This window comes from Natator depressus, chromosome 4 (genome assembly GCF_965152275.1).
Source record: "Natator depressus isolate rNatDep1 chromosome 4, rNatDep2.hap1, whole genome shotgun sequence".
In the NCBI taxonomy this organism is placed as follows: Eukaryota; Metazoa; Chordata; order Testudines; family Cheloniidae; genus Natator; species Natator depressus.
In genome coordinates, this window is record NC_134237.1 from 78,486,854 (window position 1) to 78,558,942 (window position 72,089).

General features: G+C 42.2%; 1 protein-coding gene across 1 annotated transcript; it reads right to left on the minus strand.

Moving 5' to 3' along the window:
• Positions 1-24,676: 24,676 nt before the first annotated feature.
• On the minus strand, positions 24,677-55,071 carry DCTD (dCMP deaminase). The gene is made up of 6 exons (XM_074950073.1): positions 54,919-55,071; positions 48,840-48,951; positions 44,850-44,985; positions 32,729-32,845; positions 29,166-29,262; positions 24,677-26,564 (listed from the first exon to the last, which is right to left on the minus strand). Exons 1-6 carry the CDS (start codon positions 54,957-54,959, stop codon positions 26,486-26,488), a joined length of 582 nt encoding a protein of 193 aa, XP_074806174.1. The 5' UTR covers positions 54,960-55,071; the 3' UTR covers positions 24,677-26,485.
• Between the last annotated feature and the right edge of the window lie 17,018 nt (positions 55,072-72,089).

Here is a 72,089-nt window from a genome sequence, read left to right on the forward strand (position 1 = left end):
ATGCAGTCTGATCAGCCCTTGAAGGTTGATAAATTTATCTGCTGTTTGTGACTGGCCTTGAGTTTTTAGGATGTCAGGTTACTTCTCTGTTTACGGTACTGGATTTTATTATGACCAAGAGTCAAGTCTAATTACTTTTCTGTGTACTATTTCAAGCTGTGCATACACTAGTTCAAATGATGAAAGAGACTGATAAATATATTAAATAAAATTAACATGTTTGACGTGGAGAGTGCCTTAAGAAATCTGTAAATAATTAAAGGTCTGGATGAATTTCCTGCTTTTATTTTATTTTTGCCTCTAGTAACCTCCCTGTTTCAAAAGAAGAATACATACTTTAAACCCATGGATTACATTATTCTTTAACATCAAGTCATTCCAGTTGATGGTCTGTTCCCCCACCCTTTCCCAACATCTGCAGGTACCCTGTTTCTGTGGTGTTACCCACCTTCTCATATTTCTTCCTTTGGGTACTTGTAATAAATCAATGCTTTAATTAGGGCTGCAGGCCAATCCCTATCCTGATTATTTGTTTTAGTTTATATATACATTTATTTGTACACCACCAATAGTTTGCCAAGTTCTTTACATTTAGGTATGGAGACAAGGTCCTAGCCCAAAAGAGCTTGCAGTCCAAATGTGCCATCTATGGGCATTCACTATGAACTATAAAGACACACACAGTTCACCAATGGAGCCAATGCCAGCCAACACAAATAACTCTCATCTGAAAAAAATTGCATACCCAGCCCTCAGGCTGGTTTCTCAGGAAAAGTCCAAGGGTTGGAATTACGAGAGCACCTCACACCTCGTCTATACACAAAAGGTGTACTGCTTTAACTACACTGGAATAATTAAAGCAGTACAACCTTCCTAGTGTGAATGCAGTTATACCAATACAGTTTATTCCTGTACAGGAAAGAGAAGCTATGCCAGTATAAAGCATCTCTATGCCAGCATAATTGCATCCACATTCGGGGTTGTACTGATCTAACTATTTCAGTTTAAAAAAAAAAAAATCACACCTCTATCCAAAGTAGTTATACTGCTACAAAAACTGGTATGTAGGCCAGCCCTTAGGAGTGCAAGTCCCACTCCACTGACTTTGGAGCACAAGACTTTCGTGAGACTAAGGCATTTATGTGCTTTTGCAAATCCCACCAAGTAAATGCAAAAGCTTTGCAACTCATCCAGAAGTGCAGAAAACTCTGACTCTGTCAGACAAAATAGGGAATGAATTCCAGAAGGGAGGGTTTGAATGGTAAACAACTTGCTCTAGACATGCAAATCCAGGGCCTGTCACCTCAAGCATTGAAAGAGATTTCAGTGGCTGGGGTTAAAGGTGGGGGGAGGGGGAGAGAGAGAGCGAGAGAGAGAGTGCGAGCAGGAGAGCACACTGGGGTAGCCTCTTATTTAAAAATACCAGTTTCTTACCTTTCATGACACTTCAGTAAAGCAGTAGGATTTCTGAAGATTCACCAAAGTGTTTCCTTTCTGGGTTGGCTTTTTCTTCTTACTTTCTCCTGCCTCACTAACTTTATTGTTGGCAAAGTTTTGCAGCATTTCAGTCTCTCTTTCCCCCCTTTTCACAGAGCAATAAATATTATTCAATTCAACAAATGCATACAAATGGTTTCCATTAAAATTTTAATCTACTCTCAAATTGAAAGAAAAGCTTAATATAAATCTTTTTTAAATTACCAGAACATAAATTCAGACAGGGATATCTCCACCTAGGCTGAGCTGAAGAGTTCACAGTCTGCTGTCCTCGCTCATAAATTAATTGAGGTCTCCTGGTGCTGTAAATGAACAGTGCACCCAGGAAAAGATCATATCTGTCAAGATTGCAGATTGGTTCTATCAGAGTTTGCAAAAGTCACAGCTTACAATACCTTCATTATGTCGATGAGAATGGCTTCCCAACTGGAAAGAAATGCGTGTTTTGTTCAGTTGGGCCAAGATTTACAGAAAGCAATTTTCCTCCGTGCTTGAGATATGACAACCCTTCTGAAAAATGTCATTTCACAACTTCTTTCATTCGCTCACCTTTTTACTGACAAATGTATATTCTTTCAGCTCCATGTGTATGCAGCAACTGTGACATTTAATGGCCAAGTAAGGTTAATCATAGGTGAGTGCATATACCTTACGGATATTGCAGGCTACACTGCTTTCACTGCCATGTACCCAACTTGAAATAAGAGCAGCTTTGGGCAATCTGAGCACATGCCTAGCAACCCAGGTTCCACTGCAAATTTAGAATTAAAAAGGGTTTTCCTAAGGTTTTCATCTCCGGCTGGAGCATTCACAAACTCCCCTCAGAAACTCAAAGCCAAGGAAGATATGTGGCCCTTAAATACTTTTGTTTCTGCCCCTTTGACTTTGCAGCACTGCTGATTAGATGCAGAAGAAGCTAAGTGAATGACAGAGCATCAGGCTTAGCTTTTTCTTTTCTTATTAGGCATGTCTACACTGCAATTAGACACCTGTGGCTGGCCCATGCCAGCTGACTCAGGCTGCTTCACTGTAGACCAGCAGTGTAGGGTAGTGTAGACTTCTGGGCCCCGGCTGAAGCCCTGGCTCTGTAACCCTGCGTCCTAGACATATACTGTAGCCCAAAGCTACAGGTATCACCACTAGCCACCCCTAATCATTTGTGAAAGATTCAAGTCACAATTGAGTATGAGCCGCTCCAAAGCCATTTTTTGAGGCTGGAATTGGGAGCAGCCTAACATCCATCATGGACTGATGCCTGAAACACTGAATGGGAAGCTCTGACTGGTAGAGTAGGCCAAAAAAAAAAAAAAAAAAAAGCTGGGGAACTCTGCCAGAAACTGTAACACCACCTGCAGAACCATTGTGGTGAGGTTTGTACATACAAGACTAGGGAGGGGTTAGAAGGGCAGATAACAGAAGTGGTACAATGTCATAGTTGTTTCATGTAAATGTGTGTACAGAGCTTTTAAGAATGTAGATTATTTACCTGCTAAACATTAATGAGCCTATTAATCCCTCTTTAAGTGCTTGTCTTTGGTAGGTTATCCTAACATTTACCATCCATGATTCAGAGGTTGCTGCCAAGCATGAATGCCAGCATGCTCCAAATCTGTATGAAATGTATATTGGAAATTCATGATTTACTTGACATACTCAGCAATGCTATTGAAAAGTGATTTGAGTATTTTATAAAACAGTTAAAATGCATCAAAGCTCTGACCATCATGATGCTCCCTTGAGACATTTTTCATCACCACGTCATGATACTGCATCGTGACTCAGCAGCACCATGCTGCGAGACTCACAAAATTGCATTTTAACACAGGTCAGATATTTACAAATTTAAATCCTAGCACTGGTCCTAGTACTACATTTTAGAAAGAGTTTAAAAGGGTATTTTAAACATACAGTTGTTCAGTTCTGGGCTCATACTTAAAGCGCCTAACTTCAGCCAGCAGTAAGTTTTTAATACAGCAGAGTTACAAACCCTTGAAAATAGGGGAGTACAGTGGAAACACTGATAACATTAATTGTAGCAGTGATGAGGCACCATTGTATGAAACAAGATATTTTATGCAAATACCTCTGCAAACCTAACCAAAATTATACAGTTGCTTAGGCAAGTATTAGGTTTCAGAGTAACAGCCGTGTTAGTCTGTATTCGCAAAAAGAAAAGGAGTACTTGTGGCACCTTAGAGACTAACCAATTTATTTGAGCATGAGCTTTCGTGAGCTACAGCTCACTTCATCGGATGCATACTGTGGAAATTGCAGAATACATTATTATATACACAGACACCATGAAACAATACCTGTTTTGTATTGTTTCATGGTGTCTGTGTATATAATAATGTATTCTGCAATTTCCACAGTATGCATCCGATGAAGTGAGCTGTAGCTCACGAAAGCTCATGCTCAAATAAATTGGTTAGTCTCTAAGGTGCCACAAGTACTCCTTTTCTTTAGGCAAGTATTGTACCAGTTTGTAGGAATCTATCTGTACCACTGCTCTCTGTTAGACACAAGGAGAAAACCCTCAAATGTTTGTTAATTTTAAGCATGTTGCCCTGTGATGAATCAGACTTTAAAGATGGAGAAAACTGACCTACATTGGGTCATCCAGACCATCTCTTTATCAATATGGGGTTGCTGCCTAACACTATATTTAAGTAAAAAAACAAAAACAATTTTTCTAGTTTAATTTTAAATAAAAATAATGGATGTGGCCACCATAGAGATTATTTCATATTCAAATCAATCTCACTCTCAGCTAGTTTTCCTGATATTCATTCTAATTGTTCCCTTCCTAGCTATAACCCTCTTAACCAAATAGTTCCTCTCCTCATCTTTGAATACTTTTTGGCAATTCTATGTTAGGGTTGCCAACCCTCCAGGATTGTCCTGGAGTCTCCAGGAATTAAAGATTATTTTTCAATTAAATATATGTCATGTGATGAAACCTCTAGGAATACGTCCAACCAAAATTGGCAACCCTATTCTATGTCTCTGCTTTGTCGTTGTTTACACCAGTTACAGTTTTAGCCTTTTCCTCATAAGGTCTCTAGCATCCTAACCATTTTTTATGCTGTTTTCTAAATGGCCTATAACAATGTCTGTCTTGTATGGAGGTAGCTAGAAGTGGATTCAACAGAATCACCAGAGGCATATAGAGGACGACAACTCCAGGATTGCATACTATGACTTTTGGCCTTTTCAGTGGAAACGTCTCTCGAGCTTGCTATCCTCGTTACTGTTTTCCAAATTTTTCAATCCCAGTGGACCTCTGTGTTTCAGATTACTTTTCCTCAGATGCATTAGTTTGTTCCCCCTCCCCTTCCCAAAATAATCCCACTTTCCTATTTCTTTACCAGAACTTTATTCTTTCTAGATCCCTTTATATTCTCTCCCCCTCCCCAGCAATGGTCACAACTCCCTTTCATTTTAGTATCATCGTGAATTTCATTAACCTTCTATTTACTCTCTCTTACAGATAATTAATGAGCATGCTAAATAAGACTGGACCTCATACAGATCCTTGAGAAACCCAACCTTGTTTCAGGATGTAAATCAATCACTAGCTGCCTGCAGTTAGGGAAAAATGTTTCTGATAATTTTATTACATAATTATTCATTACACCTTCACCTGAAGCTGCCCACCACTGGAAACAGGACACTTGACTAGATAGATCATTAGTATGCTTAGCACACCTGATTAGGTGGGACAATTCTTGTTCCCAGAAAACTCACCTAAAGTAGACCTGGCCTATGGAGTGGATAAAAGTCCCAACAGTACCAATAGCTAGTGGCAATTCCCCTTTACTTCACGCAATGCCTGTGTTTTTGGAGGAGAAAGTCACTGAGGCTTTGTTTACACTTCTGCTTTTGTCGCTAAGGGAATGTGGAAAAAAGAAAACCCCACACCCCTGAGCAACATAAGTTTAGCCAACAAAAGTGCTGGCGTGGACTGTGCTGTCAGCACGAGAAACTCTCCTGCTGGCAAAGAGCAGCAACACGGGAGACCTTTCAGCTGTACAGCTTGTGCCACTGTAAGATCCAGTGTAGACATAGCTTGAGTCTTCTTTTCCATGTTTTGAGCTGGTGGTTGAGCATCCAATGGGTCTGTCTCTAATCACAGCCATTTATTTTCTTGTTCACCTTCCCATTATTTTTAAAGGTTTTTTTCCAGTTGAGACTGGTTATTAAATTTATTCTGATGAGAGAAATACCACTCTTAATAGGGTCTAGCTATAAATGTAACTGACAGCTTGGATCATGCACACATTACCAGGGGGATTATGCATTCCAAGGGTAGTTAGAAGGTAGCAGTGGAAGAGGTTCTCCAGGTTTCCAAAACAGTGAAGAAAGTTATAAAAAGAAATGTAGTCGGCATGGAATAAAATGTGTTCCAGATATGCCCTTTGTCAAGAGATGGGACTTGTAAATATACAGTGGGAATTTGCCATCTACAAGAGAGGCTGTAACAACCTATGCTTCCACTCAGGGTTACACTGACAATGTATAAGCCAGAAATATCAGATAGGAAGCCCATCTGGAGCAATGAATCTTCAGTCTTGACTGGGCAGACATGAAAACTGAAATATCATCCCAGTTCAGTAGAGGGTGATGCTTTAAACTCTGCATTAAAATGTGCGGGCAAAAGGTCAGATAGCAAGTATTGTACCTGCCCATATCAATTCAGATTTATTCAGTAACTGGGAAATGCATTCACCTCTGATGTGCAGAGGGAGGTGACTTCACTTAGCACAATGATGGCTCAGAAGGCTAATTCTCTATTTAGTTTGATAAACTATTTTGCTGAGCAAGCAGTTTTCCCTCTTGCTGGTGGGTAATGAGCTTGCATGCATGGATCTGTGCTGACATTAGGTCTTTCAACTACTCTTGAAAGCCACTTCTGCTTTGTACAAGATGCAAACTACTGACATGTTGGGCGTGGGAGGGGTTATAGTACTAGGATAGCCAGTTAATCAGGGCTGTGCATTTAAATCATCAACACTGAAGTTAATGGGAATTACTCTATTGTACGTAACTGACACTTGTCTCAGCTGTGAGTACAATCCCCCTTCTCAAGTTGAGCCCCCAGAGAGAGATTTAGGACTGCAGTGTATTTACTGACTTGGCAGGGATGGAAGGCTTAGAAACAATGTGGCACATATTGCCTATGTCCAATCTTTGACAAACAACTCACCTGTCCCCGACTAGGAGCCGGATGGGGGAGGCCATGGAGCTCTGTGCACTGCCCCTGCCCCAACTCCACCTCCACACTCCCATTGGCCAGGAACGGGCCAATGGGAGCTGGGGAGGCAGTGCCTGTGGGCAAGAAAAGCGCACAGAGCCTACTAGCGCTGGACCTGCTGGCGTGCGTGCAAAGCAGTGTCAGGACAGGCAGGCAGCCTGTCTTAGCCCGGCTGCACCACTGACTGGGAGCCGTGCGAGGTAAGCCCGTGCCCCAACCCCCTACCTTGAGGCCCCCCCCCCAGAGCCCCCTCCTGCATCCCAAAGCCCTCATCCCTGTCCCAGAGCCCATACCCCCTCCAGCATCCTAACCCCTGTCTCAGCCCTGAGCCCCCCAAAACCTGGAGCCCCCTCCTGTACTCCAAAGACCTCATCCCTGGCCCCAGCCCAGAGCCCACATCCCCATCCAGAGCCCTCACCCCCTCCCCATGCCCCAGCCCAGTGAAAGTGAGTGAGGGTAGCGGAGAATGAGCTACTGAGGGAGGGGAAATGTAGTGAATGGGGGGCAGGGCCTCGGGAATGAGGGCTTTGGGATGCAGGAGGGGGCTCTGGGTTGGGGGTGGGAGGGTTCCAGTCCAGGTATCCTCAAACCAGCAGTTCAGGTCTGTACGCTCTCAGACTTTGCAGCTCCTTTCCTGGACTATTTCCTACACTCCTATTATAGGCTACTACTCTCCCCCACTTGTATCAGGGAGCATGGCTGCAGGCTTCCTCACTGCAGCCCTCTTGCCCTTCTCTGTTGCTAGCTCACTGGCTTTACAGAAGCCCTGCCTGTTTCTACCCACGTGCGCTTCATCCCCAATTAAGCCTTGCTGCATCCTAGCTCCCCTCCAGGAATAGCCTTTGGCTAATTGGCCTCTCTTTGGCTATGTTAACCCTTCCAGGGCTAGCGTGAGGAATTTGAAGGACTGCTCCTGCCAAAATCCATGTGAGAGTTGGGATGAGCTCTGGGAACTTATTAACATGTGTGCAGGTTCTTTTATTGATTTTAATATGTTTTCTCTGTAGAGTTTTTACTTTAAGAATAAAGTAGGCTGGATAGGAAGAACTGAGGTAACTTAGCCTTGATCTACACTAGGAGTTGAGGTAGAATTTAGCAGCGTTAAATCGATTTAACCCTGCACCCGTCCACACGACGAAGCCCTTTTTTTGACTTAAAGGGCTCTTAAAATCGATTTCCTTACTCCACCCCCGACAAGGGGATTAGCACTGAAATCGGCCTTGCTGGGTCGAATTTGGGGTACTGTGGACGCAATTAGACGGTATTGGCCTCCGGGAGCTATCCCAGAGTGCTCCATTGTGACTGCTCTGGACAGCACTCTCAACTCAGATGCACTGGCCAGGTAGACAGGAGAAGGCCTGCGAACTTTTGAATTTCAATTTCCTGTTTGGCCAGCGTGGCAAGCTGCAGGTGACCATGCAGAGCTCATCAGCAGAAGTGACCATGATGGAGTCCCAGAATCTCAAAAGAGCTCCAGCATGGACCGAACGGGAGGTACAGGATCTGATCGCTGTATGGGGAGAGGAATCTGTGCTATCAGAACTCCGTCCCAGTTTTCGAAATGCCAAAACATTTGTCAAAATCTCCCAGGGCATGAAGGACAGAGGCCATAACAGGGACCCAAAGCACTGCCGCGTGAAACTTAAGGAGCTGAGCAAGCCTACCAGAAAACCAGAGAGGCAAACGGCCGCTCCGGGTCACAGCCCAAAACATGCTGCTTCTATGATGAGCTGCAGACTATTTTAGGGGGTTCAGCCACCACTACCCCAGCCGTGTTGTTTGACTCTTTCAATGGAGATAGAGGCAACACGGAAGCAGGTTTTGGGGATGAGGAAGATGATGATGATGAGGTTGTAGATAGCTCACAGCAAGCAAGCAGAGAAACCGGTTTTCCCGACAGCCAGGAACTATTTCTCACCCTGGACCTGGAGCCAGTACCCCCCGAACCCACCCAAGGCTGCCTCCTGGACCCGGCAGGCGGAGAAGGGACCTCTGGTGAGTGTACCTTTTAAAATACTATACATGATTTAAAAGCAAGCATATTTAATGATTAATTTGCTCTGGCATTCGCAGCTCTCCTGGATGTACTCCCAAAACCTTTGCAAAAGGTTTCTGGGGAGGGCAGCCTTATTCCATCCACCATGGTAGGACACTTTACCACTCCAGGCCAGTAGCACATACTCGGGAATCACTGTAGAACAAAGCATTGCAGTGTATGTTTGCTGGCGTTGAAACAACATCTGTTCTTTATCTCTCTGTGTTATCCTCAGGAGAGTGATATCATTCATGGTCACCTGGTTGAAATAGGGTGCTTTTCTTAAGGGGACATTCAGAGGTGCCTGTTCCTGCTGGGCTATTTGCCTGTAGCGGAACAGAAATGTTGCCTACTGTTAGCCACAGGGAGGGGGAGGGATGAGGGGCTAGCCACGTGATGGGGGGAGGCAAAATGCGACCTTGGACAGAAAGCACATGTGCTATGTATGTAATGTTAACAGCAAGGTTTACCGCGAAAGAGCATACCCATTGTTCTATAAAATGTGTCTTTTTAAATACCACTGTCCCTTTTTTTTTCCTCCACAGCTGCACGTGTTTCAAGGATCACAGGATCTTCTCCTTCCCAGAGGATAGCGAAGATTAGAAGGCAAAAAAAAAGGGACTCACGATGAAATGTTCTCTGAGCTCATGCTGTCCTCCAGCACTGACAGAGCACAGACGAATGCATGAAGGCAGACAATGTCAGAGTGCAGGAACGCACAAAATGACCGGGAGGAGAGGTGGCAGGCTGAAGAGAGTAAATGACGGGCTGAAGAGAGGGCTGAAGCTGAAAGGTGGCAGCAGCATGATGAGAGGAGGCAGGATTCAATGCTGAGGCTGCTGGAGGATCAAACTAATATGCTCCAGCATATGGTTAAGCTGCAGGAAAGGCAGCTGGAGCACAGGCCGCTGCTACAGCCCCTGTGTAACCAACTGCCCTCCTCCCCAAGTTCCATAGCCTCCTCACCAAGACGCCCAAGAAGGCGGTGGGGGGCCTCCAGGCACCCAGCCACTCCACCCCAGAGGATTGCCCAAGCAACAGAATGCTGGCATTCAATAAATTTTAAAGTTTTAAAATACTGTGTGGCCTTGTCCTTCCCTCCTCCACCACCCCTCCTGTTGCTTCTCTCCTCCACCACCCCTCCTGGGCTACCTTTGTAGTTATCCGCCTATTTGTGTGATGAATTAATAAAGAATGCATGAATGTGAAGCAACAATTACTTTATTGCCTCTGCAAGCAGTGATCATAGGGAGGAGGGGAGAGTGGTTAGCTTACAGGGAAGTAGAGTGAACCAAGGGGTGGGGGGGTTTCCATCAAGGAGAAACAAACAGAACTTTCACACCGTAGCCTGGCCAGTCATGAAACTGGTTTTCAAAGCTTCTCTGATGCGGACTGCGCCCTCCTGTGTTCTTCTAACCGCCCTGGTGTCTGACTGTGCGTAACCAGTGGCCAGGTGATTTACCTCAACCTCCCACCCCACCATAAACGTCTCCCCCTTACTCTCACAGATATTGTGGAGTGCACAGCAAGCAGTAATAAAAGTAGGAATACTGGTTTCGCGGAGGTCTAACTGAGTCAGTAAACTGCACCAGCGTGCTTTTATACATCCAAATGTACATTCTACCACCATTCTGCACTTGCTTAGCCTGTAGTTGAACAGCTCCTGACTGTCCAGGCTGCCTGTGTATGGCTTCATGAGCCATGACATTAAGGGGTATGCTGGGTCTCCAAGGATAACTATAGGCATTTCAATATCCCCAATGGTTATTATCTGGTCTGGGAGTAAAGTTCCTTCCTGCAGCTTTTGAAACAGACCAGAGTTCCTGAAGATGCGAGCGTCATGTACCTTTCCCAGACATCCCACATTGATGTTGGTGAAACGTCCCTTGTGATTCACCAGTGCTTGCAGCACTATTGAAAAGTGTGGTTGTGGTTTATGTACTCGCCGGCTTGGTGCTCCGGTGCCAAGATAGGGATATGGGTTCCGTCTATGGTCCCACCACAGTTAGGGAATCCCATTGCAGCAAAGCCATCCATTATGACCTGCACATTTCCCAGGGTCACTACCCTTGATATCAGCAGATCTTTGGTTGCGTTGGCTACTTGCATCACAGCCGCCCCCACAGTAGATTTGCCCACTCCAAATTGATTCCCAACTGACCGGTAGCTGTCTGGCGTTGCAAGCTTCCACAGGGCTATTGCCACTCGCTTCTCAACTGTGAGGGCTGCTCTCATCTTGGTATTCTTGCGCCTCAGGGCAGAGGAAAGCAAGGCACAAAGTTCCATGGAAGTGCCCTTATGCATGCGAAATTTTTGCAGCCACTGGGAATAGTCCCAGACCTGCAACACTATGCGGTCCCACCAGTCTGTGTTTGTTTCCCGAGCCCAGAATCGGCGTTCCACTGCATGAACCTGCCCCATTAGCACCATGATGCCCACATTACCAGGGCCCGTGCTTTGAGAGAAGTCTGTGTCCATGTCCTGGTCACTCTCGTCACCGCGCTGACGTCACCTACTCGCCCAGTTTCGCTTTGCTAGGTTCTGGTACTGCATATACTGCTGGATAATGCATGTGGTGTTTACTGTGCTCCTAATTGCCAGAGTGATCTGAGGGGGCTCCATGCTTGCCGTGGTATGGCGTCTGCACAGAAAAAAGGCGCGGAACAATTGTCTGCCGTTGCTCTGACGGAGGGAGGGGCGACTGACGACATGGCTTACAGGGAATTAAAATCAACAAAAGGGGTGGCTTTGCAAGAAACAGAATGGCCCCCTCAAGGCTAGAACTCAAAACTGGGTTTAGCAGGCCGTTGATTTCTCGGAGGGAGGGAGGAGAAAATGAATACAAAACAAATCTGGTCTATTTCTTGTTTTGATCCACTTCATCTATCTTTATACATCTTGATGGCAGCAGACTGTGCAGTACATCCGCTAGCCATCGTCATCTCCTGGGTGCTTGGCAGAAGACAGTGCAGTATGACTGCTGGCCATCGTCTTCTGCTGGCTGCAGATTAAAAGACAATGCACTGCCGGTAGGATTGAATCCCCATGAAACGAAACTTAAAAGGGAAATGACTTCGCTGAATCACTCCCATGTTTTCCCAGGCGCCCCTGACCTCATCGAGGTCGGTTAAAGGAGTACCCTGGACTACGTCGACAATGGCTACCAGTCATACTGCACTGTCTGCTGCCAAAAGGCAATAAACTGTTGCTGTGTAGCAATGCAGTACCGCGTCTGCCAGCACCCAGGAGACATACAGTAACGGTTAGCTGAGCGGGCTCCATGTTTGCCGTGGTATGGCGTCTGCATAGGTAACTCAAGAAAAAAGGTGCAAAACAATTGTCTGCCCTTGCTTTCATGGAGGGAGGGAGGGAAGGGGGGCCTGACGATATGTACCCAGAACCACCTGCAACAATGTTTTAGCCCCATCAGGCACCGGGATTTCTACCCAGAATTCAAATGGGTGGCGGAGACTTCGGGAACTGTGGAATAGCTACCCACAGTGCAGCACTCTGGAAGTCAATGGTTGCCTTGGTACTGTGGACACACTCCACCGACTACATGCACTTAGAGCATTTGTGTGGGGACATACACAATTGACTGTATAAAAACGCTTTCTGCAAAACTGACTTCTATAAATTTGACCTAATTTCGTAGTGTAGACATACCCTTATAACCACAGCAATTACACATGTGAACCATCTCTGAAGAAAGAAAAGGAGTACTTGTGGCATCTCAGAGACTAACAAATTTATCTGAGCATAAGCTTTTGTGAGCTACAGCTCACTTCATCAGATGCATGCAGTGGAAAATACAGTGGGGAGATTTATATACACAGAGAACATGAAACAATGGGTGTTACCATACACACTGTAACAAGAATGATCAGGTAAGGTGAGCTATTACCAGCAGGAGAGCGGGGGAGGGAGGGGGACGACACACCTTTTGTAGTGATAATCAAGGTGGGCCATTTCCAGCAGTTGACAAGAATGTGTGAGGAACAGTGCGGGGGGGGAATAAACATGGGGAAATAGGAAATAGTTTTACTTTGTGTAATGACACATTCACTCCCAGTCTTTAGTCAAGCCTAAGTTAATTGTATCCAGTTTGCAAATTAATTCCAATTCAGAAGTCTCTCATTGGAGTCTGTTTTTGAAGTTTTTTTGGTGGAGAATTGCCACTTTTAGGTCTCTAATCGAGTGACCAAAGAGATTGAAGTGTTCTCCGACAGGTTTTTGAATGTTATAATTCTTGACGTCTGATTTGTGTCCATTTATTCTTTTACGTAGAGACTGTCCAGTTTGGCCAATGTGCATGGCAGAGGGGCATTGCTGGCACATGACGGCATATATCACATTGGTAGATATGGAGGTGAACGAGGCTCTGATAGTGTGGCTGATGTGATTAGGCCCTATGATGGTGTCCCCTGAATAGTATGTGGACACAGTTGGCAACGGGCTTTGTTGCAAGGATAGGTTCTTGGGTTTGTGGTTTTGTTGTGTGCTTGGTGGTAGGTATTTGCTTCAGGTTGGGGGGCTGTCTGTAAGCAAGCACTGGCATGTCTCCCAAGATCTGTGAGAGTGATAGGTCATCCTTCAAGATAGGTTGTAGATCCTTGATGATATGTTGGAGAGGTTTTAGTTGGGGGCTGAAGGTGATGGCTAGTGGAGTCTTATTTTCTTTGTTGGGCCTGTCCTGTAGTAGGTAACTTCTAGGTACTCTTCTGGCTCTGTCAATCTGTTTCTTCACTTCAGCAGGTGGGTATTGTAGTTGTAAGAACGCTTGATAGAGATCTTGTAGGTGTTTGTCTCTGTCTGAGGGGTTGGAGCAAATGCGGTTGTATCGTAGAGCTTGGCTGTAGACAACGGATCGTGTGGTGTGGTCTGGACGAAAGCTGGAGGCATGTAGGTAAGCATAGAGGTCAGTAGGTTTCTGGTATAGGGTGGTGTTTATGTGACCATCGCTTATTAGCACCGTAGTGTCCAGGAAGTGGATCTCTTGTGTGGACTGGTCCAGGCTGAGGTTGATGGTGGGATGGAAATTGTTGAAATCACGGTGGAATTCCTCAAGGGTTTCTTTTCCATGGGTCCAGATGATGATGATGTCATCAATGTAGCTCAAGTAGAGTAGGGACATTAGGGGACGAGAGCTGAGGAAGCGATGTTCTAAGTCAGCCATAAAAATGTTGGCATACTGTGGGGCCATGCGAGTACCCATAGCAGTGCTGCTGATTTGAAGGTATACATTCTCCCCAAATGTGAAATAGTTATGGTGAGGACAAAGTCACAAAGTTCAGCCACCAGGTTTGCCGTGACATTATTGGCGATACTGTTCCTGATGGCTTGTAGTCCATCTTTGTGTGGAATGTTGGTGTAGAGGGCTTCTACATCCATAGTGACTAGACATCCATAGTGTTTTCAGGAAGATCACCAATGGATTGTAGTTTCCTCAGGAAGTCAGTGGTGTCTCGAAGATAGCTGGGAGTGCTGGTAGCATAGGGCCTGAGGAGGGAGTCTACATAGCCAGACAATCCTGCTGTCAGGATGCCAATGCCTGAGATGATGGGGTGTCCAGGATTTCCAGGTTTATGGATCTTGGGTAGCAGACAGAATACCCCTGGTCGGCATTCTAGGGGGTGTGTCTGTGCGGATTTGTTCTTGTGCTTTTTCAGGGAGTTTCTTGAGCAGATGGTATAGTTTCTTTTGGTAACCCTCAGTGGGATCAGAGGGTAATGGCTTGTAGAAGCAAGCAGGTGTCCTTGGGCAGGCTGTCTGTGCTGGGAATAATAGTGAAGGCAGCCTAGGATACCCCCATTAGAAGAGAGAAAAATACACATCTCCACCCAAGCAAGGTGATGGCCAGGGGGAAGTAGGAGCCTGACAGTGGGTGCCCTTGCTGGATGAACTGAGGGGAAATACGTGTGCAGTGGCACTGAACTGTGACACACATGACTAGAGGAGGGGGAATAAGGGAGACAAAAGATCAACTAACTTCTTTATTCTTCAGCTGTGCTTTTGAGCAACTGTGTAAACCAGTGGTCACCAACCAGTAGATCGTGATCGACTGGTCGATCCTGTAGCCTCGGACAGTCAATCACGATCTCCAGCCACTAAAAGTCCGGTGGTGCAGCCACTAAGGCAGACTCTCTGCCTGCCCCAGCGTCACGCTGCTCCTGGAAGTGGCTGGGAATGGGGAACTGTGGCCAATGGGAGCTGCAGGAGTAGCGCTTGCAAACAGGAGCAGTGCACGGAGACCTCTGCCCCCTCCCCAGGGGCCGCAGGGGTGTGCTGGCTGCTTACAGGAGTGGCATGGGGCTGGGGCAGGCAGGGAGCCTACCTTAGCCCCGCTGCACTGCTGCCCGGGAGCTCTCCGAGGTAAGTGCCACCTGGTGGGAGCCTAAACCCCTCCCGCACCTCAACCCCCCAGCCCTGAGCCCCCTCCCAGAACCAGCACTGCATACCCGCTCCTGCACCCCAACATTCTGCCCCACCTGGAGCCCCCTCTTGGACCCAAACTCCCTCCCAGAACTTGCCCCCAACCCCCTACCCCAGGCTCAGCCTGGAGCCCCCTCCCACACTCCAAACCCCTCGGCCCCAGCCCAAAAGCCCGCACCCCCCCCCGAACCCCTGCTCTAGCCCGGTGAAAGTGAGTGGGGGGAGAGGAAGGGGGAAAGGGAGTGAACAAAGCGGGGCCTTTGGGAATTGGGGGGCAGATCCTGGGTTGCACTTAAATTCAAAAAGTGATCTTGTGAGTAAAAAGGTTGGAGACCACTGGTGTAAGCAAAGCCCAAAGCCTTACCTGGCAGATTGATCCCTCCCCCACACATTATTTACCCCATCCTCCTTCCCTCACAGCCCTAGTCATCTAAGATTCAATGCTTTTACTGCCCATGGTCTTTGAAATATCTTCCGCTCCTCAAGAGCGGAACTTGGTCTTAAAAGGTTGGTTGTTTTTGTTACCTTCTAAAGAGTATTAATTTGTTGTTTTTAAGCCTATCCCTATAGCTTGTTAATTTAGAGTCTTAAATGGTGGTTCTAATCATTTAAAATATGTTCAATTTTTTCTCTTTAAGAAAAGCTCTCTTGCTCTTAGGTAAATAGCCTAGCAGTGAAGAGAGACAGAATACAACTTCTCTAGTGAGGAAGAGGGAAATAATGTGTTTAGGATGATGCTAAAGTTAAAATGTTTGTACTTGGCACATTAATATCTGAGTGATTTATGCAATGTATGCACATAGCTAGAAGGGGATGGGCTATGTCCCTACCTCTTATGGACTTCAGCTCAGCACCTCTCTGAATGCTGCTACAACCCATCTCTTCTGAGGAAGAAGCTTAGGCTTGACTCAAAGATGTTTCTAACAAGCAAACTTTTGTGGGGGTGAGATTCGCTTGGTTCTCAAATGTTGGGTATTTCCAGATATAACCTGTATAGGATCTCTCAGATGCTGCACAAGGGATATATCCCCTTTAGTAGTTACTCAGTGTTCTGTGGGTGCTCAAAACATTCTGCCCAGGTTGCTTCCACCTGCCTCTGGATATAACTATTCTAACTTCACTAGTGAAGCTGGCAGGAGGAACCACAGCCTCAGAGAATAGAGGAACCTTGATGTCGTTCCTAGACAAGCCTTAATGGATACAGTGGAACTTTGGGCATCCCACAGAGATTCAGGCTGATTCATAAATATGAAACCGACATAGTTCTACAGCCTTTTTCACAATACGATCTCAAAGGTGGGGAAGGATCCCTATTTTACAGGGAAGAAAGCAAGTGCAGAGGTCAAGAAACTTGACCAGTCAGAGTCAGTAGCAGAGTGGTGAAGAGAACCCCAGTCTTCAGAGTTCTAGTCTGGTATTCTAACCACTAGGCTACTCTGACTTCCCAACTGCTAAATGGACACAGTGAAGACATTTAAATCGGGGGCACTAGAAGCATCTCCTTCACTATGCTCCTTCCAGTCCTCTCAATTTAATTCTCTGAGCTTCTTCCATATTGCTCTGTGTAGTTGAAGAGCCTCCGACTTCTGTCTGCTAATCACCCCCTCCTTCAAATCCCCCACTCTTTCCGTGTTTGTGTTATAGCATGCTAGCTCTTCTGGTCTGATCATTTTGCAAAGTATGTGTAGAGCTACAGTGTTAGATAAGTAATACATAATAATGAGCCCATACAAAATTATACTTTTACAAACATTTTAACTTATTTTAAGCATTCAAGAAACAATCTTTCCCTCAATCATTATTCCCAAATCAGGATTCTGTGACTTAAGAATTAGTTTCAGGACTGTGTTTTTCACCCATAGGTGGCACTAGCAAATTCTACATTAACTATGATTAAACTTATTTGGCTAGTGCACGTTACGCTGAAACATCTCTTCAATTACACTTGGTAACTGAAGTAACATTTGTCTGCCATCAACCAACAGGCTCATTAAGCTCAACATCATTCCCTCCCCCCTTGCTTTTACTCCTCCCTCACAGTGCTCAATACCATGGTAAAGGGTAGCCACATCAAAACCTAGCTATAACTTGCAGGCTCCTGCACTGTGATGAGATTCACTAGCTGAGAAGGGTTGGACACTATTAAAACAGCCAGAAGGGAAAGGGATTAAGTTTCCACACCCTCACTCATGGCATGGAAGACTCAGTGTGAATATCACGCTCAGATCCCACAAGTAGGAGCATGTTGTGCTACTAATAGTCTGCAGCTCTGGGCCACAAGGATACTAAGAAATGTGGTGTAATTTTGTAATCTCCGCCTAGATGAATTTGAAAACCTGGATTTAGGTTCTGTGTATAGCTTTCCGCAGCTCCTCTCCTTTCCTCTATTCCTCAGTACACGTAACTTTATCTTTAGGGTAGATATAAGCTGTATTTGTTACAGATTTGAACTTCTTGAAGTCTGAGAATGCCCCCCCAAATAAAGTCTCAATCTGCTTTCCTTAAATATAGCTCTTGGCTCTTTTTAGAGGCTTCCTTTCCAGACACTAGGCTCTGCTGCAGCTTTCCAAGTTTTCCCCCCGAAACTGGAACAGACAACCCATATAGGTTGACATGCTTTTGTAATGCTTGCTGCTCACATCAGAACATAACTAGCCAAAACCGCCTAGATTCTGAGTCTATACAGCCACCGAGTGGAGGAAAGGGAGGTGTCAGTGGTACAAGCATGCACCTTAGACAGGACCATTTTGACAGGTATCAGTAAAGTGGGGGGGGGGGGGAGAGAAAACAGCAGGTTTACATGTTTATAGGCACCAAGACTGAAAGGTCTTAACACAGAAATACATGAGGAAACGTAAAATACTTCAGAATGTAATTTGCTTTAATATAAGGAAATGCAAAGACACATTTGTCTCTCTGTGTGTCCTGTTCTATCCCAATGAATAAGATTCCATCATTCACATTAATGGGAGTTAGCTCTGTCTTTTCTACACGGGGCTAAAACAAGTTAAATTTGCCAGCCCAATGGAGATCGCTATGCCTTATCTTTAAAAGGTAGTGTTTTGGGTTTAAAAAGAAAACAAAACGCTTTTCTAGACTAGGAGGTTAGTTTAAACAATAAAACCCACTACACTGGTAAGGTCTCGATGCTGAACACAGTCCCTCTGACTTTTCTGAGAATCTACATATGGGGGGCACGATCATGAGCTAAAACAACTGTGGCTTTTTCCCTTAGGTAAACAATGCCTTAGCCATGTTAGCCTGCGCTAATTTTTAGAGCACATTTAAAACCAGTTTAGGAAATACTCTCTTAGCCCCAGCATGTGGACAGGGCCTTGAATCAGAACATGCTACAATATTGCTAAAACATCACTGCTTTGGAGTGAAGGTGGTTATAATTATTCTTTTCATAGCTAGTATCTTTTGGAGTCAAGAAGGAATTTAGCTTCCATCTCTGTATAGGCCCCAATTCAGGAATGCACTTGAACACTGCTTAATTTTAAGCATTTGCTTAAGTCCCACTGACTTCAATCAGACTTAGGCACATACTTAAGTGCTGTCCTGAATTGGGGCATAAAATATTGCACAATCCCTCTGTTATAAGGTGCTTATTCACTTTGGTTTACAGGGAACTAACTTATTATGGAGGAAGGCTGGGATTGGTCTTCTACTAAGCACTATACTACACACTACTGTCAAAGGCAGGAGACTGGACAAAAATGAATAATTGTAGCATAGAACATCCTACTATATACTTTTTATAATCAACACACAAAAACCATTCTTTTGGTTAGCTTTAAGCCTTACAAGAGCCACCACAGATTCCAGTAATCTTTCTGTAAACAAAGAATCATATCCCATTATCAGTCAGATGTGATTTAAAGACCAGAAAGGACAAAGACATAAAGCCAGATTTTCAGGATTTATAGTAGAAACTCATTTTTCCCCACACTGGCATTCCAACTACTGGCCAACAGTCAATTATGTAGTAAGAGCCAGTACAATAATATGCTATTATCCAAACGTAACTGTCTAAATGCAGTCTTTTTTAAAAGGAAATATGTGGATTAACCCTGGATTCTGACTTTGGAGTTCTCTCTAGTCACATTTGACAGCTCTTCCAAGAAATATGGAAACACCTCATTATATAAGTTCATCATTATTAGGTTCTTTATTTCTTGTACTGTTATTAAAATGCCATAGCGTAAACACAGAATTACAATTGTAATCTTAATCAGTACTGGGTAGCCAACGGTCTGCTGATTAGTGGTAACAGCTGATTAAATATTTCAGGGAAAAGACCAAGCTACAGAAAGGCTTTCTTTCACACGAGCTGACAGAAGAGCTACCTGAGTTATGACTGAGATCAGCTAAAACGTGTGTCTGAGTCTTTTTGTCAAATAAGTTGTAATATATTAAAGTGGTGGCTTGAATATACACTATTTCTCTTCCTTTGGTGTGTTGAGACCTTTTGAATCCATGGATGAAGGGAATGGAATACTCATTGTCTTAAAAAGGGGGGTGGGGTGGGACGAACATGGGTAAGATATCCCAGGAAGCAATATTTGGTAGTCTCTTTTTATTATCCATATTCTGCTGATTGGGCACATTATTCTTGTTCAGTTTAGGACTTTGTTTTATTCTAACTAAGGTGCAAAGAGCAGCATAGAGTAAACTATACAAACAACCAGGAAGCAGCTGCAGGCTTCCCATTTTGATTGTCTTGTGTCTCACTTTTGTGGGGAGTAGACAGTGGGAATACACTGGCTGAGACCAGGTTTTCTATGAGTCCTTAAGCATACACAAAATATTTGGCAGCTGTCCACTCACATCCCCACTCTTGCCTTCCCCCTGAAAATCTAGCACAAGCACAAAACAAGTCAGTGTAATTAAACTGCTCTCTTCCTTGTGTTTTCCTTTTCAGTGCTGCCCCACTGCTGAACAGTTCACAGAAAGATGGTGTCCTTATTGTTACTTATTGGTGATGACAGGCAGCAACAGTGCTCTCAGATATAGTCCCATTATGCCACAATTATCTAGTCATGCCTTAAAGGCACAAAGCTACTCAAGACTTCTTCCTTCTGGAATACTTCCCCTAAAGGCAACCAGTTCAAAGTATACCCCCTATTAACTGGAACACTGACATCTTCAAAACATTTCTGGACAGCATAATTCCACTCCTCCCGCAGATCAGTACCCTTAGGAACTAAGCTACTATGAATAAGCTCCTACCACAGCAAAAATCAAACATTTCGTTTTTACATATTTTGATTAAACCATATGCTTCATTAAAGCCTTCACCACCATTTAACAAAATAGCTGCAAATGCCAAGGAGATATTGTTTCTCTGAATAAAATTGTAATACATAGACAACTCACCACAAGTTCCTCTTACAACCCTTCTCCCCAATTCCCCTGAGCTTGATGAGTGGAAAAAAAAACAAAAAACAAAAAAAAACCCCTCAGCTCTTACAAAAGGACATATTAATTGAAACCATAACTGGGGTTACTATGGCAATGAGAATCTATCTTCCTCATGCCCCATTGATACCCACCTTTCAGTAACTGAGTGTGAGATCTTAGAACAGATTTGGAGAAAAAAAATACTTGACCAAAAGCAGATTTTACCGCCATTCTGAGTTTGCAGGAGGGAGATTTGCATTAAGATCATTACACCTGACTTTCAAAGGGAGTGGAATTCTAGAAACCCACCAGAATAGGCTCCTGTAAAATAAACCTTCTGGATCATCACCCCCAGAAAGAAAAACAAGACACTAATTGTGTAGAAGCCTGTTCCTACCTGTAAGATGATGGAAAGAGACTGTAGCAAGCTAGAAGGTTCTCACCAGCTGTGGTAATCTTCCAGGCTTTATTCTTGAGTCTTATTATGGGTACCCATAACAGAAGAAAACAGAAAAACCCATTTGGGTTAACAAAACAACCTTCTAGCAACTGAGTACAGCACTCTACCTCTTCAGAGACCTCTGGGTGCTTGCCAGCCAGATGGGTTTTTTTCCTTAATTTCCTGTATTCTGGGTGTCTGCTTCAGTCCTCAATCCCCACCCTGTACACCTGTGTGAGATCAAGTAGGGAATTAACCTGCTGTTTACTGGTGATCAGATAGGGACTCTGCACCTGGTCTCATTCACCTTAAGAAAGACACCACCACACACTACTTTAAGGACTGAGTCCAACAGCTACAGCTCTTCTTTTCTGGCCTGTTCCTGTCACCTTAGAACACTTGGCAAGATGTAGTTGATTAGTGGCTGTCACAGGGTTAGAGCATTCATTCTGAGCATTGTACCTGAGGACCCTCTAAAATAGGCCTTTCCAACCTTTTCCTGCAATGACAATGGTCATTTTGGTGCCAACAGCACTCTCAAGGGTGTTTATAAAGTCTTTCTAATATACAAAGCAATAAAGTGACATTATTGCACAACCAAAGCTACTTATATGAAGATTATTGCCGCTGTACAACAAGCCATATTATGAAAAACCACCACCCTCCCCTTTCTTGATGAGACTGAGAATAGGATATTGCTGGTTTCTTAGATTTTTTTTTTCCAGTTTCACAGTGTGCATGTCAGGGCAGTATCTAGAATGAAAACTTAAGTGGGGCAGGATTAAATTTAAGGTAGTTTTAATCTATATGCCCAAAATGCATTGAATCCTATTCACTTGAATGACTACCTCACTTTCCAGCCAACACTGTTGAAGCTACTATTAGCTAAGGCGGAGTGGCCAAACTGTGGCTCTTTTACAGTGAAAGTGCAGCTCACGGAGCCCCCCACCACCACCCATTCTCTCCCTCCCAGACCGTTTAGGGGAGCTCAGGGCTTCTGTCCTGTGACCGGATGGTGGGGTTAGGGGCTTCTGCCCAGCAGGGAGAGGTGTGGGGGGGCTAGGGGCTTCAGCCCCACCAGCGGCACCTGCTGGGGCTCAGGACTTCAGCCCTGCCCCTACTGAAGCCCTGAGACCCACAGACCCTGCTGAGCAGATGCCCCTAGCCCCAGCTCTTGGACTTCTGAAGATTGCCATATGCAGCACAGAGGGTCAGTAAGTTTAACTATCTCTGAGCTAAGGTGCTCGAAGTAACAGCTCCCGTGGCTTAGATAGGGAGGGGCTGGCAGAAGGGAGAGTCCTTGGCTTTGGAACTTGCTTGCTATTTTGGCTTCCTGAACCTAGATTTGGCAACCTTCATGATACGCTACAGGACTCATTACAGGGCATACCATTAGGACTTACTGGTTGCACCAGGTTTTTCCAGGGGGACTTGGTAGTAAGAGGAGGCAGGTTACAGAGTCTTGCTTGTGGTGGAAGGTATCTAACAAGTTGTATTTTTTTGGCATAATATGCACTGAAAGTTTTAGACAGGTGCAAATGGAAAAGTAAATAAATAAAATGATCAAGTGTGGGGTTGTAAAGTGCAGTCTGAATAAAGCTAGGGCTTGTGTAAAAAAGGAGCAATGAGACTGGAAAAAAAACACTCAAAGGATTCACTGTCTTCTGAAAGAGAAATGTGTGATTCTCCTCAGCTGTGAAATGTTACACCTGTTGTAATAATTACCCACTCTAAAGCTGAAAAGTTCCTTTACTCGCATTTCATGTAACAGCCTCACAGTTCTACAGATGCTTGGACCAAGAATCAAGAACTCTGATTTCACATCTTCCAATGACTTGTTCTCTGGCTTAATTTAGGTCACTTTATGTAACTCTGCGTTTCCACTGAATGCATCTGATGAATTGAGCTGTAGCTCACAAAAGCTTATGCTCAAATAAATTTGTTAGTCTCTAAGGTGCCACAAGTACTCCTTTTCTTTTTGCGAATACAGACTAACACGGCTGCTACTCTGAAACCTGTCTTTATGTAATTCAGTTCCCCAACAGCAGAATAGGGATAATACTTCCTAACTCACAGGATTATTGTGAGAATTAAGTTTTATACAGCACTTTGAAGATGGAAAATTCTGCTATGGATTATGCCTTGTTGGAATATTAGTGCTAATGTGCTGCACCTGGAATAAAGATACTGATTTTAAGAAAGTTTCCACTGGTTCAGATCATAGCCATTCTATCTCACAACAGCCAAGTTTCTTTGAAACAAAGGAACTATCAACATCAGAGCAAGACTTGTTAAGCAGAGAGAGAGAACTTTAAGCCGCCTTTGCACCTCCACCCTCTGATCCTAGGCTACTCTGGGAGTTGGAGTGGCCCCTGGCATACTGCATACTGCCCTGGGGGCATGTCTAAGCTACTGCACTTTCCCTGGGTTGCAGCACTGCATGAATCATAGAATATCAGGGTTGAAAGGGACCTCAGGAGGTCATCTAGTCCAACCCTCAAAGCAGGACCAATCCCCAATTTTTGCCCCAGATCCATAAATGGCTCCCTCAAGGATTGAACTCACAACCCTGGGTTTAGCAGGCCAATGCTCAAACCACTGAGCTATCCCTCCCCCCTGGGCCCTCCATGCCAGGCACACTGCAATAGCAAGTGAGAGGGATAGAATCTCAGACACACTCCCAGAACCACCCGCGTGCCCCCCCCCCGGTGGTGATTTACATCTCTCCTACTGCTCCTGCTGCCCAAAACTATGTGCCCATTCAGGACTGCTGCCAGGGAGGGGCACATGACCCCTCTCATGGCTACCCCATCAGAATCTATTATTCTGTGGGGAAACAAAAAATCTGCAGGGTACATGAATTCTGCACCTGCGCAGAATTCCCTCAGGAGCATATGATTTACAATAAGCACAACTATTGTTTATTTGGAAGTCAAAGTCATGTTGTGTTTACAAATGTATTTTCTTCTGGATTAAAGGACTGCAAGCAAGTATCCATCCTACTCTAAACAGGATACAAAAGCTTGATATGGTCTAAGTGCCTCTTTAGGGTTTGCCTCTACTGTTGAACAGCACATTAACTTCTCAGACTAAGCTCTCTCTTCAGCTTGGCTTTGGTAGCATACCATATGTTACAATGTAAGACTTCCAATCTGCCCTTTGCTTTTTCTATCCCCTTGGAGCTGGCTTGGAGCTCATTGGACCTACCTATCAACATGAATAAGCTGAAATTACTCTGCAAGCTTTACACAGGGTTCTAAGATCTTACATTACAGTGACTCAGCAGAAGAGGCCTATTCTCCTACAGAGGTCCCAAGAACTTCCCATCCTATTACATGGTGATTCAGAGTCAAATGTTTTGAGAAATGCACTATGAAAAACTAATCTATTCCTAGACTAAAAATTTCTTCATGTCAAAATGTTGTGTTTTAAAAATGGAGGGATGAACTGATGTAACAGCAGATACTGTAAAAGATGTGCAAGAGAAAAGTCATTCTTCAGACCATTTATTCACTCTGAAATGGAGCTCAATTTTTTTTTTAAGATCATGTTGTCAGTATTATGTCTTTTCTGTTTGACATGATCCAGACACTGTAGAACAATAAATATGTTGTTCATAAGATATAGAGAACTCCTTGTGATATTTGCAACAATTGCATTTTAAAATCCAAAAATTCATTGTTGCAGTAGCTAAAAGAGATTTTCCCCCAATGATCAACCCAGGATAATTTGACATACCTCTTTACATTTCATCTCTTACAGACATACTGAAATAAACATGGAGCTCCTAGTACAAGCCGTTTGAGAACTGAGGTGGGGGTAGGAAAATTAGAAAGTAATTTTTAGATTCTCAAATAGTCAGTCCAATCCACCTCAAAATTAGCACATAAAAAAAAAATCTCTTGACTTCAGACCAAATTTCAGGTGAGAAACAATTATGGAAGTTGGAGGGAGTAAGGGAAAAGGTCACAAATAACTGACATCTTACCATTACACCATAATGTCCCTTTAGGAGCCAAGTGGTTTTTGAACATTACACTTTATGTAATGACATCACAAATGTACAAAATATGCTTTGCATATGATTGCAAAAACAGCAGCACTCTGGAGTCTAGCACATGTTGTAATATTATAATAATGAGTCTACTTCAGCATAGCAGATTTTAATAATACTTAATAGTACTGGTAGGAAGCCAAATTACATAATGTCCCAAAATATGGAACAGAAAGCCTTTACAGAAAAAAATAAAAGCTTACTGAAATATAACCGTATTTAAAAAAAATATGATTACCTCTGGGATAAAAAAAAAATCTTCTAAACAAAGCCATTAGGCATATTTAATTTTAAAAAAATCAAATTAAAGAAAAGGCACCCAAATCTATTCCCAAACCTCAAAATAAAATTAAAAAGGACATTATTTTAGGCAACATTTGTGAAAATGAAGGCACTGTGCCAGCATTAAGAAACAAGCTAAAACCACAATTACTACTTTTGGCATAGACAACCTCAACATGGGTTGAATATCTCGTTTCTCTCTGAGGACAAGAAATTATTCAGTTACCTTACAGGTTAATTCTGAGATTGAACTGTGTTGGATTGTCTAGTAGAAACTTAGACCAATGAACTAACTTCCTTTTAGGCAAGAAAATCAACTCCAAATAAGGTCCCATAGGTGAAAGTCCAATGATTTATTCACTTAGCCCCCATTAAGTTCTTGGGAAAAAGAATTTAAAGCCCCTCTAAACCGAATCCAACACAGAAAATTCTCCAAACATATCTAAAACACAACCCCCCCCCATATATTACAATGTAAGACAGCAATTAAAAGAAAAATCACTATCACATCTGCAAATAAAAGTACATTGCAACACTATAGTTTGACACCACAATATTTTAATCTAATTGTTGTAACTTTTTAACAAGAATATTCTAGTAATTCTGTAGATTGAATATCAATATTTGCATGGACATCTCCTCTTACACTTCATGTGGATTAGCTATTTCGATCCCTGTATCCAATAAGGACAGATCCATATATGTAAGTGAGGTTTTCCAGCATACTATTGCCTACAATAAATACTACTGTTAGACTGTCTTCAATGATTCTGACTCCATTTAATAGAGCAGATGATGGACACAGTAAGAATCAAAACCATTTTCTTGTAGTACGTATGCAGTACTATGTTTCCTCTATATAGTTCTAGATTTTAAAGAAGGCTTGAAAAAAATGCAGCAACCAAAAGTTTAGATGTAGATTCTGTACGACAAGGCTGACAGAGAAAAATTTCAGGCCTTACATTCTTCAGATGTCTACTTTGGCTGTAGTGGCTATTAAAAAGTTGTGTGTGACTTCAAGATGAAAGGCATTAGCAGCTTCTCAGAAAAGGATAATCACAATCTTCTAGACATTTAATGAGACGTAACTCACAGAGGCTTTTGACTCGGTCTGCCGTTAATTGAATCAAAGTCAATGATGATCTTATTGCACTTTGGTTTGAATTTCCTGAAAATAAGAAAAAATATGGATAGATATTAGCCAGTGAGTAGTTAAATATTTTGTTTGCTTTGGCGCCAACTAAATTTTTTTGAAGAAGAAAATTTCCTTAGCATTTTATCTTCACTTAGCATTTTATCTCTATAGGAGCCAATTATAGTGCACCATACAGAGAGAAACCCGGACAAGAAAGACTAAGACAAAAAGACACATGGGGTTGTTTAGTTTGTATGTTCTTCAGCTATTGGAGTTCATAAATTACCCAGGAGTCAAAGGATTTCTAACAACTTAGCTGCAGGAGGTGGCATCATGTTACAAGTTTTTCTGCAAAATTTTATCTCTTTTCTTTCCTGCCAAGTTTTCACAGCAAACTTTAAAAGTACACTTCAATAGTTTTTGAGCAAAGGGAATAGATTGCATTATGCATCATACAAGAAATAACTAAACTGGTTAAGAAGGAATCATTTAAAAATTATAACTTTAGAATTGTAAAATTAATATTGCAACAAAATGCATCCTTTTACACCATTAGAGCATCTGCTACTGCAATTAGCAAGGAAGGTATTTGGGGACTAAATATATAATTTACAATCTACGAATAAACAAAAGGATTATGCAAATGGTGTGAATTTAGTGTCTCATTAGGCTCCACAATTCAGTTCCAGAGATTCGTTAAGTACAACTTGTATCCTTAATAATCAATACAACAGGTGAAAACAGTAAACACAGTAAAGGATATGTTGTTGACTACAGAAACCTTGAAGGATTATGATACCCATTTTGTCCAACCAGCAGTCTGAAAAGCAAGTAACAACACTCACCATGGGGAAACTATGGTAAGATTTCACTTGTAAAGGAATGATTTATGCCTTACTTAGCCAAGTAGCTTTAGGGGAAGGAAATACACTGACTTTAAAAGTGAATTTCAAATACTGCTGCACTGGTTCATGGGTGTTTCTTAGCCCAGCAGGTAGCTTTCATCGTAAAATTTTCTCTGTCAGAACTGCTGTACTTGTAAAATTTAAGAAGGTTTTATATTAATATTGTAAAACTTTTTAGAATTTTAAAGTCTCCCCATGATTGCGTAATTAGTCTCACCCATAGCATGTTATTTGTATCAAACTAGCTGTCAGACAGATTGTCTTGAGATATCTCTGTCACTACTCTTAACAGATCATTCAGATCCTCATTACTTCAGGACAGATATTTCAGGTTTTATTCTTTTCTTTTAAGAAAGCACACTGCGGAAGACCAGATGGTGATAGGGACTGATAAATGATTATACAAGAACGTCTTACCCTATGTGGCTGTGTGGTGGAGCAGCTGCCCCACAAAGCTAGATGGAAGGTTAAAGCAGTCCTCAGGGAGGTTGCGCAAAACCCAACCAATGGGAGGCAGGCATGTAGAGAGCCAATCAGCAGAAGATTTGTCGGAGCAGCCAATCAGGGCCAGGGAGGCCATATAAGAAGAGCTGCTCAATAGAGCAGGGGTAGTCTCTCCCTGGAGTGCAAGAGAATGACTGGTTGCCTTAGAGGTGTACCTTAGCTAGAGAAGTGCTGGGCAGGGTCAGGGGAGCAATAGGGAGCTCCAGCCTGAGGACTGCCAGAGCGAGGCCCCTGATAAAAAGGGCCAGGAAGGTGCTAGGTCTACGGGGAAGTGGCCCAGGGAAATAGGCGGTAGGAATTGGAGGAGTGGCAAAACGGGGTCACCAGCTAAAGGGTCCCTGGTTCGGGGCCCGGAGTAGTGAGTGGACCCAGACCCCCCTCGCTCCCAGTACCCTCACTTGTCACAGAGGGGGTGGCCAGTATTCGGACTGCAGTTATCCCCTTGAGGTGAGGGACTAGATTGAAGGCTACAGTAGGCCGCAGCAGCAAGTGGATGGACTAGAGACAGCCAATTCCCCTGAAAGGGGGGAGAAAGTGGAGTGGGGCACAGCCTGAGGGCCGTGCCCAGAAGAGGATGCCACGGTCTGGGGAGCGATGCGCATCTTAGAAGTAGAGCAGAAGTGATGGTAGTGAGACACCACTAGAGAAAGGTGCATTGGCAACCAAGAGTTATTTCCCAGCACAGCCAGCAGGATGTGCCAAGGTGGTGAGTCCTGCCCTATCACAAGCTGGTTTAACTCCAGCTCAGACTGGTTGTGATGGAAGGTTATTACCCTTCCAACAGGGCTCCACGGTCTACATAAAACAAATTGGTCGTTCCAGTCCAGCTCCTATGAATACACACACACCAGAAACCACCACCCCAATTGGCAATCTTGATGGCAGTCTCAGGAGAAAGGCCAAGGATTGAATGAATATTGGGGTGAGAAGGTAGGTCACTCCCAAGTCCCACGAGATTGGACTTAAAGCACATTGGCAGGGCACAGTACAGAAGCATCTGCTGCTGTTCTCCAGGGAGCAGACGGTCAAAGGCTATCAAAGGTGCTGAATTGACTGGTACTAAATCTGCATGAGAGTTTTTGTAAGAGAATTAACTGTACCACAGAAGTTACATAACATAAGGAGAAAATAAAGCTTTTGCCTAAAGGTTGTCTTCCTCATACAGCAATTTCTTCATCTTCACATTTAAAATCAACCACCACCACCAGTCAAGACTATGTCTTACCTGTATATAATTCCAGCTAAATCAAACAGGCGACGGGCAGCTGTCATTTCAGGGCTATCATGGTATTTGTCAGACATAAAAATAACTTCTTTTATACCTAGAAATATTTTATCAAGAGACATGTTAGAATTACAAGCAGAAATAAATATGGTAGGGAAAAAGAATTTAGATGTATACAGGCTAAAAAGGGCACCTACACATACACTCTAGGTGCTACATCACATGAAAATGTATTATAAATTGTACCCTAAGAGTGGAGCAGTACAATATAGAGCTGTTCAGAAAATAGCTTCCCCATGAAAAATTTTTGGTGAAAATAAAAAAATTGAAATTTTCCATGAAAAACTGAAAACCAAGAAATTTCAGCCAAAACCTGAAAAGTATGTTAAAAAAACAAACAACAACAAAAAACAACAAAGAGCTGAAGTTTTCCATGGAAAGGGCACACTTTCTGTGAAAATTTTCATTTAGTTGAAAACACAGTTTTCCATCACAAACAATTTTGATGGAAATTTTTCACTTAGCCTTTGTACAAACCAATATGACTCATCATAGTTAAGCCAGGAAGCAATTCCCCATTTTTCAAATACAGGCCCTACATATGGGTAACTGACTGTGCCCCAGCTCTTAATTAACTACTCTTGTCTTAAATATGTCGGAGGAGAAATGAAAAGGCAGAACCAGGAGTGATATTTAAATATTTCAATGGCTACCACATTTTCTCTGTTAAAATGCTTTCCTAATTAGGATGACTATTAACACTTAACTATTTAACTACTGATCAAAGCACATAAGAAAGAAAATGAACAACTATATTGCGAAGAGCTGCGAACCTTTTATTTTTGTGTCACAAATGAGTACACCTTGGTCTGGATGCAAAACACCATTAGTTCTTTTTCACCCCAGTTTCAATCCCTGTAAAGTTCAAAACGCATTAACTATGGATTAAATTTGGTTCTTGTAGAATCCTGGTCATCAATGTCACAGTTACTCTGCCCCCTCCTGGTCTCTCTGTGTGCCCCTCTACCCCTAGGTCTCAGAATGGAATCATGTGATTCTCCTGCTCTCAAACCAAGTACTGGAGTGCAGACTCCTGTGTCAACCATGATCACCTTAGAGGTCTAACACACCCTGCTGTTCTTTTTCCTCCAGGACAATGACAGTGGTAATCAACAATCAAAGCAGAGCATCATTTATTTAGAAGAAAAAGCACAACAGAAAAAAAAAAGTGTGTCTTAAAAACAATTAGCCAACCTAAATGCTATGCTTGCTTTTCCTTAATGCTTACCATTCCCTAGATCTGGAAAGGCCAATTCCTTTAGACTCCTCCCAGAGTCTGTCTCTACATGTCAGCAGCTTCTGACAAGTACCCCGACCTTCACAGGAATCAGACTTTTTAACTTTGAAGTCCTTTTATCTGCTAGATCCCAGTATTACCAAACAACATTCACAGCATATGGGACACAAGTTATAGGATCTCTGAAACTAAAATTTGGGTCCTCTTGTCTGTCTAACATATATCTAAATGCAATTATTTAGGAAGCCATTGTATTACTTCCTTGTTCGTTTTTCTAATAGCCCCAACAGAAATCAGATTAATGCACCTAGAATAACTTCTCCCCACTGATCTGGTCAAATGCAGGACTTTGGCTATATGAACACTGAGTTTGCGGAAAGCCTGGTTGTAAATATACTCCACACTAAGCCTGCCATGCACTAAGTATCTGAGGACTTTGCTACTGTGCACTAAAAGTTCCTTAGTGCACTCTAATCTACTCCGGTTTCAAAGCAGGACAGATTAAATCGTATTAGGGGACTTTTAGTGCATGGCAGCAGGATCCACATGAACATTTAGTGTCACTGGTATATGGGGTGTTCACTTCTCCCCAGGGCGAATCCACAAAATTTTCCCCAGAGCCAAATTCCATTCTCTGCCCTGCCCCCAAGTGTGCCGGGGTCCTAGTCCCCTTGGGCAATTCCTCACCATGGAATCCAGGGTGAGGCAGTGGACTGCATCCTTGCCCCCTGGTTTGCACTCTATGATGACTGTGGAGTGCCTCTTTTCCCAGCACGTGTTGGGGTGAGGCAACCAGCACTTCCTCCCATCTGCCTCAGGTCCATTTACATTTTTATAAATCATTATGCAGTTATAGATGAAGGAACAAATGTCTTTCCCTCTCCCTCCTGCTCTGGTGGGTACCATATGGTTAGGAACATTCTTTACAAGTCAAAGTGTCCCTTCTCTCAGTGAAGTTTGGACGTACAGCACCTTTCACCCACTTCTACTTGTGATTGGCTACAGCAATGTTCAGCTCTGTCTCAGTTTCCTTGAGTAAGGATAGGCAGTGAGCTAGCTTCCCTAGTCACAGAGTCAGGCTTCAGAGAATTTACATGTGGGCCTGTGTGACTGTCATCTCCCATGCAGAAATGGATAGAGGTCCTTCTCCACCCTCCACTTTATACACTTGTTCATAGATGCTGCACATGTAGCTTCACTTTAAGAGCCTATCCCTATTGCACAAGTAGGTGTAATTATACCCCCCACCCCTCCATCCTAGCCTCTCCATTCAGATTTTGGATGACACCTTCACTCACTCTTATGGCCAACTGGCAGCACCCGATACCAGTCTTTTGTTTGTACAGGGAAAAGAGCAGGATTTTGGCTTAAGCATACAATATATCATACCCAAGTAATACATCAAAACGTGTATCTTCTAGCATCCCAAATACCAACATTCCCTAACCTTCCTGGGTACGTATAGGAAGGTGGACCAAAGGCAGGACGAAGGGTTCTACCTTGGATATCTTCATTCACCTTTTACATCCTCCGAGAATTTGATGAGATTTCACTACATGAGGTCTGACTATAGTTCAGTGAGTCCCGGAATCCCTATACCCGGTAAATGTCTCCCCATTAACTTTCACCTTTTGCTCTCTCAAGAGATAACTCCTTTATAAATACATTTTGCTAACTCAGAGTTTTAGGAACTTAGGGAGGGAGTTTTATGGAACCAAAGTCTACTGCAGTTACACCTAATAATCTGAAAAAAGGCAAAACATTCAGGCACTTGCTGCAGTGGTCTAGATTTGTAACAATTGTAATGAAAGATATAATTGAAGTAGGATCATAGAAGTCTTATGACATTTATGAGCAAAGATATTTTAAAATCTTAAAATATCTACCATGTATTACATTAAAATTAAAATTTCATGTATATACTCCCAACAGACCTCGTGTCAGGCAGAAGTTTATTTCTTTTCCCCATACTCTATTCTGTGTGTCAGAGCACAGTAAACTGACAGTAATGATATGCAGCTCCTGGTCTAAGAAGTTGTAAACCTAAATTAAAAACATGCTAAGAATCACAGAGGATGCAATTAGCACTGGAAAAACTTGGCACCACTCAAATGCAAAAACACAAGAAGTATCTTATGAAGCTGATAGTGCAATTAATTTAGATCTAAACAGCAGCAATTTAAAATCAAATAAATTTGTTATAAGGTACTGATGAGCAAGCAGTGCTGCAACTCTGACAAATCAAGCTGGTATCGTTGCTCCTTACCTGCCTGGATGATGAGCTTTGCACATTCATTACATGGAAACAAGGCAACATACATGCTGCAGCCTTTCACATCAGCTGAGTTTTTGTTCATAATGGCATTCAATTCAGCATGGCACACTGGATTTTAAAAAAGTAGAAGAAAAATATTCATAATACTGTTCATTAAAATGAGTCAATCTAAAATTAACTAAGTGTTAAAAGGTAACTGCTTGTATTCTTTCAAAGTCAAAAAACCTGACTTATTCATTATAGAGGGAAAAGAAAAAAAATTAAACCAGAAATACCAAGATTAATGAAGGTCAATTGTTCTGACCAGGCTGCTGATTAGGAATGAAATCATTAAGCACATTAGCATTGCCATTTCCTAGCACCTATAGTAGGCAACGAAGCTCTAGGGCTGAAACTACTTAGTCTTCAACCACTTTAAGTATGGCAATATCTCACAGCTTCACAACTCTCTAGAGTATCTAATTGCCAATATAAAACAGCTCATTTATTGTTTACATGCACAGATAGGAACATTCTTATGGCTATACACGTGCCATGTACACTCTTAAGGGCAGGAGAATCATGAAGTAAAACTGAGCAGTTTTGTCCTCAGGGTGTCAGAACTGCTCAGCTTTGCTGCATGATTCTCTCACCCTGAGAATACACAAGAGACACTCATAACCATAAGAATGTTCTTATCTTTAATGTTAAGTGAGCATACTGATCATGAAAAGATGCCAGACTTCCTGAATGAAAAAACAAAGTCCTCTATTTCTCTACAGCACAAATATAGCAAAGGCAGCAGCTTCACTGTACCATTCCACCATCGTGCCTCAGCTCTTAAGAACAAGCCACATCTATAGGTCTAAATTCTCATACTGGACACACCAAGATGGTATTTAATGTCTTGCAAACTGGAGTATATTTCAGTCTCCCTAGACATTCAATAGTTCAAGGCCCCTGGGCAGTGCAGTGATGTGTGCAATATAAAATACTGGATAGATGAATTAGATGGCAGTTCTAGCAGAGTACCCTCTGCTAAGTAATTTCAAGAACAATAGTGGATTTTGTGATTCGGATACCTGATGACTAGGAAAAGGACAGAGACCACCAACTTATTATAGAGATAGAATTCCAGGAATGCCACTCTGTGGGTCTGAAGCTTATTATGACTGTAGAGTCAGCATGAAGTGATGGAAACAGCTATAAGCAGGGTTAAGAGATCCTTTTGTTCAGAATGTCACCAGGCTCAATCATCTCTGGGTTCTGCAGTCTGATACTGTCCAGTTTTAAGTCCTCAGCCATTTTGATGTTCCAAAATTACACTGGATAGCGTACAGCTACAGTAATGAGGCATTTATTTATGCCATGCCAAGAATCTCAGGCCTGGTCTACGCTACACAGTTAGGTTGACATAAAGCATCTTAAATCAACCTAATTAGGTCAGTGTACACACTACAGCTAATGATGTAAGTGCCTCACTATATTGACATAACTCCATCTCCGCAAGAGGCATAGGGCTTATGTTGGTGTGGTTAGGGCAACGCAATGTGTATGTGGACATTGCATTCCTTACATTGGTTGTTGTCTGTCTTATCAATTTCATGGCACTGTTTCTCAAACTATTGGGAGGTACGAGCTGTATTTTTCTTTCCTTTCCTTTTCTTTTTTTTTTTACGGGCTCCAGCTGTCAGCCCTGGGTGATTGAGGCTAGTGCAGAAGGGTTGTGCACATCTGAAAGGCAGGGGGGAAGAGGATAAAAGGGACAGCCAGACCCCACCACGGCTGATAGTCTGAGCCCCACCACCCTGGCTTGGACTCTCCTCCTCCGCTCCCACTCACGGGGAGGCAGCCCGTACTCTCCTTCTGCTCCTCCCTCAATCCCTCAGCCGGAGGTGGCAGTGGGGCTCCGACTGAGAGCCTTAAGGCTACAGCAGCAGCACAAAAGTAAGTGTGGCAAAGTGGTGCTAAGTTTGCGTAAAAAGTGATATTGACACTTTTTAACATGGGCATAGTTTGAGGGGACAGGGGATAGCGTTCCCCCCCAAACTGCAAGTTTTGGGCAGGCGTGCCGCTGCTCCATGCCTGCCAAGGCTTGAAGTATGTGGGCGGAGGGGCAGAGGGAAAGAATGCTGCCACAAAGCTCATCCCCTGCCGGTGCCTCGCTGCTCATCCCCCAAACTACACCCACATTAAAAAGTGGGGGGCATAGCCCCTAGGCCCCTAGTTCTGGCACCAGTGGGCCCCCCCCACACTTCTACAATGGTTCCGGCACCCTTGCCTCCATGCCATGATAAGACACTGGAAGGTGAACAGTCTGGTTAATGTGAAATTCAGAAGGCACCTTAGGGATGAATTTGAGATGCAGGTGCAAACACACTTTGTCCTTGTGAAAAACTGTGCATGTCAGGTCTGCCACAAAGGCCCCAAGCTCCCCCACTCTCCTAGTGGAGGTAATTGGCTGTCAGGAAGGGAACATTCATGGATAGGTGAAGAAGGGAACAGGAGGCCAAAGGCTCAAATGGTGCTCTTATAAAGCACAGAGGTAGAACCCTACAAATCCGTGGATACCTGCTTTATAGGATCTCAGAGGTAGGAAAGCAGCTGTCTGCAGCTCAAAGCCTATAAGGCTGCTTCCCCACCTTCCAGATCCTATATTCCCTCTCCCCACCTTGGGCTATGAGCTGCAGACAGCTGCTTCCCCACCTTTGAGATCCTATATACAGTACACATATGCTCCTCCTGAGAGGCACTGAGAGATGCAGTGCACATGTAGATACAGATAAAAGACAGGGTGTGGATCCCAGGTTGAATACAAGCTGATTCTTGCAGATGTGGATTGGATGCGGAGCCACATTTTTGTATCTGTCAAGGGCTCTACAGAAAGGACAAGGTTCAGATGCCATGTAGGGACTGGTTTAGAACTGGAAGGAATGTCCTTATGATATCTTCAGGAACCTTGCAGTAGTGGGATGTCTAAAGACTAAGCATCCCTCCACACATGGCCTTCTAACATTCCCCCAACCTCACCAAGCTCTTCATCAGAGGCAAGGTCCCCACAGACCAGAGCACAAACTCAAATCAGCACCAGACCCAACCAGAACAACAGATGCAAAACCTGCATACATAACTCCACTACTATAATGATCAATACCCTCCCGCCCCAACACACCTTTCGAGATTCATGGGTTCTAGAGATGCCTATAATGGCATGTGGTGTACATCATCCAATGTAGCAAATGCCTCAACAACTGAAATCAGATAATCATTATGCTCTCGAATGAACGTGCACAGGAAAATTATAAGAGACAAAAACACTATCACCCGTGGGCAAACAATCACTCCTTATCTGACCTCTCAGTACTCATCCTCAAAAGGAAACCTGCATAAACCCTGCATAACAAGTGATCCCTGGAACTTAAATCATAACTCTGCTGGACACTAAAAACCATGGACTCAGAGACCATGGTTTTATGACTCCTTACATCAGTTTGTAAACAAATCCCACTGCTTGCTAACCCCTAGTTGCCCGCTTCATTTTAAGTGATCCCCCCTACAAAATGTGTTAACCCTTTATGCTTAACAATCTGTCCCAAATTGTATTTAGTTCAGACACACTGATTTCATTCTTGAAACCTGAGGAAGAACTCTGTGATGCTCGCAAGCTTGTACTTTCCAACAGAATTTGGTCCAAGAGATGATATTACCTCACCTGCCTTGTCTCACTTATATAATAGATGGTAGACATATTGTCTGATTTGACCTGAATGTGCGTAGACCAGACAGTAAGTAGAAATATTTTGAATGCCTCGTGGACTGCTCAAAGCTCAAGCAGGTTGACATGCAGCCTGGATTCCTGCGGGAACCAGGAACCCTGGGCTCTCTGGTCATCCAGATGCGCTCCCCATCCTAGAGATATATTTGTGATGAGTGTCTTTGTAGGTAGTGAAGGAATAAAGAGAACTCTCCCAAATACTTTGAATTCCCACGTGAAGGATGTCAGCATGTTCTATGGAAGTGAGACCTTGCTGTTCAAGGAGCCCCTGCTCAAAGTGAATGCCGCGCTGAACCAGATCTGGAGGCACCATAAATGCCGACGTAGGTGACGTGCATGTCGTGGTCATGTGACTGACATTCAGCTCACAACACCCAGAACTGTAAGCCACTGTGTTACCCCAGAGCCTCATCAAAAGTGAGCTTTGCTGGAGATTACACTGTGTGTCAGCCACACCTGTCTGTCTGATTCACCAGCAAACTCCTTGAGATTCTTCCAGGCCAACACTTGCTTTGCAAGTAACTATCAGTGAACCCCAGTTCCCAAGTTCCCCAGATGTCTCCCTGTGGCATCCACTCCCTCTCACTGGACACTTACAGAAGTTAAGTTTGCTGCCTCCAAAGAGACAGTGCACACACCAGCTTGTTAGTTTAGTTGAGGACTCACACTTATATTGAGAAGTAACAGCACTAAGATAGTTTTCCTGGAGACTAAGAATAAGTTTATTAACAAAGAACAGAGATTTCAGTAAGACTAAGCAAGAGGAAAGAAAGGTATGGTTACAAACAAAACAAATACAAAAAACATTTTCTAGAGATAAACTTAATTTTAGCAAAATTACAATCTTTGTCTAATCTTTCTTACATCAAGTTAACAGCATCTCTAGCCCACAAGGCTCAGGGATCCAACTTTCACAGGCTCAGAAACTGCTGTCCCCTAAGTGACAAATATTTAAAAATTTGTTTTTGGTCCCCTTGTGTTGCCCAAAGTCCAAAGTCTCGGCCTCAAGAGCCAGGAAGACTTCCTAGGATGCAGTCTGTGTCTTGCTTTGTTTACTTTATATGTAAATGCACTTTCATTGTCCTCTGGCTTCACCTTGTTAATTTACACTGGAGACACAGGAAAAAAACATTTTTTTGTTTAGCACAGGCTGGGTTTATGCACTGCCTCCCAAACATATTTCCAGAATGCATATGTAAGTTTTTGTACACAACTCATACACACATCACACAAAGAATGACAAAGGTGTAATGTGGAGGTAGTTGTGGCTTGCACCTCCTGGTATAATTGACCTGTGAGCAGTCAATCATCCAAGTAGGGAAATATCAGATTGCCCTGTCTGCAAAGGTACACAGATGCCACCACCACAAGCATCTTCGTAAAGGCCCTTGGGGCCATCAAGAGGCCAAAGGGATGCACTTAGTAGTGAAAGAGCTCTGGGCCTATGGTGAAATGCAGGAATCCCCTGTGAATGTCCATATGAAAACGTGTCCTTCAAACGGAGGGCCTCAAATCAGTCACCTTCGCTGAGGAAGGGTATTATTGAGCCAAGGGTAGTCATCCTGAACTCTGAGTGACATGTACAGATTTAGCTGTCTGAGGTCCAGGATTGGTCTCCAGCCTCCCTTTCTTCTTGGGGGAGAGGAAGTATCTTGAGTAAAAGCCATTCCCCTCATGACAAAGTAGGACAGGCTCTATTGCCCGCAGCTGGAGAAAGGAATCCATCTCTGCTTGAGAATCCTCTAATGCAGGGGTCATCAACCTTTCAGAAGTGGTGTGGCGAGTCTTCATCTATTCACTCTAATTTACGGTTTCGCATGCCAGTAATACATTTTAAATGTTTTTAGAAGATCTTTCTATAAAAGTCTAAAATATATAACTGAACTATTGTTGTATGTAAAGTAAATAAGGTTTTAAAAATGTTTAAGAAGCTTAATTTAAAATTAAATAAAAATGCAGAGCCCCCCGGGACCCGGGCAGTGTGAGTGCCACTGAAAATCAACTCACGTGCCGCCTTTGGCATGCATGCCATAGGTTGCCTACCCCTGCTCTAATGAGAGGGATTCCTGGAAAGGGACAGGGAGGGGGCAGACAGTAACTCTCACATAAACCCATTTGATATAATATCCAGGATCCATCTGTCCAGTATGATAAGGTGCCTCATTGGAAGAAAATGTGCCAGGCAGCCACTGAATGGGATGGCAATAAGCAATGTGGAGACTGGTTGGCGGTTGTGATGCATCTCATCAAAATGACTTTCTGGGACTGAAGAGAAGGGACCAGTTGGGCTGGGTGCCTATCACACAGGAGTCCTTTTCTGGAAAAATGGATAGAGGTGCTGGGAGGAATCTCAGAGGAGGCCTAGAATATTTTCTCCAGGGTACAGAGTGAGTGAGTATATATTATGTATATCCCCAGAGAGCGGAGGGTAGAGCAAGAGTCCTTAAGCGTAGGCAGGGAGTCATCTGTTTTCTCACTGAAAAGGGGAGGGCCTTTACAGTTGTTTGAACCTCTTTGGGGAACACAGGCCTGGAGTCAATCTCATGACAAGGGAGTCATGGAGCATGATGCCATGTCCACCATAACAAGGGACACTTTGAGGGAAAGATCTGGTGACTAGCTTGTTATGAGGAGTAGGCTTGAGCTGGTGCAAACAACCTAGATCACTAAGGAGTTGGGGTGGGAAAACAAATATTCTGCCCCTCTGGAAGGAACAAAGTACCTCTTCTCAGCCCTCTTAGGGGATAGGGTGCAAGTGGCAGATGTATGCCAGATTGCTTTAGTAGGCTCCACTATGGCTTTGTTAAATCATAAGTGCCACTCAAGAGAAAACCACAGCCTACAGAATGTCCAGGAGCTTATGTTTGAGATCCTGAACCACCTCAGATGGTATCTGAAGAGATTCTGTAATCCTTCTGAGAAGGTCCTGGTACTGCTTATAATCACCCAGCAGCAAGGGAGAGGCTCATGACACTGCCTCATCTGTTTTTACAGACAGAAAGAGACTCAAGGGATTGAACTGATTTTACAAAAACTGTCAAAATAAAAATATTCAGTTAGGTGAAGCTCAAGCAAGAAAGCTTTCATTCCAAAAGCAATGTGTTTGAGAAAGTCTTGAGCAACTGAAAAAGTGAGGAAAGAGCTAGAGCAAAATATTTTGCTTTGGATGATCTGAAATTGCATTGATTTAAAGGATCTGCATCCCTCTCAGGTGGTATCAGTTTACCCCCTTTATACACAGTTAGCCTATCTGTGCCTTAATTTACCTATGTGACTGGTTTAATTTCACACGACATGTCAGTGGAAGAGCCAGAAACTGAACCCAGGAGTCCTGACTACCCTACGTTAATAGGTAAGTAGTTCTCCTTAGTTTTCTAACATCTTGATACCATCAGGCTGGGAACGTCCACCATTATTAACAATACATATTGGATTACAAATCCCAGTTTCAAGCAGTAAGAGATTAACTCCTCTATCCATATGAATTCTGCACAGGTATATAATACAACATAAGGTTTCCAAAACTGAGACTGTTAGAGCTACCAATTTTACAATATCCTGTGGGGAAAATTCCACCCCCCTTTCCCTCCCTCCGTACACGACAGCAGGGTCAGAAAAACATGTTAAGTTCTCATTACATGGTTATTTCTACTGCTAACGAAGTCTTCGGAGAATATTTTCCAAGCCACTTTTTCAGAATGGAAGCCAACATTGGAACCTTATCTACAGTGTTGACTATTTGTGAATGCTTTAATAAAAAAAAGTGGGGGCGGGGGACTAACCTCACTACTCTTTAGCAAGAATATATTTCTTACTACTATCTTATTGCCTACCATATCACATTTCTACTTCCTTTCACCATATTGTCCCATGTTGAAGGTTTGATCTAGTGTTATGATCTAATATTTAACCCAAAGTCTTTCCTACAGTACATCAAACAAAAGAGGCCTTTCTTCACACTATTCCTGTTGCTTTCTGCATATCCTCTATCCTGCCATGAAAATGACCTCAGTGTATTGTAATGTCAAAACTACTCTTCCCACCTAATAAAAAAGTGTCTGGCCCAAACAACACTAATAAAAAGAACCATATGAGCATGAATACGTTATGTTTACTTGCTTGACCAAGAAGTTTGATAACAGATCACTATAAAATTTCACGTAGTAAGTAGCAGTCACAAAGGAAATCTGGTGCAAAGTTTGACTTTTCTATGTTACCATGCATTAACAATTACCTTTTGAAAACAGACACTAAAGTGTTTTGAAATATTATGCACTAGAGATGGAACTGTATATACATAAAATGCATTATGTTATAAACTTTCGTTTTACTATAAAATAGAGTTAAATAGTAACACTTGCTTTATTAACAACAAAAAGAAAAAAGGAGTTCTTGTGGCACCTGAGAGACTAACCAATTTATTTGAGCATAAGCTTTCGTGAGCTACAGCTCACTTCATCGGATTCATTCAGTCAGACTAACACGGCTGCTACTCTGAAACCTTTTATTAACAACGTGGTTAGTTGGGCAGTATGAGAGTTTATGAACTGTGCGATCCTTATATGTACCTTAAGTGAATGTATTGCCAACTTTTGTGGTTTTAAAGCAAGTGTCTTATTTGGTGCGTTTCCTGAAAGTCCCAGCTCCTGGAGTTGTGAATGTGACAATCTCAGCTCTCATTAAAATAAAGTAAGTTTCTAGCTCTCCTGGTTCTGTAGAAAAGCTTGAAAACGTAACTTGAGTGTACCCTAGAAGTTCAAAAAAATCAGAAGGCAAATAAATCCTTAATAATTCATTACTGGAGGAGGGGGCACAGCAAAGAGAGAGGGAGGTGGTGCTAACAGTTTTTGAATGCTTACAGTTGTCAATACAGAAATTTAATTAACAACATCAAATCAGGTTTTACCTTGTCAGCTTGTTAGGGGATCTGGGGGTCATAGTGGATCATAAGCTAAATATTAGTCAACAGTGTAACACTGTTGCAAAAAAAAAAAAAAAAAAAAAAAAGCAAACATCATTCTGGGATATTGTCAAGGTTCCTTCCCCACTCTGAACTCTAGGGTACAGATGTGGGGACCTGCATGAAAACCTCCTAAGCTTACTTTTACCAGCTTAGGTTAAAATTTCCCCAAGGCACAAACTATTTTACCCTTTGCCCTTGGACTTCCACTGCCACCACCAAACTTTATCTGGGTTCCTGAGAAAATGTAGTTTGGAAACGTCTTTCCCCCCCAAAATCCTCCCAATCCTTGCACCCCACTTTCTGGGGAAGGTTTGGTAAAAATCCTCACCAATTTGCATAGGTGACCACAGACCCAAACCCCTGATCTTAGAACAATGAAAAAGCATTCAGTTTTCTTACAAGAAGACTTTTAATAGAAGTAAAAAAAGAATCACCTCTGTAAAATCAGGATGGTAAATACCTTACAGGGTAATTAGATTCAAAACATAGAGAATCCCTCTAGGCAAAACCTTAAGTTACAAAAAAGACACACAGACAGGAATATTCATTCTATTCAGCACAGCTATTTTCTCAGCCATTTAAAGAGATCATAATTTAATGCATATCTAGCTAGATTACTTACTAAATTCTAAGACTCCATTCCTGTTCTGTCCCCGGCAAAAGCATCACACAGACAGACACAGACCCTTTGTTTTTCTCCCTCCTCCCAGCTTTTGAAAGCATCTTGTCTCCTCATTGGTCATTTTGGTCAGGTGCCAGCGAGGTTAACTTTAGCTTCTTCATCCTTTACAGGTGAAAGGATTTTTCCTCTGGCCAGGAGGGATTTTAAAGGGGATTACCCTTTCCTTTATATTTATGACAGATGTATTAGCAGGAGTGTTGAGAAGCAATTCATCGAACTCTACTCCACAATAATTAGGCCTAAAGTGGAGTATTGTGTCTAATTCAGGGCGCCACAATTGAGGAAAGATGTGGACAAATTACAGAAAGTCCAGAGAAGAGTAACAAAAATTATTATAGCTCTAGAAAACATGACCTATGAGGAATATTGAAAAAATTGGGCTTGTTTAGTCTGTAGAAAAGAAGGCTGAGGGGGGACATAACAGTTTTCAAGTACATAAAAGGTTGTTACAAGCAGGAGCGAGAAAAATTGTTTTCTTTAACCTCTGAGATCGGACAAGAAGCAATGGGCTTAAATTGCAGCAAGGGTGGTTTAGGTTGGACATTAGGAAAAACTTCCTAACAAAGTGTCAGGGTAGTTAAGCATGGGAAAAAATTGCCTACGGAGGTTTTAGAATCTCCGTCATTGGAAATTTTTAAGAGCAGGTTAGACAAATACCTGTCAGGGATGGTCTAGACAATACTTAGTCCTGCCCTGAGTGCAGGGGACTGAACTAGAAGACCTCTTGAGGTCCCTTCAAGTCCTATGATTCTATGAAAATAATCAACCCTTAACTATATATTTTTAAAACACTTGCTTAAAAAATATTTTTCAGAGGTTAGCATCTGAGGTTATTTACAAAGAGCCCATGCGCCCTAACAAAATTATAATGCCGATACTTCAAACATAAAGACAGTTTGTTTCATTTTACAAAGCACATACAGTGGAATGAATGTATATTTGTGTTTTATACCATGCACATTTTATTAAATCTGAATCTGTAAATATTTGAAAATAGGTTTGCTCAACTTATTCTTTATATAATGGCTCAAAGGTTCCTATATTTGCAAGTCTTTTTGTCTCTAATTAAATTGTTTGTCACACAAATATTCCTAGATTACTGTGGAGACAGAGGACTTTAAGGGAATGAATCAACAAGCATTAGTATAAAGACATATGCTGATGTGAGAAAAATGGAGTACTTTAGGTTTGAAGTGAGAGGACATAGTAAGTCATCAAATTCATAGATTTGTTTAAAAAAAAAAAAAAAACAAACAAAAAACCCAGAGGGCATTCAGTTTCAACTCCAACTGAAAGCAAAAGTTTGATCTAATTATGAAGAAGCTTCTGCATGTTGTACTGAACATATAGCTTTAGGTTCAGCTTTCAGGAAGCTCTTAATAAATCACCCATTCAAGACTAACCACTCTCTCACTCACACACACACAAGCATTCACTGGCTGAGAGCCTCAAACACCTGAATTGGCAAGAGACCGAAGGCTTGGAACCAGCAAAGGGTAAAGTGCCTCCCTGTGGGATACTGAACACCCTTCTCTGGAAGAGTGGAGGGCACCCAACAGCTTGCAGTCCCAGGCCCTATTAAACCACTAAATGTTTATCTGTTTAAAGACATGGCTACTGAACGGAGATTCATAGTATCCAACTTCAAGAATCACTGCAACACATTATCCAGGTACTATGGTGCTCCACCACAATCACTATCGTATCCGAGTGCCTCGCAACCTTTAACATATTTATCCACACACCACCCGTCAGGTAAAGCAATTACAAATTATCCCAATTTTACCATCTCTCATTGTACAGATTGTACCACTATACAACCCAGTTCATTTAGTGACACTACAATATAGTGCTTGTGACATGAGATAAGCACCTCCACAATGATGAATTGTAATGTAGCAAGCACTGGGATTTTATCATATTTGAACAAATGAGTCAGGAGGAGCAGCAAGCAGCCAAGGATGAAAGGAGAAAGTTTTAATTTACACACAAACACTGTCGTGATCACCAAAAATAAAAAAAAAAGGGGGGGGATTTCAGGCATACTAGTTCAGCTGTTTCAAACAAAGTTAGGGGGGAAAACACTGTTTTGCCTAAGTTACAAAATTCTGGTGAAACTTTTTTTTGAGAAATTCTAATGCCCCCTTACTTAGAGCAGGGCCCTGACATTTGGCAGGGTGTGGCCTTTGTGCTTTTTGCTGTCCTTCTGAAAGTTCTCCCAAGTTGTAAGCCTGTGGGGGGAAAACATGCAGTGGAAAAAGTAGTATGTGATGAGGCAATTAAACACTGTAAAGACGAACATGTGAAAAATAGCACCACTGACACCTACTGTCACCATGTGCTATAATAATGGAAGTTTAGTTGACTTGTTTACTTTACTGAGTCAAAATTAGTAATGTGGAAAATTGTTAAGAATCTTAAGTGTTTATTAAAAAAAAAAACCACCATCAGTGCATTACTAGGAAGTTGTAAAATACAAGATGATGCTCTTTGCCCCTCCTACCAGCTCCGCAGAAAGAGAGCTAATAAACACTATTTCTAGAGCTGTGATTTCATAGTGGTATACTACCTGCATATCTGTTAAAGTCAGCCAGGCTGAGGGGAAGTGGATCAATATTTACCATGCTGGGACATCATTTGGACTCTCATATTTAAATGCTGAATGCTCTAATTTGCAACACATAGGAAGCCTTGCTTAGAAAGTGTTCCTTACCATAAGGATATTTTGTGTCTAGCTTACTGTGCGCTGTTCTCGTCCAGGGCAACAAATCATCACTGCAACCATTAGGCATCCCATTATATCCAATTCCAACAATCTTGTTTTCTGAATTCACAATGCAAGCACCAACCTATATAAAACAGAGATTTACTATCATTTATGGCTGTCACACAATTTAAAAAAAAATAATAATAATAATAGCAATTATTCATGAGATTTAAAAAAATAGTCATGATTAATCATGGTTTTAATTGCACTGTTGAACAATAATAGAATACCAATTGTAAAATATTTTTGGATGTTTTTCTATATTTTCAAATATATTTATTTCAATTCCAGCACAGAATACAATATTTTTTATTACAAATATTTACACTGTAAAAAAGATAAATACTATTTTTCAATTCACTTCATACAAGCACTGTAGTGCAATCTTTTTATTGTGAAAGTGCAACTTACAAATGTAGATTTTTTTTTAACATAACTGCACTCAAAAACAAAACAATGTAAAACTTCAGCGCCTATGTTGAAGAATGAAAGGGCATATAAATGTTTAGCACATCTGGCATGTAAATACCTTGCAATGCTGGCTACAACAGTGCCATGCTAATGCCTGTTCTCACTTTCAGGTGACAGTGTAAATAAGAAGCGGGCAACATTATCTCCCACAAATATAAACAAACTTGTTAGTCTTAGCGATTGGCTGAATGAGAAATAGGACTGAATGGGCTTGTAGGCGCTAAAGTTTTACATGGTTTTGTTTTTGAGTGCAGTTATGTTAAAAAAAATGTAAATCTACCTTTGTAAGTTGCATTTTCATGATAGAGCTTGCACCACGGTACTTGTATGAGGAACTGAAAAATAGTATTTCTTTTGTTTATCTTTTTTACAGTGCAAATATTTGTAATAAAATATAAAGTGAGCCCCGGACACTTTGTATGTATTCTGTGTTGTAATCAAAATCAATATTTTAAATTGTAGAAAAACATCTGAAATATTTATAATTTAAATTGGTATTCTATGACTGTTTAACAGTGCGATTAAAACCACAATTAATTGTGAGTATTTTTTTTAATCTAGTTAATCTGTTTTGAGTTAAATCGCTTGCCTTAACTGCAATTAATTGACAGCTCTACTATTATTTAATATATGCACCAGGAGTATGCAAGCCAGTTTACAGACAACAAGAGAAACTCCATAAAACTTACAATTGAAGGGCCCGGTCCTGCAAACCCTTAATCATGTAAGATTGCAGGCAGAGAGCCTAAGGGACCGATCCTAATCTGTTATAAATCGGTTTAGTTCTAGCGATTTAGGTCTGTTCTACACACAAATTTGCACCAAAATACTAGACACCTGTTTTAATTCTCATCTTTTATTATATCACTCCAACTGTGCGCACTGGACTTATTTTGGCATAAAAAAATGTCCTATTTTGATTAAGCCCAAGTCTCTAAACGTACAAATTAAAAACAATTTTGTTATTTTTATGCAAGTTAAACACAGATGAGCTCTTAGATAAGACCAGTTGAGGATTTGGGGCTAAAAAGAACATTAAGCAGAGTAAGGAGGTCCGGGATACAAACAAAAAAAAGTAACTGAGTAGTGATGGTTATTGGGCATCTTCTCATCTCTGTATTTTTGTTGGGATTTCACTCTCCCATCTTCCCCCTTTTCTCTCAGCTGTTCTGTTAACAGCAGGTTGCAGGGAGGACTACAGAAGAAGGCAAAGGGTGGGAATACTAGTCAGGAGTCCTGTGCAGAGCAAAAAAACCACCAAACCCATGCAACCCAAGAGTAAAATAAGCTGCAGTGCCTCGAAGAGGAAGAGAAGAAACTTCAGTTAGATATGGAAACAAATTTGAGCTAGTCATCTGTCATAAATATAAAGGGAAGGGTAACCACCTTTCTGTATACAGTGCTATAAAATCCCTCCTGGCCAGAGGCAAAACCCTTTCACCTGTAAAGGGTTAAGAAGCTAAGGTAACCTCGCTGGCACCTGACCCAAAATGACCGATGAGGGGACAAGATACTTTCAAATCTGGAGCGGGCGGGGGAAACAAAGTGTTCTGTCTGTGTGTGTGATGCTTTTGCCAGGAACAGATCAGGAATGCAGCCTTACAACTCCTGTTAAGTTAGTAAGTAATCTAGCTAGAAATATGTTAGATTTCCTTTTGTTTAATGGCTGGTAAAATAAGCTGTGCTGGATGGAATGTATATTCCTGGTTGTGTGTCTTTTTGTAACTTAAGGTTTTTGCCTAGAGGGATTCTCTATGTTTTGAATCTGATTACCCTGTAAGGTATTTACCATCCTGATTTTACAGAGGTGATTCTTTTACCTTTTCTTTAATTAAAATTCTTCTTTTCAGAACCTGATTGATTTTTCATTGTTCTTAAAATCCAAAGGTTTGGGTCTGTGTTCACCTATGCAAATTGGTGAGGATTCTTATCAAGCCTTCCCAAGGAAAGGGGGTGTAGGGCTTGGGGGATATTTTGGGGGAAGACGTCCCCAAGTGGGCTCTTTCCCTGTTCTTTGTTTAAAACGCTTGGTGGTGGCAGCATATGGTTCAAGGATAAGGCAAAGTTTGTACCTTGGGAAAGTTTTAACCTAAGCTGGTAAGAATAAGCTTAGGGGGGTCTTTCATGCAGGTCCCCACATCTGTACCCTAGAGTTCAGAGTGGGGAAGGAACCTTGAAACCATCTAACATCAAATTTTGTCAAATTATCTCAAAACTGTCTACACTTATTCCCATTTTCCCCCTGCCCCTCTTTCCTTAACATGTACATACCCTATAAGGAAGACCTTGCAATGGGAGAAAAAAAATGTGTGTTGCCAATACCACTGCTAGCTCTTACTCTGCCTGCACCTGTGAGAGCTCTGGCAGACAGGCATCCTGATCCTCAAGGCTTCCACCCAAGCCCTAGTCTTGACTTGCTGGATATGTGACTTGCATGTGCCTGCTATCGAAACCAAGGCTAAGGAACCACACAGTGTGAGAGGTCGCTGTTGATGGAATCTCCCAGGAAGAAGGTAAGAGAGCTGCACGAGGGGCTGGCTCTTCTGCCTAGCATCTGGGAGTACGAGGACTTCATTGACAGGATAAAAGTGGAAACATATGGGATGAAGGATGCTAGTCGACTATAGTGGCACCAGAATAGGAAGGAGAACAGGCTATTCTACACGAAAGAGATTGGCTGCTGGCCACCTCAGACAGTAGACAGTGCTCCATCCCCACCCAGGTCCCCGATCCATTCTGGTCAAGAACTTGTATGCAATACCTGAAACAGGCGGTGAGGACCAGACCCAAATGGCTGAGGAGGAAACGTCACCTGTCCCCCAGGCAGGCAGGCTCACAGACACCAGACCCAAGAGGAGGCAGCTTAGAATGTTGGTTGTCAGGGACTCCCTTCTGAGGGGAATGGGAGAAAACCATCTGCAAACCTGACATGATGTCCCAGGACCTGTGCTGTCTGCCTGGAGACCGCATCCGAGAAATATAGAAAGGTTTCCGAGGTTCTTCTGACCATTACCACATGCAGATGATTCACGTGGGCACTAATGATACTACCAGTTCTGACCTGAGCAGATCAGCAGTGACGACTACTGTGGGCTCTGGGAGTGAGGGTGAAGGAGTTGGGGGCACATGTGTTCTCATCCATGCTCTCAGTTGAGAGAAAGGATCCGGGCAGGGACACGTACATTCTGGAGGTTAATGCATGGCTATGTCGATGGTATCAACAGGAGGGCTTCAGCTTCTCCAACCATGATGATAAAGTTCATAGTAATGTAAGTAACGACAGAGCTATATCTGAGGTCAAACTCATGAACAAAATTCCTGTAGCAAAAGCGCCCACTGTGCTGTAACTTGGGTAGCCCTATACTGAAATAACTTCTAATGAAAATCCACTGTATATAAACTGGGTGTGTGACATATAGTACAATACAACCTATACTACATTACTCCTGCATGCTGCTTTCTTACCTGAGAATTTGGATCCTTGCTTCTTTGTGCTGATAAGAAAGCTACAGCCATAAAATATTCAGGCCATTCCAAATAGTCCTCCCGTTTTTTACAGAGCATTTCACTGCCAAACCTACAAAAATCAAATAAGACAGGCAGTCAATAAAGAGGCTATAGCTGCATTTCCTGATTTTTTTTTAAAAAAAAAAAGAGATAAAGTAAAGCCCTTTTATTGCTTGCTTTCAAAACACACTGGGGGACCAGATTCTGTTCCTGGTTACATGGATATAAAATTCAGTGGAGTTACTCTGGATTTACACCACTGTAGCCAACAGCAGAATCTGTCCCTGAATGTTATGGATTCACATCAGAAGTTTAATGGTAAAGCATATCAGTGTTTTGCTTTGAACCTATAAGCAACACTTCCCTTCAAACAAAAGGCGATCATAAATTACAGCTTTGGATGAAATAATTCAGTCTCTGAATAGTTCAATGCCAGGTATTATCTATCCCTCAAAGATAACTGCCTGCATATTTCTCAGAAAAGGTATGTTCCCTATTCCTGTATTACCAAAACTCTTTCCACTCAGGCAATGTAATCTCTCATGTCCATTGTTCTAATTGCAAACATCTGATTCAGGCTATTTGTTATTGCCAATAATAAAGACTTAAGCAGACCTGTGTTTGGAATCACTCTTTGTGGTTAAACACCTCTCTTGCTGCCACTACAGCCATAAGTTGCCTTCACTTACAACACCTACAGGCAATATTCCTTGTGTGTACAATTAGGCTACAAGTGGTTCAAATGACCTTATCATGCACTCACTGCAGAACAAATCTGTCACACACAGAAGCAGCTACAAACTGCCAGTTCCCCCTCCCATCTTGTTCCCTAACATATCAGTCAACAGATCTCATCAAGCATAACAGGTAAATAGGGCTTTAAACGATGCATTTAGGATGGTGGGAGCATGTGTCCAGCTTTAAAGTAAGCCTTCCACCCTCTTCCCTGAACTGGAAAAAAAGAGTTTCCATGCATCAAGTTATGCTGAGATTAAAGAACAAAAAACACAGAAAGAGAACTTATCTGCATAACCCAATCCACCCCATCCCACCACACAGAGACTATTATCTATCAAAAGGATGACCATAATCAGTCATAAGGATTGTTCTGGTCAGACAATGAAGATAGAGGAAAAAACTACAAATATGAATAAGGTGGCCAGGGACCTAGGGCCCAATTTTCCTCAGACTGTACTTTACAACTCCATTGACCTCAGTTTACTCTGGTCTGAGAGCAGAGCCAGGGTCATAGTCTATTTCAGGATTCTCCACTAAATCTTTCATAATTTCTTTTGTAAATTCTTCTGCAAAAAAGTGAAAGGAGCAAAATGGATTTCTGCTCCTTTCTCCACACCCTATTTATTATATATATATAGGCAGCTGAAAGGTAGTAGTTTTTCCCCCTGCTTGCTTTTTAATTTAATATATCAAAATTTTATCTTCCCTATTTTTGTCTGAAGGACTGTTGGGAAGACTGGAGAACTGTACTGAGTACTTCCATATCCCACAATTGAAGGAGTGGGTGCAAGGAATCTCTCACAAAAACATTTTCTCTCAGCTGTAACGTATTTGAGTTAAGCAGACATGTCAAAACAGAAAAAGAGCTTGAAACTACAAACTGACCATAAACTCTTCCTTTCCCAACTGCACTTAAAAAACCCAAAAAACAAAAACAAAAAAACCCCACTTGTTATCTCATAATCCCATCAGTTCTCCAATCATCCACAGAGTATTCTATATAAAACATGGTAGATAACCTGTAAAAACATGAAGGAACAAAGTTCTTTTCTTTTTTAATCTAGAGTTGCTCTTACTAAGGATCCCAGTTAAAAATATCAGAAAGATAGGAAGAGAAGAAAGTTGTGAATTTAGTTAAGAGCTCCAAGACAATGGAGAATGCCCTGCAAGAGAGGACATCAGAGGCACTTTTCAGCAGCTGATGGCCTCCCATCAGACAGCAGGACACCTCACAGCAATGCAGAGTCAGGAGCCCTCTGCATACAAAAGTACATTAGGAAGGAGATTTAACAGCAAGGCAGGAAGAATTTACGAAAGAAATTATGAAAGATTTAGTGGAGAATCCTGAAATAGACTATGACCCTGGCTCTACTCTCAAACCAGAGTCAACTGAGGTCAATGGAGTTGTGAAGTACAGTCAAAGGAAAAAACTACAAATATGAATAAGGCAGCCAGGGACCTAGGGCCCAATTTTCCTCAATCTTCATTGTCTGACCAGAACAATCCTTATGACTGATTATGGTCATCCTTTTGTTTTAGGATAAGTTATAATGTCTACTATGATTTCCTATATGTATTACAAATTAGGCACGCTAGTTAAATATACATTTCTTTGTTTTAAGATTTAGTGAGTAAAAGAGAGGATCTTGTATTGTGTCAATGTTAATTAAAGGAATGTTAAAGGCCTGAGCCACAATGTAAACTATTTTGACCACAAGATTTAGTGAAGTTTAATTTACAATGTATCCTGCTGAATATAAAATACTGCTGTCTTCTCTGTGAGAGATTGTTTGTGTGAATGAGGAATGCATGCATCAGGAAAAGATAAGGTGTAAAAGCCATCTCAAGTGTCCAGATGGTCAAGAAAAAAGTGAGAGACTTGGAAACACCGGGAGACAATCAGAACATATCCATTGTGTCTGAGGCTAAACATGTTAGCAGCATTGATGACCTCAGAGGTGAGGCAGGCACCCCGCGAGACAACAAATTGGAGATAACAATGGGAAGCCTGACAATAACCATCAAATGACAACAGCAGAAAACTCCAAGATTAACACCACTTAAGGACTAATGATTACAGAATGACATTTCAAAATGCATGGACTCAAATGGGAATTTACAACTATAAAGATGGGGTGTTTTGCCATGGAACTCTGGGTTCAGTCCTGCAAAACCTCGGAGGATCCGATTGCGACCGACAGAACCCAGCTCTTCACTTGTGTTCAATCTAACTGGCCATTAGATTGACTCGAGCTACAAGAGACTGGTAACTATAAAAACCAACTGGCAAGACTCTCTGCATGATGTGTATCTGTGTGTGACTGAAAAAGCATATGCTAACTGTTGTATTTTCAATAAATATGGCGGATTTGCCTTCACTCTTATAAAAGATCCCGTGTGCTTTGTATAGCATAACACTTGGGTGATGCTCCACCTCCCAGACTTTAGAGTAGCAGCCATGTTAGTCTGTATTCGCAAAAAGAAAAGGAGGACTTGTGGCACCTTAGAGACTAACCAATTTATTTGAGCATAAGCTTTCGTGAGCTACAGCTCACTTCATCGGATGCATACTGTGGAAAGTGTAGAAGATCTTTTTATATACACACAAAGCATGAAAAAATACCTCCTCCCACCCCACCCCACCCTCCTGCTGGTAATAGCTTATCTAAAGTGACCACTCTCCTTACAATGTGTATGATAATCAAGTTGGGCCATTTCCAGCACAAATCCAGGGTTTAACAAGAACGTCCGGGGGGCGGGGTAGGAAAAAACAAGGGGAAATAGGTTACCTTGCATAAGGACTTAGCCACTCCCAGTCTCTATTCAAGCCTAAGTTAATTGTATCCAATCTGCAAATCAATTCCAATGAACACCTCCCAGAGAGGCACAAGGAACATGTGGACTTGACCTCTGGCTATTAACTTTCCTCCCCATACCCCTAATTGTTTTATTTATAGCCTCTAGTCAAGAAAATTAGTTGATTCCTTTATTTTAATTAGATTTTCTTCCCTCCCCCATATGGTTATTGAGGGGTGATACTTAAATATACATAAATATCTATTTTCCAGCAAAGAATAAAGAGTATTCCTTAAAATTGAATGTTACCCCCCACATAGAAAATTGGCTATAATCAAAATCTTTACAGAAGATAATACTGTTTATGTTTACAATTTCCAGGCCTTTTGGCAATAATCAGTCCCTCTTGAATACTCTGTAAGAGTGAATAATGTTTCCACAAGTCACACAGTATTTTGCATTCACAGATGTCTGAAGAAGTGAGGTTTTTACCCACAAAAGGAAGAAGCGAGGTTTTTACCCACAAAAGCTTATGCTCAAATAAATCTGTTAGTCTTTAAGGTGCCACCGGACTCGTTGTTTTTGTGGATACAGACTAACACGGCTACCCCCTGATTACAGGACAAGGGCTTAAGTCCACAAGAGAGCCAATATACAATCACAGTGGTAAATTTGTGACAGTTTTCAAAATGATTACTTGTGATAAGTAACCCCAGAATCCTCCAATCTTTGCCTGAAACTTGGAATTGTTGTCGTAAAAAAGCAATACAGCTGGCATAGATGGACAAGACTATATATACATTATGCCACAACCTACCCCAGTTAGAGTGTGCAACCATTTTAAAAACAAAACTCCAAACAATTATTATATCAAGATATATTAAAACCCATTTTTCAATGGGGTTTGAAGTTTTTAGAGTGTCTAGAGGATAACCAGTGATGGTAAAGTTACTTTTACATTACACATTTAATCTCAACGACCTTGCAAATTACGTAGTATTTTCATACAAACAGCTACACTGATTTACTGCCGTATCTTGGGTTGGGGAACAGCAATTAATTAGCACAGCGCAGGAAGGGTCTGTGCATGGAAATTTTGGCCAAGGGCACAGGGGCAAATACCAACTATCAGGAAACATGAGAACAGCCATAATGGGTCATGCCAAAGGTCCATCCAGTCCAGTATCCTGTCTGCCATCCAGTACCCATCCTGCTATTATGGCTATAGCTATTTATGGACTTAACCTCCATGAATTTATCTAGTTCTCTTTTAAACCCTGTTAAAGTCCTAGCCTTCACAACGTCCTTAGGCAAGGAATTCCACAAGTTGACTGTGAGCTGTGTGAAGAACCTCCTTTTATTTGTTTTAAACCTGCTGCCCATTACGATGCCCACCATTCATTTGGTGGCCCCTAGTTCTTATATTATGGGAACAAGTAAATAACTTTTCCTTATTCACTTTCTTCATACCACTCATGATTTTATAAACCTATCATATCCCCCCTTAGTCTCCTCTTTTTCAAGATGAAAAGCCCTAGTCTCTTTAATCTCTCCTCATATGGGACCTATTCCAAACCCCTGCCAAGTGGAGTGTAGCATCCATGAACAGTAAAGGCCTTTTTTAAGATTTTTCAGAAAGATATAGCTGAAGGATGTAAACATCAAAGAGACAGATTATTTAGTGGAACAAAGTAGCATATAACCAGAAATAACTAGATATAAGTGACAGGGGAAATTTGGACTAAATAACAGAAAAAGCTTCCAGACAGTAACATCTAACAGGTTGTGGAACAGACTCAAGGGAAGAAGCAGAAGCCCTCTCATGGGGAAAGATTTTAAATCAGATTTGGCAAAGCAAGTCTAATAAATGTGAACTTGGGAACACTCTCGCACTGGCAATAAACTACAATTGGACTCAATTTATTTAATTCGGAAGGGATCCACTGACACTGAGGATTTGAACTTGAGGCCTAAGATGCTAAACCCCCCCGCCTGCTGGTGCGTAGCACTTACTTAGACCCTAGCGCGATGGGCACATTATTAACCCGGCCTCACCCCTAATGCACAGGGCGGCTGCTATTTGAAGGGGCCTGCGGCACAGCTTTCACATCATCAGCCCGTGGTACCGTGCGCGGCCCCACCCACGATGCCAGCCCCAATCCCCCACTCACTGTCCTCCTTTCCATACCATCCACCCACCCCCGGCCCAGGGGGCATCCAGCAGCTGCCTGAGCCGCCCCCCCTTCTGTGGATTCCCTCCCTGCACCGTGGAAGAGCAGCAATGAACCCCGCGCCGCGCCGAGCACCCCACCCCCGCGCTGCTGTCACCCGGCCGGGGCTGCTCCACAGCGTGCGCCTCAGCCGGGGCGGCAAAGCACGGGCAGGGCGGGAGCGCACCCGGGGCGGGGAGGGTGGAGGCGGCCACGGGAACCGGGTGACACGCGGCCGGTGCCGAATCCCCCCCGCCTCCGGGAGGGAGCCCGGGGGCGCCCGCGGGCTGTACCCGTTGAGCTGGCCGCAGGAGCTGGGCTGATCCCCGTTCATCTCGCTCACGCCAACTCCGCCGCTGCCCGCGCTGCGCCCCTGCTCTGTGGCGCCAAAGCAGGAGAGGGCGGAGCCGCTGTGCCCCGCCCCCGCCGCGTGAGCGCGCCCCGCCGGTCGCGTTGGGGCGCGCGCGGGGCTCCGGCGGGGGGGCCGGTGGCCGGGCCGGGAGCGCACGGCAGAGGCTGGGGCTGCAGCTCCCAGCATGCCACGCCCCAGCTCGGCGGGGCGGCCCGCGCAGCGTGGTACGCTGGGAGCCGTAGGCCCACGGAGGTGAGGCGGCGCAGACCCGGCCCCGGTTCATGGCTGTTCAGTGCGGGAGGCTGCGAAGGAGGAACTGGTCCCCGGGCCTCCGCTGCTGGCAGGATGTCCCCGTGGTCCCCTGCCCCGGACTAAGTGCCGGCAGCCCCCTGGGGGTACCCGCATGTGAAGTCACCGAAAAGGCAGCCCCGCACCCCCCCTTAATAGTAGCGCATGATTAAAATATCTTGTCTGCCCTCCAGTGCCCATAGCTCTGCTCACCACAAAAGCCGTGGGAGCGGAGGGCGGACTTTGGACACCCATGCGCAGCTTGCAGATGTCCCTCGTTCCCAGGGACATCTCGGATTCTCACCCTCGGTGGCTGGAAATTATTTACATCAGGAGTAAGGGACCATGGATGGAGACCTGCGGGGATACAAAATTTGGATCCGCATCCTGTGATCCGCAGACATGGTCCAGCGATATAAAGCAGATATCCGCGAGTTTGCAGGGCTCTAACCATGGCACTGGGGTTATAGTTTAAATGAAGGGTTTCAGAGTAGCAGCCATGTTAGTCTGTATCCACAAAAAGAAAAGGAGTACTTGCGGCACCTTAGAGACTAACCAATTTATTTGAGCATAAGCTTTCGTGAGCTACAGTTGCATCCGATGAAGTGAGCTGTAGCTCACGAAAGCTTATGCTCAAATAAATTGGTTAGTCTCTAAGGTGCCACAAGTACTCCTTTTCTTTTAACCAATTTAAGGAGATTAAACCAACAGCATTTTAAGTTTCTTGCATGGATAATTTTTGTGTGTTCCTCATTGAGGGTCTGCCACACATTGCGTCTTACTCTTGGGTCTTTGCATAGACACACACACACTATGTGCATTCCACGCAGATGTTTTACAAGTAAATCTTTTTTAGTCAAACCCCAATTATCAAAATATTAGGTTATATAAAATTCATTTTTGTCCCCAGAATATGAAATTAATATAGAAAGTGAATTGCATTTATCCACCACCTAGTCAAAAGTTTTGGCTGTCTCAAAAGATACTCAGACAACTGGAGTATACCTACATATACGGTGTCTAATACAGTGCAAGTTTAAAGATTCAAGATCCAGTGCATAATATAATACTAGTTTTGTGCTCCCTTCTGTGGCTGGCCAGCTCTCCGTGGTCTAATTTCCTGTCTATCCTGTTAGGGTAGCTAGCAGCACTTGTTCTGCAGTCGTGGCACTCAAATGAGTGCAAGAACGAATTGCACTTATGGCTGTCTGCTGCACAGGACTGCGAGGAGGCAGTAGAGAGTATACAAAAGAACTGGCAAAAATCCAACCCTAAGCGTTTGATACTGCTCCCATTGAAGTCAACGGGAGCAGAAGTGGACACTAATAGTAGGCTCAAAACAGAGGTCCTTATCTCTTAAATGTAAAGAGCTTCTTTAGAGTTCTGAATCAGCAACTGATCATTTTTGAACATGGGAAACTACACGATGGAAGATGTTTCATTTCAGATATATATTCCTGTTCATTTGTAAACCTGAAAAGTCCATCAATGCAGTAGCCACGCATACAAGAGATCAGTTCTGCAGCCTATACTCATGCAGAATTTCCATTTACTTTAATGTCTGAGCAAGGACTACATAATCATGTCTCTAACTCTGTTAATTTCATATGTACAGAAAATGTTTTTGCAAAGTTATAGTTAACTGAAACAAAAAAAATGTAAAAGGAAAAGAAAATTAATGAAATAATTATCTGCAGGGAAAACAGGAGCCTGAAGGTGAAATGAAAGACATGATTATGGTTGGTCATGGAAAGTTAAAGAACACTTACTGAATAAATCTTATTCTCCAGAGAATAATTTAGCAGTTAAACAAGTTTCTGGTATCTGTATGCATATATGTGCCTTCCCGAAGTGTAAAACAGAGAATTAATGCTACAATTATCCATTCTAAATTAGATTTTTTTCCGACTTATTTTTCTTATTTGCAAAGTTTATGGTTCTGAAGATAAACCATAATAAATATTTAACATTTAAAAAGTAGTTTATTTCTTTATGCTACGCACATATAACAAATTATTTTTTCTCTTCTGTGCCCTGAAGAAATAATATATTTCAGTAAAATTATTAGCAATTGTTTCTTGCAGTATTTTTTTGTTTAGCCAGAATGTGGTAGTGCTCCCTCCAGTGAATTTTTCATAATCTAAAATGATTAGGTACCTTTGCAAACAATTCCCTCTGTCTACATCCACTTCATTTTCCAGCTGATATTTTAGTACAAAAATTATAATAAAATATATTTTAAAATATAATAGTGTAATTTCTCTGGCATTGTTATCAAAAGAAGTTTGAGTCCTTCAGCAGAACAGGGACATTCAGCCCTCATTGACAGCGTCACGGGAATATGGTACTTTAAAGTTACCTTTAAAGTAGGCGTGAGATCTGGAAGAAACGGGTTCAAGCAAAACCTCTCTCATGTAAGTACTTCACCCACTCTTTTTGTTGCCTATGTATCTGACGTTTTAGCTGTTTCACCGTTCATTTCTCTTTTGTTCCAGAGAAGGAGAAAGCGAAGAAAAGTGTAGTATTTCAGAAAACCTATCATATAAAGACGGAGATTAAGTTCCTCCTGAGTTTTCTTTTCTTTTTTCTTTAGAGTTTTTAGCAATGCCTACTGCAAGCACATTTGTATAGATGTCAATACATAATATTACATTTAGCCACTTAATCTATCAAGTGGATTAGAAACGTTTGAGATGTCCTTGCAATGGAGAAGCCAGTTAGCTGCAAAAAAGACTCATATGCTAAATATTTAACCACTTGACAACTGTTCATCAATTACTCAGGAGAAGAATCAGTGTAGAGAAATCCCAAGAGTATGGCTAATTTTTCGCCATATTCTTGGGATTTTCTACATTGATATGGGACTATTTTTGCTAATTTATTTCTTGTAAAGGTGATCTCTTTCCCATACTCAGACTGTTGCCAGCTTCCATAAACTGCTTCCTTATGTTCCCAAGATGTTGCTTCTTTGAACAGCTTGGGTAAAGATGGTGGTACTGAAGGTATGACCAACACTGAATTCAAGTTTTCTACTCTCTCCTCCAAGATCTCTTCTCTTTTTGAACATCTTATTCTCTGTCTTCCAGTCTCAAAATCTCTGTGGTATATCAGCCTCCTAAATCCAACTTCCTCCTTGGGGGAAGGAGAAAACTCTTTAATATCTTCTCCCTGATTGTTGTCTCTTTTGCAGACTGCACCATCACTGGGGACTTGAATGAGCATATCGATAACATCTTTTTATATTTCTTCTAATTTACTTTCTATTTTTGACGGTCACCGCTTTGTCTCGTTTATCATCTCATTTAAGAATATCCATAGACATACAATATTTCTCCTCATCCCCCATAATTTGCTTATTTTACTCATGCCATCATAAGAACAGCCAATGGGCCATACTGGATCAGACCAAAGGTCCATGTAGCCCAATATCCTGTCTTTCAACAGCGACCAATGCCAGGTCTTCGGAGGGAATGAACAGAACTGGTAATCATCAAGTGATCCATCCCCTGTCGCCCATTCCCATCAACACTGACCACTCTGGTTACAGTTGAACATGCTCTCCTTTGCCTTGCTCCTCAGAAAATTACCCTGTCTCACTACTCATTGCTTTGATACCAGTAGATTCTCCAGCTGGATTTGCTCATTCCTTCCTTCTGGCTCATATGTTAATATTTACAGCCCTGACCAGTTTCTGCTTTTAATCACTTGTCTCCATGAAAACCCACACTATTCCTTACACTTCAAGTCCCCCCGTTACACAGACCAGCTGCACTGAAGGGCACAGACCAGTACCTCAAAAGACAACAGCACAGGTTCCATCTCCTTGCCCACCACAGGAACTGGAAGTTCTCATCAGACACTTAACCAGGATGCCCGTTTGTGATGGGGTGGACTAGGCCGTAAGGCCCCTGCTAGAGGCCTCAGGGTTCTGTCACACCCATACCAAGGAAGGAGCAGTGGAGAGGTCCTCCAAGCAGGATACAGTGGTTGCAGGGGAAGCAGCCAATCAGTGCCCAGGAGGGCCATATAAAAGGAGCTGCAGAACAGTACAGTAGTCAGTTGCTGCTTAGAGCAAGAGAAGAAAGGACTGTAGGACTGGCTGTCTTGAAGAGCAGCAGGGCCTGGGGAGCATTGAGGGAGCCCCTGGCTGGTTGCTAGAACTGTGTAGGGACTGAGCCCGAGGAGGGCTTCAGGAAGATAGTGTCTCCAGGAAGGAAGCTCTGGGGATACAGCCCCATACCAGGGCTTGTCTACTTAAAGACCACAGCTCAGGGAGGGCTAGAAAGAGACACCACCAGAGGGGTACTGAAATAGGCCCCGGTGGACCATATACCCCAAAAGGGGTTTGTGCTGGTTAACATAGAGACAGTGTGGCCAGAGTGCTGTGTTACTGACAAACCTGCCTGAGAACCACCAAAAGGGGTTACCAGAACTAAAGAATGCAGACATGCCCAACCAGAAGGGGGCACTCGTGAGAGGTGGGTGCCAACCCTTTTACACCATTGGATTGCAAAGTAAATCTTCGATTCTTATTTCCAATGGTTCTGGTAATACTTGCCCCCTCTCTTCCAGAACATTATCTTCTCCACCCATTCGCACCACACACCAATCCCAGTAATCTCCCAGGAATTTGTTTTCTGTTTTCAGTATAAAGTTGCCTGTTTCATGAGAATATCTCCTCCACCTGCAATACCTGCCCATGCTTTTATAAGCTTATTTTTCCTCTCCTTTCCCTTCCTTGTTCTTTGTGGACGTTTGACATCATCCAGCCTTTATGAAAATTACCTACTCTCTGGACTCTTTATCTCTTATCGTTAATTCGTGTCTCTTTTCCTTGCTTTCCTATCTTACTCCCATTGTCTGGTACTGTACCTGTTCCCAATGCTTTAACATCTGCTACTGTCCATAAACTTCCTAAAAACCCTTCTTTAACCATGCAGTGTTGTAGCCATGTTGATCTCAGGATATTAGAGAGACAAGGTGGGTGAGATAATATCTTTTATTGGACCAACTTCTGTTGGGGAAAGAGATAAGCTTTTGAACTTACACAGAGCTCTTCTTCAGGTCTGACCATGACATTCTCTCTTACCACCACTTCAGTTTTAACCTTGCCTTTCTCGGCAAAATTCTTTATAGCCTTTTCTCGTCTCTTCCAGCACATATCAGTAGCCTTGAGCGTTAGCAATTTGGGGTTTACTTTGGCCATATCAGGGAAACTGTTTTCCTTTTATAGTTATTGACCTTTTTCTGCAGATGTAACTTCCTTCTATCTACTTATTCTCCTTGACCTCAGAAAAGCATTCCATCCTGTGGGACAGCTTCCATTGCTATTGCAAACAATTCTCCTGGCAGTTTCATTCTTAGTATACCTATCAAACCTCTGTGTTTGCAGTGATGCCTCCTTATCTGTGCTAAGCCTAAAATTTCTCCGGTATGGAGTCCCACAAGGCTTAATTCTTAGTCTCCTGCTATTTTCTATCTACCTCTCCCTTTCAGTCATCTTAACTCTACCTTTAATCTTAGATATCACGCTGATGATACTCAACTCTCTATATAAAAGAAGCTATACAAAATAGTTATGTTGTATCTGTATGTAAGCCTTAGAGCTAGAAGGCTTAAAGTAGGGGTATCAAAATGTTTCTGTGGTGAGGGCTGAATTACCCTTTCAGCTATAGTCTGTGGACCGAAGTAAAAAACACTGTTAGGAGGCCAATTCTGGAGTCTTCTATGACTTCAGAATACTCCTCTTTAGTTAGCAAAGTTAAACATTGATTTCTTCCCTTTTTTTTTTTTTAAGGAAATACACTCATACAATCTCCCTTCCTCTGTTCATTAAGTTACCCCTCCGTACACTCCTCCCATGACCAGTATCCCTCTTGCGTTCCAACACTTTGTGAATTTTCTATCTTTCCCATCTTCCCAGCCCCACTTCGGATGTTTTCCTTTCCCCATAATAATTTGGACATTTTTCTTTCTCCCCACCCACCCACTTACATTTTGGGATTTCCTCCCTTCTTTATCTCTTCCCCACTACTCCCTTTGAGATTCTCCCCATCCCCTTTGGGATTCTTTTCACCCTCTTGTCTTCTCCTTCCCTTCCCACCACACTGTGTCTCTAGTCCTTTCACGCTTGGGGCATTTTTATCCTGGATCCTGTTTTCTTGTGATGGCAGGAACTGGGGGAAGAAGAGGGGTGGGAAGTAAGTGCTCACCTGAGCCTACTGTGGTAGGGGTCCACAGGGGTAAGTGCTCCCCTGAGCCCAGTGCTACAAGGTTGGTGGCAGAGACATAGCAGGAGAGGCTAAAAAGGAGCCCCCATTTTGAGCCATGGCTGTTGTGCTTGGAGCAGATACCTGTGCCCTATCAGGTATGAGCTCTTTTCTCTGTTTCTCCCACTCATGCTCCGTCCCTGTCTCTCTCAGCTTCTTTGAACTAGCTACAGAGGAACAGCTGAAAGCTGCTTTGATGTGTCAAAGGTGCACACTGGGCTGGATCTGGTCCATGAGCAATATATTTAACACCCTAGCTTAGAGGGAACAGGAATTGTCTGCTCACCCTATAGATGTAAGGAGAAAATGTAGCTGTTGGTAGGCTTAATTTATATCATAGGTAGAGCTGGTATCATACTTAAGATTGCCTCACACTTTTGTATTGTAAGACCCTATTTTTAGTTGCTTCTAGCTGCCAATCTTTAATCATCTGGGCTGAAATTTTCCATGTGGTGTGTCTTCCTCTGTAATTATGTTATTCTTTATTTTCCAGTTTGTGTCGATATTGAGTTAATGATATTACAGTTCTAAAATCATTATAAATTAAAGCAGCATTTATTCAGCAGGGAAGGGCAACTTTTAGACAGGACAGGTGGTGAATCCTTGCATGGAGCCCAGAGCAGCTCTGTGCTAAGGAGCTGGAGGGGTGATGAAGGCAGTAAGCAGGATGCTGCCTGCTCTCAGGGGGGAACTTTGGGTACTTTTGAAAAGTATTTAGGTGAGGTAGGTCTATGGTAAGTGTTGAAGGAGAGGTGTGAGCTGGTTATTCTCTGCTCTTATCCCTCCAATACTAGAGAGGAATATTAGGGTTGTAAGGGTTGAAGTTAATAGAAGTTACTTTTGCTTTGAGGTTACGCTCGGTTTAGAGCTGCAGGGGAAAATAAAGCAATCAAAATAACATAAAATATTAATTTATTTTTCAATATTGATGAAGCAGAGGGAAGTTGAAATGTGACATTAGTCATTTACTGGCAAGTCCACCAAGAAATTCCTTATAGTTGCAACAACAGTCCTGAAGAATCTGTAGAGGCAGCTAACAAGGAAATCTCCAAAGGTCTTCACTGTACATTTGTCTTTGCAGATACATATTTTTCTCCACACAAGCTAAACATTTTATACAAGCACAGTAAGAAATAGTCTAGAAAACATAAAAGCTTTATGGCTTTTTTTGAAAACTTGCTGGTTTTGCTGATACAACTCCCTATGATATGGTTCAATTTTAATAACAATAGAAAGTGTTTCAATTCATAGGGTCTTTTTAATGGATTTTAAGAATCTTTCAAAGGATTTAAGAACTGCTCTTTTGTACAAAGGCTTTCAGCCTTTGGAAAACATTGAGCAGTGCTTCAGATGAACTACAGTGTGAGAACCTGAAATTATCTAGTGCACTGGAATCAATATCAAGCAATATTTTTTTTCTGAAAGAAATTCAGTCTGACAGAAAAGAGTAAGAGCAATGTAAGGAAACCGAGACTCTGGCTAAAGAGCTGGATATAGAAATTCCCTGTAAACCAGTACAAATTAGTTGATGTCACCAGAGCAAGAAAACTGGAGTGACAGAATAAAATGTTATCCAGGTTCCAGAATACTTTATTATTACAACCTTGGGTCACTAAGCTTCACAAGCTATATCCATCAACTTTGATAGCAATTTATAAACTAACAATGGAGGCTAGACGGTGCAGTGCTTTAATGTCTTAACAATTTACACTGAAACACCTGGGTTCAAAATTGGCTAAGACACAAATAAAAAGGGTTTGTTGGTCTCAGCCTGCTCTCTAGTGGACAATTGCACATACACCAATCCTCTGACAATTTTATCTGAGAAGGAGAATCTAAAGAATGAGATGCATTAAGATACACTTAAGAATAGAGGGGGTGGTGTTCTGTATTTCCTAGCTTACTTTGAAACCCCATGAGAGATATTTGTGACATTGGCAGACCAGGTGCCAGGTTATGCTAAGGCCCCTGGACCTCACTGAACACTGATATATGCATAGTTGGAAACCAGTCTGGCTTGCTTGTGTGTTAGTATTGTTAAAATAGACATTAGAGTTAGAAGAATGTGTTTAGACTTCATGAAATGCTTGTAGGATGCTGCATGTACTACTTTTACTTATAGTATCTGTCCCCATGTTATAAGGTAATATTTAAGTATTTGCTTTGTAACTATAAAAGTGTTTGCTGAACCCATAAAATCCCACAGTTAGGAGAGAAGCATTACCAAGTGTGGAATACTAGTTTACCACAAGAGGTGGTATATAGACACTAGACAAACCATGGTGCAACATCAGTGGGCAAAAGACTATGTTTATTGCTTGCCCCACATCGGTGAAGAGGGTACCTGCACAAGCCCTTGTCCCATCACAGCTTGAGTGCTGGGGGAAGGGAATAAAAATCCCCATTAAAGAGAAATTATCATCACTACTCTGCTTAGAATTCAGAGAATGCAATATTTCTGAGCATAAGTAAGGGATCCCCAAGCTGCTTAATTTGGGTTAGGCCGAAAGGACATGTAGCGCTTGCACATATAGTAGCTACTATCATCTTTTGGAATTTAAGATTGTAACTCATTTGTGTGTGTATGTTACCTGCTTTAACCTTGTAAATAACTCTCATTTCTTTTCTTAGCAAATAAACCTTTAGTTAGGTTATTAGAGGATTGGCTACAAGCGTTGTCTTTGGTAAGAGATTTAAGGTACAATTAACTTGGCGTAAGTCCTTTGGAACTGAATATTGTTATGATTTTTGGTGTAAGGGACCATCTCTTACAAAGGCAAGCTTGCCTGGGTGGCAAGATAAACCAGCATGTCCAAGGGCATGTGACTCCAAGTTAAAGCTGTTATAGTGCTTGAGGATTTCACACTTGATACTTGGTTGAGGAAATCTAATTATAGAGCACACAATGCATGGGGTCCTGGTTGCTGGCCCCACGCCCGGGGGCTCTGCTGTCAGCATCGTGCCTGGCTGCCGGCCCCAGTCCCAGGGTCCCAGCTGCCAGCCCCACACTCATTGTGGCCCCAGCCTCAGCCCCCTTATCCATGCCCCTGCACCGGCCCCAGATCTAGGGGATGGTGAGCGGTGCAGACAGGGATAAGGGGGAGTGCAGCTGCAGCACTCTAAAAACTTCCAGCGCCACTGCAACCAGCTTGGGGTTTGTACCCTGGTTAATAACAGTCTGCCCTGAAGTTGGCACCCACATTCGTGAACCACTCCAGACAGCCTGACAGTACTGATGGAACATTATCCTCATAAATACTGCATTCCTTTCTTGGCCATCCCAGCTCAAAAAGTACACAGTAGAATTGGAAAAAGCCCAAAGAAGAACAACAAAGGTGATCAGAAGCTTCCATATGAGGGGAGATTCTAAAAGATAAGAACTATTTACTTTAGAGAGAAGATAAATAAGTAATGCCATAATAGAGGTATGTAAAATAATAAATGATACAGAGAAAGTAAATTGGGTGCACCTACTTACCCTCTCTCCTAATGCAAGGACAAGAGATACCTACTGAAATTAAAAGGAGACAAATTTAATACTGACAAAAGGAAGTCATTTCATGAAGTCTAAACACATTCTTCTAACTCTAATGTCTATTTTAACAATACTAACACACAAGCAAGCCAGACTGGTTTCCAACTATGCATATATCAGTGTTCAGTGAGGTCCAGGGGCCTTAGCATAACCTGGCACCTGGTCTGCCAATGTCACAAATTAATTAACCTGTGACATTCATTCCTAGAAGACAACATGCAGATGAAGAGTTTAGCAGGACTTATATGTAAGTGCCTAATACTTTTTTACTTGGGCATCTAAATCCAGACTTAGGTACCTTAGTCCCAGCTGTAGGGTCCACTGTGGTCCACAAAACTCCCACCAAAGCCTGTAAATGCCTAAACTCATTCAAAGCCTAAGTTTTCAGGGTAAAAGTTCCCTTGGTGCCTATGTTTCTGCCTCTGGGCATGCACACTGTTGCCTCACTCTGGGTGTCTGGATACCAATCTCACATCCACAAACTGGGGAAGATGGATGTTTGCTCGCTTATCTTGCATGCAGGGTCTGATCTGGTTAGTAAGAATGACTGAGAATATAGTCTGGTGGTAAGGCTGCCCACCAGGGAAGTATGAGACCCAGGGTCCAAGGTCCTTGCTCCAGTCACTGTTTCATTATTTAGCCACTTTAGAACAACTTCAACAGGAGAGCCTAAGGCACGTCTCGCTCTCTCTCTCTCTCCATTCATTGTATAGGGAGTCTAGGCACCCAGCTCAGGCTTTGTGGATCACAGTGATTTTTTAGGCACCTAACGGTTAAGTGTTGTGATGCTGAGCATTGCAACACTTTGTGGATCTGGGCCTAAGTGGCTGGGGCATAGGGAAAAACTTCTCCTATAGACGTCTTATTGCATGACTGTCCACGACAGAGGTTTTACTCCATCTTCTGAAACAGTCAGAACTGGACACTCTTAGAGACAGGTGCTGGACTAGAAGTCATTCTGGAATGACTATGAATTAAGTTCCTTAAAGAGCCATTGCAAAAATCATCAGTAAAAAGTTCTGTGAAGAACTCTGTGACCTAACTTCAATACAGCTTTACATTATTTAATCTTCTGTAAGTGAGGGGAGAATTTTGCTCAGGGGTAGCTGACTGTTTATGATTACAATCATATACTAACTGTAGTTGCAGGGTGCAAACTTTATCGACTTAAAGTCTTTTGTTAAATGTTTTCAGTTTTTAAAAATATATCAGTCAGCATTACCTTGTAATCTACCATTCATTTATTAACATAGGAGGTTGTGAAGGCTAGAACTGTAACAGGGTTTAAAAGAAAACTAGATAAATTCATGGAGGTTAAGTCCATGTTTGTCAGTCTCTGTTTGTCAGAGGGTGGAGATGGATGGCAGGAGAGAGATCACTTGATCCTTACCTGTTCGGTTCACTCCCTCTGGGGCACCTGGCATTGGCCACTGTTGGTAGACAGGATACTGGGCTGGATGGACCTTTGGTCTGACCCAGTATGGCCATTCTTAACTTGTTAACATCCATTGTAAATAACTGACATGATTTGTCCTGGTGTAGAATGACCACTAAATCATGGTGAGCATCATGTCATCTAATTAATTTGTTCACAATCACAATTGTGTTCAGCCAGATAGTTTTATCTTAACATTGCCTCCTGGAATAGGTACTTTCCATGCCATCCTTGGAATGCTAGTTTTATGGATTGTATTAAGTTTAAAAGAAAAGTCCCCTGGGATGAATGAAATAGTAGTGTTAATCCTATTAAACAGGAATCTCACTTTCCACCAGCAAATATTTTTGTCATCATTTTTGGTAGGGTGGTAGAAGGATGCTCAAACATTAATTTAATCTTTTTAAAATGTACTCCATTCTCTCTCAATCACTATTTATACCTGCAGGTAGAACTGACCACAGTCCTCCTTCCCAGTTCTTCCCAGTATGCTTCCACAGCGTGACCAACTGTCATGACCTGCCCTTTCTTGGACACACCTTATTCAACACTGGTGTTTCTAGGTCACTAGAACAGCCTTTTGACTCCTCTAATCTCCTGCTCAGGATCACCTGCCTGTAAATATCAAGAAAGCCTTTTCCAAACTCTGTTTCAAAACCTCTGCAGATCTCTTCAAAACCCACCAACTGATGACACCTCTAAACTCCTGGATTTGAGAAAACACTACATTTTTATTTAACCCAAGTAAGCAGAACATAAAACAAAATAACACCATTCAGTGACCTTCCTACTTCTTACTTATAGGGACAGCCTAATCTCATAAGAGCCTAGCAGTGCTTCCCCTCCTGCCACACTCTAGCTCTCTAACCCCTTTTTTGAGCCTGGTCCATCTCTCCAGGAGCTGACAGACAATTCTTCAAATTCAACCCCTGCAAAAGTCCAAACATGCAGTCTGTGTGGAGCTCTTGTCCAGGTGTCCATGCCTCTGTGTCTCAGTGCACTGAGTGGGATGTGTTCTTTTTTTGATCTTCATCCCACAACATACCATCAGACAGTTTCATTTAATGCTTATCCTATGCCAGCATCTCATATCAAACAATTTTCAAATCAACACAGCTCCTTCTCCACTTTTATGAGTATCACAATATTTGATGTTTTATTTAAAGGCTGACAATTACTTATGTGAGAATCTCAGCTATCATTTATTTAACATTGCCCCTTCCCCCCAAAAAATTTCTAGCCCTTGTGGTTGTAGAATAAACCTTGAAAATGTGACCCAAGTGCATCATGAAGGCTCAAAAATCAGAACCCAAATAAAAACAACCCCCAGTTTATTTTATTTTTTAAAAGCTCATGATTTGGATGGTCCTGGCTCATGACTTTTGAACATTTGAGGATGACAGTACTGCTTCCATGGGCAAAATATTGCAGCAAAAATATGTATTTATTGGGGAAATTTGAGCTGTACTATTCCTTATGCATGAGGGAAAATGTAATTATTAATGTTAAATAGGAGCTAATTTTATCAAACATGATGCAGAGGGATGAGAGAGCCAAGAGTCCTACAACTTCAAAAGAATGTGAATTATACATTTAAATTCAGATATGTGGACTGAGATAATTACTAAGAAAGTATCAGCTTGTGCAGTCTATAACAGACATTGCACAGAGTTTGTCAATTTCTGAGCTGACAAATGAAAGATGATATCCGCTGAAATGAGTTACAGATTATATGTGAACTGCTATGGCTCATGTGAGCTCATACTTTTAGTCTCAAAGCCAGAAGCCGTAAAGAATATTAATAAAGCTATATACGTTTTTTTGCTAGTTGCAATATAACAGATGTCCTCTGACGTAAGAAGCTTTTTGATAGATGTACTGTTCTGTTTCCAATTGGCACCAAACATAGCTCTTTAAAAATATTTGTCCTCACTATTCTCCTGATAGTTTTACAGTAGTAGTAAGAAAATTCTATTGGAGATATAAACTGCTTGTGCAGAATTTCTCTTGTAGATTGTGTGCTGGCAAGTACTAACTTATATAACTAAAATGAAGAAAAAATAAGTGGCAGCTAGAAAAGGTGTACTGTATATCTCAAAATGAATGGTGCTGGCGGAAAGGAATATAACAATGGCAAAGAAGTAAATCCTGCTTCTCCTAGCATTGCCACACAGGTAGGGGACAAATGATCAAAACCAGTATGTTTATGCTGTACAAGGGCTTGGATCTAGATTTGTGATCCTGTACAAGGGCTACAGATCCCTTGCACTGTGCAGAGCAGAGCTTCATTCATGCCAGGGGAAGAGCAGACTGGAACCATCACTGTGCAGATACCACAGACAAGGAACCCCACAGAGTGACAGCTAAGGAGCAGTAATGATTATTGAAGATTCAAGAGTGCTTCTCCCTAGCTCGTGTGAGCCCCCCATGTGAGAAGCTTGTCTCTTTAGGCTTGGCATGTGGATGTGTGTGGGAGTTAGTGTTTATTTTTACAACACATAGTGGGTTTTGTTTTGTACTAAAATAGTCCCCAATACCATAGCTCTGAATTTTCCTAAAGGTTTCCATCTCTCATGATTTTATTGCAAGCATCACTATATTTGGTGTTTTTCTTAAAGCTCCAAGCTCCTGGACTCATGTGATTCCATGAGAATTTCAGCTTTTGTTTTTTAAAAAAATGCTAGTTTCTCCTGGTGCAGTGAAACATGAACCTAAAGACTCTGACCAGAAGGCAAATAAAAAGAACCCCAAATATATTATTATTTTAAAATCACATGATTTTTAAAACCAAACTCGTGATTTTGGGGGGTCTGAATCATAATAGTTGAACACATAGGGTTGGCAGTACTGTCAATTCAAGAAAATGGTAATAGGGATGATGAAGCCTTTCACCTGCAGTTAATTGGTTCAAGTCCAGTCTAGGTTAGTAGTGTCCAAAACTGATACTGTTAGAAGGCTCTTTGGTGACCTGTGTGAAATTATTTGATGGTGTCATTATCAGGGCTGGATTACCCAATAGGCAGACTAAGCACGTGCTTAGGGCACCAGCAAAGAAGGGGGCACCAAAAAAAAGGAGATTTTCTTTTGAAAAAATTTGATATTTGATATTTCAAAAAAAGCATCAAAGTAGTCATCAGAAAAATCAGAACTTTGTTAGACTTCCTTACACTCCACTACATATTCTTCCCCCGTTTTTCTGTTCTCTTTTTATTACTTATCCGCACCTAAACCAGGGGGGTGTCCTACGTAGGATGAAATAATGCGAGGAAATCAGATCCTGTCATGTATTGCAATAAATTTATGTTTTATTATTGATATATTCTTCTGAGTTATACGTACTTGATTCTTTTTTTCTTTCTTATATATATATATTATATATATACATAAAAATAGTGTACGTTGTGTAATTTTTTTTTTTTTAAGTTCAGATAACTGAGATAAGGGGCAGGATGAAATGTAAACTGGAGGAAGAAAAGAAACAAAAAACTAGTGAAATTTTCCAAAATCTTCCAAAGCTGACATCATTTTTCAAAGCGAATCCATCAGACGCAACATCTTCTCTCAGTAGCACAGACATCGTTCCAAAACCTGTAGGTGTTTCAGAGACTGACCCTTCTTCTACTGGTGAAACAAACACCATTCCAGAACATGTGGATATGTCAGAGACTGTAACTGATCATCCTACTCCTGGTGGTAAAACAGACATTGTTCTAGAAGGTGTGGATGTGTCAGAGACTGAACCTGCTCATACTGTAAATAATAGGAGAAAAGATCCTGGTATGTGGGTTGATTTCAGTATCGATGATGTAGCTTACTGGATAGATCATGGACCAAATGACTGTCAACACCACACTGGGCCATTTGAGAAATCACGTTGGACTTTTACCAATGGCAAACAAACAAGATATTGTCCACAAAAAATATTTTTCGGCATGAAAGCGAACGGTGAGAAATACACTTGAGAATGGCTACTGTATTCACCATCAACAGTGTCTGTGTACTCTTTTGTTTGCAAACTTTTTGAATATAAACCTTTAACATCTCGGTTTGCTGCAGATGGATTTAGTGACTAGCGGAATATTGTTTTAATTGAACAACATGAAAATAGCACTACTCACAGAGATTCAATGTTGACATATTTAAATTCAAGACAGGGCTTTGGATTGACACAAAAATTGGAAGAACAAATTAAAGGCAGCGTGAATACTGGCAACATGTCTTGTAGTGTGTTATAGCTAAGAGACTAACCAATTTATTTGAGCATAAGCTTTCGCGAGCTACAGCTCACTTCATCGGATGCATACTGTGGAAAGTGTAGAAGATCTTTTTATACACACAAAGCATGAAAAAATACCTCCCCCCACCCCACTCTCCTGCTGGTAATAGCTTACCTAAAGTGATCACTCTCCTTACAATGTGTATGATAATCAAGTTGGGCCATTTCCAGCACAAATCCAGGTTTTCTCCCCCCCACCCGCCACAAACCCACTCTCCTGCTGGTAATAGCTTATCTAAAGTGATCACTCGCCTTACAATGTGTATGATAATCAAGTTGGGCCATTTCCAGCACAAATCCAGGTTTTCTCACCACCCAGCAGGAGAGTGGGTTTGTGTGTGTGAGGGCGGGGTGGTGAGAAAACCTGGATTTGTGCTGGAAATGGCCCAACTTGATTATCATACACATTGTAAGGAGAGTGATCACTTTAGATAAGCTATTACCAGCAGGAGAGTGGGGTGGGGGGAGGTATTTTTTCATGCTTTGTGTGTATAAAAAGATCTTCTATACTTTTCACAGTATGCATCCGATGAAGTGAGCTGTAGCTCACGAAAGCTTATGCTCAAATAAATTGGTTAGTCTCTAAGGTGCCACAAGTACTCCTTTTCTTTTTGCGAATACAGACTAACACGGCTGTTACTCTGAAACCTGTGTTATAGCTGTTATTCAAACATTAGCTGAACGTGGTCTGCCTTTCCGGGGATCAAATGACACATTTGGATAATTGCAAAATGGAGATTTCTTGGGATTGTTGGAGCTTGTGGCTCAGTTTTACCCATTTTTAGCAGGCCATATCTCAAAATATGGGAATTCTGGCAAAGGTAACCCATTATACTTATCCAAGACCATATGTGATGAACTCATTGGTCTAATGAGTGACAAAGTTCGTTCAGCTATTGTGGATGAAATAAGTACTGCTGGGTACTTCAGTTTATCAGTCGACTCTACACCTGATCTTTCACATATTGATCAATTGAGTATTGTACTAAGATATGTGTCTCCCACAGATGGAAAACCAGTTGAACAATTTATAACATTCCTCAATTTGAAAAGCCACACTGGTGAAGAAATGGCAAATCAAATACTGCATTATCTGTGCCAAGTGTGCAAAATAGATTTCTCAAAGTGCAGAGGTCAATCTTATGACAATGCTGCCAACATGTCAGGGCGTTATCAAGGAATGCAGAAGAAGCTTTTAGAACAGACAAATATGCCATATTCATACCATGTGCTGCACACTCTCTCAATCTTGTTGGCCGCAGTGCAGTTGATTGTTGTCAGGTGGCAGTAAGTTTTTTCTCAACAGTCC

What these genes read in the sequence shown, in the direction of transcription:
- DCTD (XM_074950073.1), bottom strand. Translation starts at nt 54,959, where the DNA reads ATGAACGGGGATCAGCCCAGCTCCTGCGGCCAGCTCAACGG. An exon ending in TCCTGCGGCCAGCTCAACGG is followed by an intron (nt 48,952 to 54,918) that starts GTACAGCCCGCG and finishes TGATTTTTGTAG; the next exon opens with GTTTGGCAGTGAAATGCTCT. An exon ending in AGACACAAAATATCCTTATG is followed by an intron (nt 32,846 to 44,849) that starts GTAAGGAACACT and finishes TTTAAAATCCAG; the next exon opens with TGTGCCATGCTGAATTGAAT.